The 60,948-nt window shown below is 33.3% G+C and overlaps 7 protein-coding genes and 1 non-coding gene across 10 annotated transcripts; 4 read left to right on the top strand and 4 right to left on the bottom strand.

Annotated features, from left to right (window-relative positions):
* Positions 1-3,817: 3,817 nt before the first annotated feature.
* LOC115724574 (deoxyuridine 5'-triphosphate nucleotidohydrolase) lies at positions 3,818-4,912 on the top strand. The gene is made up of 3 exons (XM_030653887.2): positions 3,818-4,177; positions 4,275-4,366; positions 4,459-4,912. The coding sequence occupies exons 1-3, from the start codon at positions 3,885-3,887 to the stop codon at positions 4,701-4,703; spliced, it is 630 nt and encodes a 209-aa protein (XP_030509747.1). The 5' UTR covers positions 3,818-3,884; the 3' UTR covers positions 4,704-4,912.
* Positions 4,913-5,845: 933 nt separating this feature from the next.
* LOC115724821 (sugar carrier protein A) lies at positions 5,846-8,918 on the top strand. The gene is made up of 4 exons (XM_030654167.2): positions 5,846-6,322; positions 7,084-7,400; positions 7,494-8,138; positions 8,243-8,918. Exons 1-4 carry the CDS (start codon positions 6,181-6,183, stop codon positions 8,666-8,668), a joined length of 1,530 nt encoding a protein of 509 aa, XP_030510027.1. The 5' UTR covers positions 5,846-6,180; the 3' UTR covers positions 8,669-8,918.
* A 3,126-nt stretch (positions 8,919-12,044) lies between these two features.
* On the top strand, positions 12,045-15,262 carry LOC115725275 (sugar transport protein 7). Its single transcript, XM_030654730.1, has 4 exons — positions 12,045-12,281; positions 13,478-13,800; positions 13,892-14,542; positions 14,657-15,262. The coding sequence occupies exons 1-4, from the start codon at positions 12,083-12,085 to the stop codon at positions 15,077-15,079; spliced, it is 1,596 nt and encodes a 531-aa protein (XP_030510590.1). The 5' UTR covers positions 12,045-12,082; the 3' UTR covers positions 15,080-15,262.
* Positions 12,972-17,386, bottom strand: LOC115725274 (pentatricopeptide repeat-containing protein At2g22410, mitochondrial). Its single transcript, XM_061117053.1, has 2 exons — positions 15,285-17,386; positions 12,972-15,056 (listed from the first exon to the last, which is right to left on the bottom strand). The coding sequence occupies exon 1, from the start codon at positions 17,192-17,194 to the stop codon at positions 15,416-15,418; it is 1,779 nt and encodes a 592-aa protein (XP_060973036.1). The 5' UTR covers positions 17,195-17,386; the 3' UTR covers positions 12,972-15,056; positions 15,285-15,415.
* Positions 17,387-25,053: 7,667 nt separating this feature from the next.
* Positions 25,054-28,521, bottom strand: LOC115694713 (cyclin-T1-3). Of its 3 annotated transcripts, XM_030621801.2 has the most exons (7): positions 28,253-28,521; positions 27,898-28,090; positions 27,368-27,449; positions 26,802-26,936; positions 26,548-26,720; positions 26,293-26,444; positions 25,054-26,091 (listed from the first exon to the last, which is right to left on the bottom strand). In XM_030621801.2, exons 2-7 carry the CDS (start codon positions 28,065-28,067, stop codon positions 25,547-25,549), a joined length of 1,257 nt encoding a protein of 418 aa, XP_030477661.1. In that variant the 5' UTR covers positions 28,068-28,090; positions 28,253-28,521; the 3' UTR covers positions 25,054-25,546. The 3 variants fall into 3 exon arrangements, with proteins under 3 accessions (XP_030477661.1, XP_060973035.1, XP_030477662.1); XM_061117052.1 differs by having other exon boundaries at positions 27,898-28,255; XM_030621802.2 differs by lacking the exons at positions 27,898-28,090; positions 28,253-28,521 and adding an exon at positions 27,630-27,870.
* Positions 28,522-36,963: 8,442 nt separating this feature from the next.
* On the bottom strand, positions 36,964-38,688 carry LOC133039146 (uncharacterized). The gene has a single exon (XM_061117975.1). It carries the CDS (start codon positions 38,686-38,688, stop codon positions 36,964-36,966), a length of 1,725 nt encoding a protein of 574 aa, XP_060973958.1.
* A 4,851-nt stretch (positions 38,689-43,539) lies between these two features.
* Positions 43,540-44,878, bottom strand: LOC115694729 (uncharacterized). The gene has a single exon (XM_030621817.2). The coding sequence runs from the start codon at positions 44,620-44,622 to the stop codon at positions 43,999-44,001; it is 624 nt and encodes a 207-aa protein (XP_030477677.1). The 5' UTR covers positions 44,623-44,878; the 3' UTR covers positions 43,540-43,998.
* A 14,138-nt stretch (positions 44,879-59,016) lies between these two features.
* Positions 59,017-59,123, top strand: LOC115696110 (small nucleolar RNA R71). Its single transcript, XR_004007706.2, has one exon. It is a non-coding gene; the product is annotated as a small nucleolar RNA R71 (small nucleolar RNA).
* The last annotated feature ends 1,825 nt before the right edge of the window (positions 59,124-60,948 follow it).

Here is a 60,948-nt window from a genome sequence, read left to right as displayed (position 1 = left end):
CTTGACTCCAATATTATTCAACTCAAGAATAATTCTATTGAATTCATCAAGATGTTTCCTCAGCTCTTTACTTTCATCCATTCTCAAAGTATAGAGCTTTTTCTTTAAGTACAATTTGTTAGCTAAAGATTTCTTAAGATAAATGTTAGCCAACTTACCCCAAAGGCCAACTGCAGTCTCTTCTTCAGAGACTTCCCTCAGAACTTCATCCCCAAGACTCAGCAAGATTGCACTGTGTGCTTTGATTTGTATCTCCTTCTTCTTCCTTTCATCTTCAATGGCTTTCATGGCTTCTGCATCAAGAGCTTCATACAGTCCTTGATGTACCAGCATGGCCCTCATTTTTAATCTCCATAACCCGAAATCATTCTCACCAGTGAACTTGTCCATCTCGAATTTTGCCATTGACATTCTTGGTTTCTCTGTGTTGAAATCGAGCAGTTCTTGAATTGATTAAGCCAACCTTGGCTCTGATACCATTTGTTGTGCAAGAACTCAGCTAGAAAACAACACAATTCGAGTAATAACAGAACAAGAACAAGTGATTAAAAGCAATCAATTAACAATGAACTGAAAAATTGAGAATGAATGAATCGAATTCACCAAGAATTGATAAGGCAGAGATTTGAATGAAGAAGAATCTTTATTGCTGAATTGTCTTTGATTACAATCAATGAGAGAGAGAGATACATAAACCAGAAAACATCAATCTGGTATAAACCAGAAACTAGTTACATTAATTCCTCACTTGAGGGAAGCCATTTCAAGAATGGACAATCCCTTTAACATCCCTCAATCAATTCTCTCAATGTATGTCTCTTCTCTCTAGATTACTCTCTCACTAGACAACTTAACAATGCATCAAAACTGTACCTAAAACAATAGACTAGAGTCCATTTTATAGGAGAAGGTTGCAGCTGATTTGAGACCAACCGAATTCAGTTGGTTAGGTAAGTTAGTTGCTGATGTGGCAAACTAACAGTTTGCTTGTGTCTTAATTACAACATTGTTTTTATTAGATAGTAATGTGATTATCTTCATTCTCTTTTGTAAAAAGATTCTTTTTTAAAATTGAGTCTATTAAAACTAACCATTAATAATTGAATATTCAATTATGATTAGATAGAAGAAGTAATTTTTGATTAGTCAATTGTTGGAGTGCAAAAATTTAATATAATCGAGCAAATCGATCTAATTTTCATTTAATTATATTTTTATATAATTTTAAATAATTAAGATAAATTATTATAATTTAAGTTGTAAGCCTATAAATTATAATGAATTATGCTTATAATTTAGATTGAATTGTAATATTTTGAACTAATTATTGCCTTTTATGTATATATATTGTTTTGAATTATTTGAATGAGTAATTAATGTTTTTTATAGATTAAATATATATAAAAATTAAGTTTAAAACTTTAAATATTTTTATTTTATAAAAAATTAGCCTAAATAAAGATTCCAAAACATTGGATTGTGTCAATCAAATTCAATAGATACAACAACATATCAAATAAATAATTAAAATTGATTAATTATCTAAATCTAACATTCAATAGATAAATTTGATTGGATCAAATAGAATTGAAATATGAATATAACACTCTAAGCCCAATTATATCTAAACATTGCATATTATTTATTAACTTTTTTTTGTTGCTAAATTTAACACTATTTTTATATTTTGTATTAGAGATGGTTTAATAATTTTATAAAATAAAATGTGTGCTAAATCATTCACATACTAAAAGTTAATACCATTTTTTTTTATTATAAAAAATGTCTATATTAAAAATTAAAGAGACTGCAAGAGTTAATACAATAGAGTTTGAACTACACTGTTTGGCTAGCCATTGTTTGACTAAGTTTTCAACTTTAGGATTAGCCTCCTTGGGGTCTTCTAACTCCACTCATGGCTCTCCAAGTGGAATTTGATCATTGGTTTCAGTATTAGTGTTTGGTGGCCTTGGGAGAAGAGCTGTGGAGCTAGTTTCGAGGCCTCCACCTAACATTTGAGATGCAGGTGTCGTCTGTCACTAGTTTGAGTGGTTGGCATGCCCCGGTGGGTTGGCTAGTTGTGGTACTTCTTTCAACACTTGACCTTGTTGCAACCATCTTGATAAGCGTATCGAGTTATAGTTCTTAATGAAAGTACCAAAATATTAACGCAGAAATCTGGACATAGATATTTAGTCACACTCACTTGCTAGGTTGACGAGAATGTAATGAGAGTTAAGTATAAGTAAGAGAGAGACAACAAAACAGAAGTGGTAAAAATCAAAACATAAGTGCAATTCAGGCAGTGGCGGACCCAAGATTTAAGTTGAGAGGGCAAACTTTTTTTTTTAAGTGAGGGAGGGCATACCATTTTTTCTACATGATATAACATATTAAAAATTGATGTAAATTTGTATTTTTATAGTATTAAATATAGTTAAAGTAAAAAAAAAAATTGACTTCAATGATTGAAGTAGTAAATACAAATTTTATTGATAGAGATTAAAAAAAATTAAAATACTAAAATGTGATTATGCTCTTATTGGGATTTGATCCCAATTATGCTATAAAACTTAACCATTATGCTAAAGCTTGTATCATATTTATAAATATCACTTTTAATTAGAAATATATATTTTGACTAACTAAAATACATAGATCCGCCCCTGAATTCAGGTAGTTTTGCTGTTAAAATAATAAGTTATGGGATTTAGTGTTACAAATCGTATAGCTCAAATAATTTTTCAGCTAATATGCCAAATAAAAATTAATACAAATAATTTTTCGAGAGGCATGGTTTTTTTTTTATTTAAGCGTTTATATATATTAGAACTATATAAATAATCATAGAAATAGTAAAATTGAATGAAATTAGATAAAAGTACTTAAATCTAACAATCTGGAAAAATTTTAACGACTGAAAAATTCAAAAACATCATTTAGTACATATTAAAGTTTAAGGTCAAATATGTAATAAGCCTTTTATTTATGGGGAGTTATATTTGCACCCCACAAAATTATAAATACACCCCATTATTAAAAAAAATATAAACTTGAATAATTTTTAAAAATTACTCTTAATATATTTTTAAAATTTTTTCCTCACATTATTTTATGTTAATTTCAATACTTACTTTGATTTCATTTTTATAATTTTTTCTAACTCATGTATATATTTTTTTTTATTTTTTTCTAAGAAAATGTCATATAATTTTTTATTTTAATTTTTTTGTCATAATTTTTAAAATATAATTTAATTTTGTTTGATAGGTATATTTTTTAAGAATATAAATTGAAAGAAAAAAGTTAGAAATACTTAGTATAATTAAAGATATAAATTTTATATAAAATAAAAATTATTAAAATGGGGTGTACTTAACAATTTTTGGGGTGTAAATAAAATTTCCCTTTATGTATTTATTTATGGGTAAATACCATTTTGGACCCTCTGTTTTACAAAAGTTACCAATTGGACCTTGTGTTTTGTTAAATTACAAAATGAACCCTGTATTTTCTAAAATAATACAAATATGACCCTGAATTGATTTTTTGTCAAAATAAAATTTAATTATAATCCGATCTAAAAGTGCTATGACAAAACAGTTTACATTTTTTATATCTGTTCGTATTAATCATTGTCTTCAAGTTGGTTGTATTAAAAAAAAAGTTGTCAAAAATTAAGCACAGTGTCCTATTTTTACTATTTTAGAAAATACAGAGTCTATTTTGTCATTTAACAAAACACAGGGTACAAAATGGTATTTACCCATTTATTTATTCATATGCCCGTAAGCTTAAAAAAAAAAAAAAAAAAAAAACCTTCGAAGTTTGAGCTCCTTTCTCAATAAAACAGAGCGGGAAATCTTGGCGCCAAACGAGTCAAAATGGCTTATTCCCTATTTAAACCTAACCCAACTTCCTCCCATTCCTTAATCATCGCTCTCTCCACAAACCCTTTTCCCTTTCGCTTCACTCTTCCTCATCGTTTCATCACAATGGCAACCCACAACGCCCCTGAAATCAACGACCCACCAACCAAGCTTCCTAAGCTTCACCAAAATGGCGTCCATCAATCTTCTCAGACCAACCCTTCATTTTTCAGAGTCAAGAAGCTCTCTGAGAACGCTGTTACTCCATCCAGAGGCTCTCCTCTCTCCGCTGGCTACGATCTATCGAGGTAAGGAAAACAAATACCCATATTTTATTTTTGCCATCTTCTCAAAAAGTTGATTCATTTCCGTAATATATTTTCTGGGTTTTCTAAATTTTTGCAGTGCGAAAGATACGAAGGTTCCAGCAAGAGGAAAAGCTTTGGTACCAACAGATCTGAGTATTGCTGTACCAGAAGGAACCTATGCAAGAATCGGTATAACCCCATCGTAGTTTTTTGTCACTTGTAATTATATTTCTCTTTATTTTGGCAATATTTTGAGGTGAAATTGTTCTTGTTTTGGTTAGCTCCTCGATCTGGGTTGGCGTGGAAGCACTCCATTGATGTGGGAGCAGGGGTTATAGATGCCGATTACAGGGGTCCAGTTGGGGTTATACTCTTCAACTTTTCAGATGTTGACTTTGAAGTCAAAGTTGGAGACAGGATTGCTCAACTGATAATTGAGAAGATAATAACCCCAGATGTAATGGAGGTTGAAGATTTAGATGCCACCGTTAGAGGTAGCGGCGGGTTTGGGTCTACTGGCGTTTAGGGTATTTAGGGTATTTAGGAAAGTTCAGTTTGTAACTTTGTCAAACAGTTGGTGTTCTGGAAATTCTGTCTTTTTAGTCAAGTAGAGTATTAGTAGTAGAGCTAAGAAGGCTTAAAAGAGTTGTGAAATACTGAAATGTGATTTGGTTTATGGATTTTCACTTGTATTTATCAGAATCAATCTAATTTGATGTGCTTTTAGATCTTTTTCATGAGCGTATTAGCACAATCATTTCACATATAAGCAAAATATCTTTCAATTTCATCTCAAAAGAGAAATACCTTTGTTTTTATTGGTTAACAAGTCTTGGTTTTGATTGTGGTTGTTTATTAACACAAAAAGACCATAAAGTTCTGATCTAGAGTAGATATAAACATATGGATTTTTTGATATTGATGTGGGAAAAAGGATGGCACCCTACACATGATTTTGATCATAATAACTTGGAAAAGAAAATGGACTTTTGAGTACCAAACAAATAATTGTCATGTTTTTTTTTCCTAATTAAATCCGAAGAGTTCTCAATGCCACTAGGCACAAGCTATGGGAGCATTTGCCATCCACAGTGTAAATTACTTTCATGTTGATAATTTGACAAATTTCTGCCTTTTTAGCTTGTAAATTCTTAACATTTATGTTTATGCATACTTTATATAGTTTTAGCTCATTATTATGACTACAGCATCACAGTTTTGATCTTGGAGCTACTCAGCCTATCATCCCTACAAAAATAAATAAATAAATAATAAACTTGGATGAGCATGACACAACATACAAATTTCCTGACCAATACTAAAATTAAAAATTTATTCTACAAGAAAAGCAAAATTGCATCATTAAATGTTTCCATGGATAAATTATTGGTGCATTTGACCGTGATCATAGAATCGGATCAGAGCAACAAAAACATAAATAAAAGCAAAAGAATATTATGGAACAAATGACTTTTACAAATAAAATAATGAAATGGTGGGTTTTGGGGCCTTCTTCTCTCTTTATATGAATGAGCTCTGACCTTTTTAATTTAAATATATAAATAATAATAACAAGTTGTCTCAAAACCGTGTTTTTTAGCCAATAACATGCATAAACAAGACATTTTTCATAGCCCACATAATTCTCTTTTCTCTGGTCTAACTTGGACATTAGACATATGATATATAAATAATACTGTTACTTCTTTCAAATTGAGTTTGACCAAACCTGTGTGTATATAAATATAGTTGTCAATGTTATCCTAAACTTAAGTCACATTCTGTTCTAGTGATATTATATTGGTTTTGGTGTTAGAAGTACTGAATATAATTCCTAATAGTCAATAGTTGATCTGTTTTCTCAATATTCATCCCAAAAAAAAGACCATTTCTCTCTCTCTCTCTCTCTCTCTCTCTCTCTCTCTCTCTCTCTCTCTCTCTCTCTCCATAAACTCAGAAATTGTCAGAAATTGGTGGTACAGGTTTAGACAGAGAAGCCCAAAATGAAGATGGGTGGTGAAGCTGGTTTAAACAACATGAGAGCAGAACAAGAAGTACACCAAGGGAAACTCACTATTCATCTTCTCATAACTTGCATTCTAGCTACAATTGGAGGCTTAATACTAGGTTCAGTCACAGTTCCAGGTATGAACACCTTTCCATTTTCATGTTTTTTGAATAAAACAATTCGTTTTTATTTCTGTTAAGCCAAAAAGCCATAAAATTAAACTTTTGCATCTTTCTGACATTGCTGTTAGAAAAGGATTGACATGTCACACATTAATTTCGCTCAAAACAAGTATTTACCACTGTTTATTGCTCCCTTGTAAGTTGTATTTATGGATCTTTTAAAGTCTAAGACACAAAATTGACCATGATCTTTTTAATTGATCGTCAAATGTTTACAACTTATTAGTGCTGTCAGAAATATATAACAAGTTGATTCTTGTTCTTTTTTTTTGAGAATAAGTTGATTCTTGTTCTTATATGTTAGAATTTGGAATAGGGTGAATGAGGTTCTATCTCAAAACCAATTGGTAACGGGAAGAGTAGTCCGTTCCTCTTATATATTCTATTATCTTCTACACATTAGCAATGTGGGACTCTCTAACATTCGGTTTTTTTTCCGGTTTTTTTTTCCGCTCACTATCCATTTTTTGACTTTTGGCTCTTGGATCAGTTTTTTTGGATTTTTAGTGACTCTACTTCGATCAATTTTTTTTAGGTCCGATAGTCGCTAGAGTTTTTTTTTGTTTGTTTGTTTTTGCTCTGATACCATGTTAAAATTTAGAATAAGGTGAATGGAGTTATATCTCAAAACCAATTGACAATAGAAAGAGTAACATGTTCCTCTTATATATTCTATTATCTTTCCGACTCTCTAACATATTATATTATATTAGCAGGTTTGGTTACAGCCACAGAAGGATACTATGAAATGTTCGGTGAATACATATACATAAAAGAAAACAATTTCGAATATTATTGCAAGTATGATGCAAGAATGACATTTGGAGTGTTCTTGATAGTATACCTCCCTGGTATAGGAGCTGCATTCATAGCTTCTCCTATTACAAGAAAATATGGTCATAAAAAGAGTATAATAGTCAGTGCAGCCATTTTTTGTGTCTCAGCAGCTCTATTACTTGCCTCCACAAAAATAACTTCTACTATTATCATAGGCCAAGTCTTGCTTGGTCTAGGAATTGGTTTTGGAGCTCAGGTATTTTATTATCTTATTATCTTTGTATGATACATATTAGAGATATTATTCCAAACTAAACTAAAATAATCCTTTTTTCTTGATTGTGTTAAGGCAATTCCTTTGTATCTATCAGAGATAGCCCCAACACATTTCCGAGGAGGCTCAAACTTCATGTTTCAGTTAGCGATTTCCATTGGAATGTTGACAACAAACATTGTCAACTATGCAGCTAGATACCTCGAACCGTGGAGTTTGGATATCTACAAGGGCTATACAGTCTCATTCGGTTTTGTTGCAGCACTCGCGTTGTTGATGATAGTGACAGCAATATTCCTTACTGAAACACCCAATAGCTTAGTTCACCGAGGATCGAAAGAGAAAGGGAGAGAAGTGTTGGAGAAACTCAGAGGAACTGAACAAGTAGAGGCAGAGTTTCAAGACATGGTTGCTGCAAGTGAACTTGCTAGTACAGTTAAGACTCCTTTTAGAAGCATTTTTTGGAGAAAGAACAGGCCGCAACTTGTCTTGGCAATCTTCATGCCTATGTTTCAAAGCCTTACAGGCATAAATTCTCTGCTTTATTACACATCACTCTTGTTTTTAAACATGGGATACGAAAGAAAGTCTCTCTTGTATTCTTCAGTCATAATTGGAGCAACTCTTGTTCTTTCAACAATGCTATCTATGACAGTAGTTGACAGATTTGGCCGCAGAGTTCTACTTATTAGTGGTGGACTTGTAATGCTTATATGCCAGGTAAATCTTCGAAAGAACTTAAAGAATCAAATTTCAGTATGTTATTTCTTACCATGATTTCTTTTTTGTTCTGAACTTTGTTCTTTGTTTTCTATATCAAGCAGATTATAATAGCCATAATCTTGGTGGGAAAGGTTGGAGATAATCAGAACTTGTCAAGAACATTATTCATAGTGTTGATAGTTGTTATATGTCTCTTTGCTCTGGCTTTTGGATGGTCATGGGGACCCCTTGCCTGGACAATACCAAGTGAAATATTCCCATTGGAAATCAGATCAACTGGACAAAGCATTGCAGTAGCTGTGAACTTCATTTTCACCTCATTTGTTGCAGATTCTTTCCTTCCTTTGCTTTGTGTGTTAAAATTTGGACTCTTTCTTTTCTATGCTGGTTGGATCCTTGTTATGACCATCTTTGTTTCGATGTTTCTGCCTGAGACTAAAGGTGTGTCTATTCATGATATGGCTTCAGTTTGGAGAAAGCATTGGTTTTGGAAGAAGATTGTGCCTGCACAGCATGGAATATTATGAGTTTTGTAAACTTATCATTGTATAGATGTGAAATGTCAATTTATTTTGAATATTTAGTGTAAATTAAATATTGGTTTTATTGTAAAATATTATTTTTATGGCTGATTTGTATATTTTAGGAAATATTTTCATAAAAGAGAAAAAATTCTTTTTATGAAATATTGAATAAATGGTCTTTATATGGTATAATTGGTTTTGAAAGCAGATTTTGTGATCTTTTTATGACAGGAATTAATGACAAAATCTTGATTTTGCCTTTATTGGAAAGATTGGAAGATCTTATCTGATTTGTCACTGTAGATTGCAATTCAATTGCTGTATTGAAGTTTATTTTAGGAAAGTATCTTACACTTGTAAACGTGTTTGTGACTATTTTTAGAGTTTTTAAGATCTATAAATAAAACTTAGAGAGTAACCAAATATTTTATCTTTTCTAATCTTATTGTTTTACATTTTCATCTTTGTAAAAAGAGGGTTTCTTGTGTAAGAATCTAGAGTGTTATATTAAGTTTTGGTTTCTATAATATTGTTCTTTCTCTATTATTAGAATAGTTTAAAGAGCTTCATTGAATAAGAAAAAAAATCTTCAGAAGAAGATTTGTCAAAGACTCACTCGGGGAGAAAGTGAGCACCCACACATCAAAAGCTCAAGGGAGTTTACTATGTGTTCAGAAATCACATTGGAAAAATGAATTATGGAACAAAAAAAATATAATAATAAGTGTTATTATTATTATTATTATATAAATAATCTTTTTATAAATTAGTAAAAACTTAAAGCGAATATTCTTTTATTAAAATAATAATAATAAAAAAAAATCAGTCAAAATTAAAAAAAAAAAAAAAAAGCAAATAAAGGAAATCTTTTCTCCATTTCGACCACTTTTACGTTATATATAATGAGCCTATAAATAATAGTGGTCCCCAAGAAACACTAGAGTTTCTGTATTATCGCCTTCCGAGAAATAGTGTATTCTTGTAAGATCATAATCTTCTGTGCAATTTCCAACAATGGCTTCAGTTTAGTACTTCCGCTCATCTTTTATCATCTTCTTCTTCTTTAATTTAGCAAAGGTTTCCATAGATTTATGATTTAGGATTTTCTATATTAAAGCATTTTTTTAAGAATATGTTTAGATCATATACATATTTCTTTAGTGTTTTCAAATCCTAACAGAAGAAAAACAAACAGGAGAGAGATATACTTGTAAATAGTGTTTTTATTTTTTATTATTTTATTAGTTAAATAAATAATATTTAGTTATTTTTTAAAATTTTAAAATTATTTAATAAGGCTTTTTATTAAAAATACATAGCAAAAAAATACATCTTTTTATTATGTACTTTGTGTACAATTTTACAAATTTTAAAATTATTTAATAAGTTCTTATTGAAAAATATGAGTGAACCACTAGTATGTTAACATGTGTAAACTTAGTCTATTTTAATAAGATTTAATGGACTAAAAGTGACGAAAGTAATATAAATGTAACATTAGATATTTAATTCGCTAAAAAAATATGCTATATAAGTGTATAAAATCTAAAACATCAGGTATTTATGCTGTAAATACAATTATATTTGAATAGGATTTAACAGAATAGTAGTAACAGAAGTAACATAAATATAACTTAAGGTATTAATTTGTCAAAAAAATATACAATATTTAAGTGTATGAAACCAAAAATATAAAATATTTATACCACAAATATCCTTATTTGAAATTAGGGGTGGCAAAACGTGTTATCGTGTCGTGTTCATATCATATTTTATGTGACCCATTTTTATATTTCGTGTCAAGCGTGTCGACCCATTTTTTGACTCGTGTCTAATTATCTCAATCCTAACCCAACCCGTAAAAAATCATGTCGTGTTCGTGTCGACCGACTGTGACTCGTTTTGCCATTATTAAAGCTGGAATTGTAGAAAAAAATAATAGATGTAAGATCCATTAGAAAACTTATATACATTGATTTATGTATATATAGTTTGTTATATGGAAGAGGTTTCAATGGTTACATTTTTTTAAGTCATTTGATTACTATTAAATGGTTGTGATTAATTTAGAAATGAAATAAAAAAGATAATAAATAACTTGTAACCTAAAGTAACCTAATAATTTATTTCCTTATAAAACTTTAATTAAGATTAATTATATTTTAAAATTAAATTAATTATATAATTATTGATTAATTTTTTACAATTTATTACTATATAAGGATCTTTTAGCAATTTATTTTTTTGCACTTAAATTATTTAAAATTTTATAACAAAACTTTTTATAATTTAAAATTATACATATATAATATCATAATTTAAATCTTATTATACTTGTAATCTTAATTTTAAATTATTACACTTAATTATTTAATTTTTTTATTTAAATATTTAAAAAGTAAAAAGTGAAATAAGTTGAAGAATTTTTTAGAAAAAAAATGCGTACACTTGTTATCGATTGACTAGCTTGAGGCTCCATACTTAGTTCATCTAATTGTAACAAAATAATTAAATATCATTTAAAAATAATTAATTATTTAAAAAATTATTATAAGAAGAGAATTTTAATTTGTGTAAAAAGAAGTTTAATTTTTGTAAAAAAATAAATTTTATTGTAAATATTATAATTAAATGGCTTAATTGTTAAAATAATTAGAATAAGGATTTAAATATAAATAAAAAAAATTATTTATAAATATTAATTGCTAAAAGAGGTCTTGTTAAATATTTAATTAATTAATTATAAAAAAAGAATGTTTGCCTATTAGTAACCTGCTATTACAAGTCAAAGAAAAATGTAACCATATGGTTACAATAAAAATGTAACTATTGAATAGTCACCCTTTGTTATATATATAATAAAAATTAAAAAAAAATTAAAATATTTTTAATTTCATGTTAAAAAAAATTAAATTTTAAATTTTTAAGTTAACATTAAATCACTAAATATATGTTTTTATATAATTATATTATTGTTATTAATTTTTATTTTATTATATTTAAAAAAATCGTGTCAAACGTGTCATATTTGTGTTAAGCGGGTTGTGTCGTGTTTGGCCTGTTTTCATTTTGTGTCAAGTCGTATCGACCTGTTTTTGACCCGTGTCAAATTTTCTCGATCCTAACTCATAAAATTCGTGTCGTGTTCGTGTGCCGTGTCAAAACCCATTTTGCCACCCCTATTTGAAATACCTACAATTTGCCGGAAAACCGTGTTTATTAGATTGTTAGAGGCACATACATAAACATTTGACATTTGACATTTGACATTTCTCTTGTCTTGTCCCCACACGTACTTTTCTTCTCTGGTCAAACTTGGATGACACACATGTAATATGTAAGTATATAAATATAGCTGTTATCATAAACTAATGAAGTCACATCCTATTTACATTTACATTATTATACATTATCCAAATGAAAGAGATGATAAACTCAGATATTATGGGTTTAGAAGAAAGAAGCAGCCAAAAGCTGAAGATGGGTGGTGAAGCTGGTTTGAACAACATGAGAACAGAACAAGAAGTACACAAAGGGAAACTCACTATTCATCTTCTCATAACTTGCCTTATAGCTGCAATTGGAGGCGTAATACTAGGTTCAGTCACAGTTCCAGGTATATATAAACACCTTTTCATTTCATCATTTTTTAACAAATCAACATTTTTGTTCGTAATTCTATATCTGATGTTACTAAATCTGCAATTCTATTCTATCACTCAAACGAAATATGGCCACATAATATTTTTTGAAATAAAAAATATTTATGATGCGGACTAATTTAGATAATATCCAAACTATAAAAACTATATTTGCTTTTCCCCCTTTAACGATTACCACTTCAAATCTAAACTAAACCCCTAAACTTTTTCTTTGCAAAACTCTCCTTTTGAACTATTTTCCCGAGTTTTGCCCATGTGGCCGAAAAACTGCCTATGTGGCATTGTTTAGAGCTTAGTAGTAGTATTAATTCAGCCCCACGAATATAACTAAATGAAAATAAAATTATAAAAAAATATTTATATTATTTAATTTAAACAAAACTCTAATCTAATATTTATTAAATTTAAAATATTCAAAATTTATTATTAAAAATAAAATGATAGAAAAAATATATTTATATTATTTATTTAAACAAAAGTCTAATCTAACAAATAATAATTAAAAAATAAATAAATTCTGAATAATACAATTTATAAAAATATATATTGAATGATTTTTTTGAAAGAAAACTCTAAAATATATTGCTAAAAAATGATTTAGTTTTGTATAATTCAAAATTCAGTTTTCTAGTTAAATATATATATTTTTTAAATTATGTAATAAATAATTTTTAATTTTTTTTAATTATATGTGTGGCGCTTCGACCTAAGCTCCAAAAATACCATTAAGTAGCCTTTTGGCCATATGTAATTGAATGGGCAAAACTCTATAAGGGGACTAGTTTGGGAGAATGGAAAATTTAGATGACATGATTTAAATGTGATAATAGTTCTGGATGAAAAATTCTATTTGTTCAATAATAAACCTACCATAATATTAAATTAAATATATACTTATATACATCATTCTGATATGATAATCATTGTGGGAAACGGGTTGACACCATTCACATAATTTTGCTGGTATCAAGTCTATACAACTATTCACTCTTGTGTAAAGTTGTACGTATGGATCTATTGAAATTTAACATAGAAGCAGCACAATATCCTAGGAGCTTGTTAGAATCTTAAAACCAATATTAACTCTAATGTCAACATAAAGATAAATGATTAATGGATCAAGTTGATTCAATTCTTCTTATATATGCAGGTTGGTTTGCAACCACAGGAGAATACTATGAAATGTTCTCTGATTACTCATACAAAGATAAAAGCAGTTTCGAATCTTACTGCAAGGATGGTGCTGGAATGTCCTTTGGACTGTTATTAATAGTATATCTCCCTGGCATAGTAGCTGCATTCATAGCTTCTCCTGTTACAAGAAAATATGGGCATAAAAAGAGTATAATTATCAGTGCAGCCATTTTTTGTGTTTCAGCAGCACTATTAATTGCCTCCTCCAAAAAACCAGATCTTCTTATCTTTTTCATTGGCCAGATATCCCTCGGATTAGGCATTGGCTTTGGAGCTCAGGTATCTTATTTTCTTATTATCTTTGGATGATACATATTGAGATCTTATTCCAAACTAAACTAATTTAGTCTGTTTTCTTCATTGTGTTAAGGCCATTCCGTTGTATCTATCAGAGATTGCGCCAACACATTTCCGAGGAGGCTCAAACTTTATGTTTCAGCTAGCGATTTCCCTTGGAATTTCGATAGCAAGCATTGACAATTATACAGATAGACACCTCACCAAACCATGGTATGCTGTGGATCTGTTCTACAACTATGGTCCTTCATTTGGTTTGGTTACAGCACTTGCCTTGTTGATGATAGTGGCAGCAATATTCCTTACTGAAACACCCAACAGCTTAATTCACCGAGGATCGAAAGAGAAAGGGAAAAAAGTCCTGGAGAAACTCAGAGGAACTGAACAAGTAGAGGCAGAGTTTCAAGACATGGTTTCTGCAAGTGAACTTGCTAAAACAGTTAAAACCCCTTTTAGAAGTATTTTTTGGAAAAAGAACAGGCCTCAACTGGTCTTGGCAATCCTCGTGCCTATGTTCCGGAGCCTCACAGGCATAAACTCTCTGCTTTATTACACATCCATCTTGTTTTTTAACATGGGATACAAAGACAAAACTATCTTGTATCCTTCAGTAATAATTGGAGCAATTCTTGTTCTATCAACACTGCTGTCTATGACAGTAGTTGACAGATTTGGCCGCAGAGTTCTACTTATTAGTGGCGGAATAGTAATGCTTATATGCCAGGTAAATCTTCAGTATGTTAAGAAAGAACTCAAACAATCAAATTTCAGTATGTTATTTCTTACCATGATATTTTTTTTGTTCTGAACTTTGTTCTTCATTTTCTATGTCAAGCAGATTATAATAGCCATAATCTTGGCGGGAAAGGTTGATAATCAGAACCTGTCAAGAACATTATTCATAGTGTTGATATTTGTTATATGTCTCTTTGCTCTGGCTTTTGGATGGTCATGGGGACCCCTTGCCTGGACAATACCAAGTGAAATATTCCCATTGGAAATCAGATCAACTGGACAAAGCATTGCAGTAGCTGTGAACTTCATTGTCACCTCAGTTGTTGCAGATTCTTTCCTTCCTCTGCTTTGTGAAATTAAATTTGGAATCTTTCTTTTCTATGCTGGTTGGATCCTTCTTATGACCATCTTTGTTTATATGTTCCTGCCCGAGACTAAAGGTGTGTCTATTGATGATATGGCTTCAGTTTGGAGAAACCATTGGTTTTGGAAGAAGATTGTGCCTGCACAGCATGAAATATCATGAATTTTATAAAATTATCATTCTGTAGATATGGAAAATGTCAAATTATGTATCAAATTTCATATATAGTATGATATTGACATTTATTTATTTATTATTTTCATTGTATTATTGTTAAGGTTTATGAAAAAGAAGAAAAAAAATTCAAAAAGCACAGAATGCTTGGCGGCAACGCCATTAAGATTATGTTTGATCTCTCAGAACTCACCAGAATAGTTTTCAGAATGACTCAAAGGGCAATGCCAACATGTTTTGGTCCACCCAATTCAACCACATTATCTCAATTGATGTGCTAAATCCGTACTTGTATGTGTAAATCTCAGTTACCGATTCAGTGAGTTATTTATTTGATGTTAAACCATTGACTTCGATGGAGCTATAACCAAATGGCTTCTGCACATTGTTCGTGTTCATCAATTGCCTCATTTTTTCAACATCATCCCATCTATCAATACCTGCATAAGTACTTGATGAAAGAACATAATTCCCACTACTGCAAGGATCCACTTCAAGAAGCTTCTTTGTGACAACCTCAGATAGGGCCACATTTCCATAAAGCTTGCAAGCATTTAACAAAATTCTCCAAACGACTACATCTGGAACCACAGGCATTTTGATTATAAAGTCATACGCCTTTTCAAGATAGCCAGAGCGGCTCAAGAGATCCACGACACACCCGTAGTGTTTCATTTCTGGTTTAAGTCCATAAACCTTTTCCATAGATTGAAAATATTTCAACCCTTTATCTACCAATCCTGTATGAGCACAAGCTAGTAAAATCCCAACAAAGGTTCCATGAGTCGGTTGTCTGCCCTCTTTTAACAATTGCGAGAAGATTTCAAGTGCCGATTTTGCAATACCATTCACAGCAAGACCTGAAATAACTGAAGTCCATGACACTGAGTCTTTCATTTTCATCTCCTGAAACACTCTTAAGGCCTTCTCAGCCACTCCACATTTGCAATACATATCGATTAAAGCATTCCCAACCCAAATATCAAATCTCACACCATGAGTGAATATGTACTCATGGATGGCTTCTCCAACATCGAGACACCCCAGATGGGCACAAGCTGAAATCACACTAGCTATTGTTATTTCATCTGGTTTCACCTTAGCTGCCATCATCTCCTGAAAAAGTGTCACTGCTTCATTATGCCTGTAAGCTTGAGAGTAACCAGTTATCATAGCAGTCCACGACACCACATCCCTTTGGGGCATCTCATTGAAAAGTTCCCTTGCAACGACTAAATTCCCTACCTTTAAATATCCCATGATCAAAGCGTTCCATGAAACTATATTTCGTTCACGCATTTGATCAAACACTTCCCGCGCCAACATTACCAAGCCACGTCGCCCGTACATATCGATTATGGTGTTTCCCAAGTACGCATCCATATCAACACGATTCTCCTTTATATATTTGACTAAAGAGTCTGCGACTTCATATTGACCCAAGTAACTACAAGCTAAAATAACTTTCATCATTGTCACTGAATCAGGTCTCACATCTGCCGCTTGCATTGTTTCAAAAAGCCCCAAAACGTCCTCAAATCGATTCCATTTCGTATAGCCACAAATCAACGAGTTCCAAGAGACCAAATCTCTATCAGTCATTCCCTCGAACATTTTCTGTGCAAAACCCAATTCGCCACAGGAAGAGTACATATGAATGAGTGCATTTCCAACAAAAAGATAGGTCTCAAAACCAAGTTTAATAGCAAAAACGTGAATCTTTCGGCCATGTAAAACATCATTAATTCGAGCACAAGCCCTGAGAACAAAAATAAAAGTAAGATTATCACCAATAAATCCCTGGCTATACATACGGATATACATGTCAATAGCTTTCCTTGGCTGGTCACTCTGCGACAAACCACGAATCATATTGTTCCAAACAAACAAAGTGGGTCGCTCAACATAGTCGAAAGCTAAATGGGCTTTGTCCAAATTAAGAGATGATAAAGCATATGCTTTGATAACCTCAGAGATTGCATATGGATCTTTGTGACGATTTCTTCTGATTAAGCGAGCGTGGAGCTCTTTGATAGAGGTTATCAACATTGAATTCTTAGATTGATCTGCAACAAAGGAAGCGTAGAACCGTGAAATGACCATTTAATAGTGCTGGTCGAGCAAAAGATAGCAGCACGCAAAGAAAAGCCAGGGAACTAATCTTTTTACCTCACCAGACTGAAAAGATCGTCCAGGAGTATTTTGAGTAAGAATAAATAAGCCATATATTAAATTATTATTTTTATTAATTAAAATTAATTTTATAAACATGGGCGTTTTAACATTCTCACCATTCAACTTTCTCTACCATGAGTGACCCAAAATTTATATTTTGTGGGACTTATTTATCGTTAAAAAATATTTATACTTATATTATAAATACTCCTACTAGATTTATTTAATTTTGTGGGAGCTTTTCTATTATTTTAGTCTATAATTATCAAATTAAAAAAAAATTACATTTGATTTTTTAAAAGACAATATTTTTGTTAGTGAAAGCTATAACCCCACATTAATATTAGTGGGTCCGTCACTGTCTACGATCATATTAAATAATTTTATTGTTGTTATTATTTTCGGTGTATTTCTATATAATACATTAGACCCAAGGAAAGAAAGATATCCCTTTTCACATAGAAAAAAATAAAAAATATATATAATTTTATCATTACGATTATAATATGTAATATTAAAACAATATTATTTTAGAGTATGGTATTTTTGACGGTTCTCTACAGTGCAGTGGAAGTCCGATACAGTGGTTCGACTGGACTGTTGTATCGTGGGGATGATGAGGCTAATAGTATGCTTGCACAATTCTAAGCAGTGTTGCGAACGTCTTAAAGAGAGCGACTTAGTCTGTGACTCAACCCAAATTTTCATTCAGTAATTTCATTCCTTTTTTATTTTCTACAACACATTTACAACAATTTTAAGACAATTACGTTTGTGCCATGACTATCGATGACAATTCTAGTGTTGTTGACATTAATAAATATTTTTCGTTTGAGGGAAATAATTTTAAACAATGGAAAAGAAAATGTTATTTTTTTCTTACTATGAAAAAAGTTGCTTATTTTCTGACTAATGATAAACTTGTAGTTTCTGAAACTACTAAGGATGATGAAAAGCAAAAGAAAACTACTTCAAAAATGATTTTTTGTGCAAAATTTTTATTCTGAATATTTTATATGATGACTTGTATGACTACTACAATGCTGACAAAACTGCTAAGGAAATCTGGGACACAATTAAAAAGAAATACAACACCAAGGAGGTTGGAACTAAGAAGTACGCTAATTCACAACATCATTCTTTTAATGAACACTGTTGTTATTTTTGGCAAACTGCCTCCTGGTTGGAAAGATTTTAAAAATACTCTTAGGCACAAAATAAAAGAATTCTCTTTGGAAAGTCTGATCACTAGCCTTCACATTGAGGAGGAGGCTCGCAAACAAGACTGAAAAGAAGAAGTACTTGTTGTTTCAAACAACAACGCTAAGAAAGGCAGTGCGATTCTGAAACTCACTGGGAGAAATTTCAAGAATCAAAATTGCAAGCATGTTCCAAACCACAACAATCATTCTCGAAATAATAATTAGAATTAGATTTCAAGGAACCAAAACAAACAGCATCAACTTCTCTAATAATAAGAATGAACTAGTGTTGTGCTAATTTGCAATGCGCAAGTATACGTATCGTTTTAACAAGTAATACTCACAAAGAGTGAGGTCGATCCCACGAAGATTGTAGTTAAGTACGATAAAATTAAATTCTTACTTCTATTTGGCTAAATAAAAATAAAATTTTAAGAGAAAATTTAAATCAGTTTAACAAGAAAAACAACGAAAGTAAGAAGCAGGTAAATTAATAAAGGAATTAACAATTGATAAAAGTTAGGGCTTTCGATTTCAATTAGATCTATTGATTATGGTTTAACATGATTCTATTCCTATTACCAATTTCTATGCAATAGCAAGTTTACTAAGGTAATTTATAGTCTTCTCAAATATATAAACCTCAATTACATGTAAATTTTCTACTCTCGTGATAAATTAAACATGTAACAAGCATCAAACACAGAAACCTTATAAGATATCCAAATCATATAGGTACTCTCGTCCTATATCGAAATTCGGTTCTATTTCACTATAGCATAATCGACACTCACTTCTCAGATCTCACATCAAAATTATAGACGTTTAATTGGTGATTAGGCAATTAGAAGTAATTAAGTACGAATAAAATAGAATACATAAAAATTGAGGGAAAATTAAATCATATTAAAACCACAAATAAAATATCAAACAATCTCCATCTAGACCCTAATGAATTGTTTAGCTACTCATGTTCATTGTATCAATTTCACACATATTAATTTAGAATAGAAGAAGAAAATAGAGAAGAAAAAAATGCTGAAAACTCTATTGAGAAAGCCTCCAATATTGATTTTTCTCTTTAAAATTCGTACTCCTTGATTCCTTCCTGAAAAGTATTGAAGTCCACTTCCTGAAAACTTATTTTTCTCAAGATTCGAAGGGGTGGGTCGCGGCATGGGATTTCCATGACTAGGCATGACCCCCCTTTATTTGGGTAGTGAGTTTCTTGTTGCATTGACTGATAGTATTTTAGCCATAACTCTCTCGATATTGCTCAAAATTAGACGATTCAAGATGTTCCAAAAATATAAAAGAGAGATCTAGAACGTTTATGTTTTGACTTTATCCAAAATCTGATCAGAACATTGTCTAATTTAAGCTTGAAGTTTCAGCTTTATTTTCTTACACAATTTTTTTCTATTTTATAAATCATCTTTTTGTGAAATTTGACCAATTTATACATTCCAAGTGTCGAAACCTGAACTTGACGAAAACAAACGTAATTTTATTCCAAAAAATAATAATAAAGAAGAAAATTAACTCTAAAAATAACATAAATAATAGGCTAAACATATCCTAACAACCAACATCGTTTTTGTACTTTTTTGTAACAAATCAGGTCATATGGCACGCAAGTGTCAAAACAAGTCTAGTTCTGCTCCGCAGGCTAACCTAATTGAAGAGTTTTCTTATACAACTATGATTTCAAAGATCAACCTCATTGGTGGAACAAAAGGGTAGTGGATAAACACTGGCGCTTCTCACCAAGTCTTCTATGATCATGCTATGTTTAAGACATACACTGCTATGACCGAGGATAAGAAAGTATTGTTAGGAAACTAGCACACTACAATTATTGATGGTACCGGTGATGTGGAATTAAATTTTACCTCTAAGAAAACTGTGAAACTCATAAAGAAGTCATGCATACTCCAAAGATGAGAAAGAATATAGTCTTGGGTTATCTCCTCAACAAGGCGAGTTTTACATGTTGGACACCACAACACGTGAAAACGTAATTATTTTATTATTGTAAAAGCAATTACACCAAGACTTGAACAATCACAATACACACCAAGTACTCACTCTTTTATTTACTAGACACTCACACTTAAATGTTTACTTGCACACTATTTGATGGGACACTCTTTTAGAATTTTGTTGGGACTTAGTTGAATACACTAGGACACACTTCACTTGTACACTCAACTCACCATGCACTACCAAAGGACCTACTCCCCTATTTATACTACTCAAAGGATAGTACATTATTATGCTAGAATATTCTAGCAAATTGTCAATTTATTATAGCCTAAAACATTCTTGAAACTTCTTATGACTATTAACTCTCTATAATTCTAGAAAATTCTATAATATTACCAAAATGATAGAAAATTCTAGATACTTATAGAGTAGGTGTTGATCTTTTAACATTCCCCCTCAACAACGACTCTTCATATTGAGTTGGTCTTTCAGCTTCTGAAATCTCGTTGTGTCGAGTTTTTTGGAAAATAAATCTGCTACTTGATCTTTGCTCTTCACTTGGTGCATATTTAACTCTTCTTGAAGTACTTTTTTCTAAGAAAGATGCTTTGTTCGAGCATGAAAAACTGGATTCTCTACTAGACGAATAGCGGATTGATTGTCACAATAAAGTGGCACTGCAGAATCTGTAGATTGGTGTAGATCCTTCATTAGTTGCATCAACCACGTACATCACACATGTGCGCTGCCGTCCGATTGAGCTAAATGTGTTGTGTGCACCTTATTTTTTAGAGAGAATTTATTTATTAAATTATTATTTTTATTTAATTAATTAAAATTAGTTTTATAAATGTATTTAATTAATGAGTAAAACTGAGACGTTTTCTCCTACGCTTTTAGTAACGTTTCCACAATACAACCTTCTCTCTCCACGATTAGATTAAATGACGTTCTTCCTGTTATTATTTTCTATGTGTTCTCTATGTAATACATCAGAACTAATGAGAGAAAGACATCCATTTTCACACAAAAAAACGAAAAAAGTTTTATCATTACGACTATATAAAATCCAAAAGGATTTTTTTGATATTCTTCTTATTAGTGTTTTAGGATCATTTGTAGATTTGTAATGAAATTTAAATTGTTTATATTGTTGAAAAATTTTAAAATTTGAATTTTTCATCACACCTTTTATAATTGTTTATATTGTTGAAATTTACCATGTGTAAAACAAACTATTTGAACCTTCTTTTCATTATAAATTATTTAATTTTTTAAAAAACTTACGGCTAATTTTAAATAACTACAACACATATAATTATATCTATTCTATATAAAGTGTGCCTATATAACCGAATTCTTGGTTTATGAGAAATTCATGGGTGACTTTTTATTTATATTATTATTAAGATGATTTATTATTAAAAATAAAATAATTTATGAGAATATAATGGGTCACTTTTTATTTATATATAATAAAATAAATAAAATAAATCACATTAAATTCATAAAAATACAATTGGGTTTTTGCTGTTGTACATCTACGATTTTTCTCTTCTTCTTCTCTTCTTCTCTTCTAGAATTACCATTTTTCTATAAAAACACTCATTAAAAGAAAAAGTTATATTTTAGCACATACAGTATAATTAAGAAGCCATAAAATTTATAATTTCGTCTTATGTTAAATAAAAATAAAAGCAACTTAAAGCATTATTATAATTATGCTGCTTTGTACATGCTGCGACAAAAAGGAATGTCAATTTTATTAATTTCTCCATGTTCTAGCTATTAATGCAAACAAGAAAAAGAAAAATATTTACTAAAACTCACCAAAACTTATCATAATTAAACCTGAGGCATTAGATGCAAGGAAAAAAAAAAAACAAATCAGAGAGTACATTACAGCACTGTTTTTGATCACGTGCTCATAAATTAGAAGCACAATTAAATATATTAGCTTAATAGTGACTATCATCCAAATTTCAGAGTTGACGAAAAATCTGCAACTGAATGAGGTAAAGACTACTACAATATTTACTTTATTAAACTTTTGTTTCAATATCTTACTATTATTAACACCATTTGATTTGGATGTAGAAAAAATATTTTTGGATTGAGGCGACAATAAAAATAATTGATACTGTTCAGAGTTTTTATTACATGTCATGTGACGCATGTCATAAAAAAATAAATTTATACAATCGCAATTAAAAGATTATATGTGACAAGCCAACATGCAGCCAAGAAGGATTTCCTACACCACTGTATATTACAAAAAATATATGATGTTATTGAAATTAAGTTAAAATAAATAATAATAAAAAAAGATACTAACAATCTTATTATGCATTTTACAGTACTATAGCATATGTTGAACTTGATGACAATACAAAGAGCCTATCTGTTGTCATGTTCGCAGATATTGTGGAAAAAATATTTTCGTGTACTACTGCCCAACTAATGAAATATACTGCAAAGGTGTAATTTTAAAAAATAAAATAGTTTTACATGCCTTTCATAAATTGATTTTTTTAATTAAATAAGCTATGCACACCACGTCTAATCAATTTAAATGAAAATACATCACGGTTTACAAGAACACGCCGCTTTGTCGACACTACCATATTCAATTTATTAACGAAAAAATTGACAATCCAGATATATGCGGACCCGGCTAGAATGAAAAGTGCAAAATACAAAAATTACACTATTGTCTCTATCGAAGCAAATGAAGATTGAAATCCACCAATGACTATCATTAGTTTTCTTATCTACAATTTTTAGACAAATGCTATCTTCAATTATCAATAATTTAGAGATTGATTTTTAATTTTCTTTTTATCTTATACCTATTTAAGTAATGTTTCTTTAAGTATTGGAACATCAATTTTTAATTTATTTTTGGATTAACTTAAAACATATTTAAATCATCAAGCTTTCTTAAACATTAATATATTACATTTGGTATTCACTTTTAATTGACAACATTATAAACTATAATATTTAGATACACATAATAATAATCTCACCTAATAAGTAATAATATTAAATCTTTAATTTTTAATTGTAACACTTTCAACTAAAATAGAAAAAAATTAACATAAAATTTAGTATACGTGCCTTGCACGTAGCTTTTTGCTAGTATATATATATACTAAAATCTCCAAGGGTGTAAGAGGTGTACAGTTGAATTATCCAAGTATATGTGTGCCACTGTCACCCCTTTAGATTTTTATGAACTAAGTATTTTTCTTCAATTAAGAATACAATTTGAATTGCTTATTTAAACAAATTTAATTATTTTCTACTTTTTCATACTTATTATTTTTAAAAGACATCTTCCTCATTTTCTTTCATACTTCTTAATTCTTCCTTACTATATAAAAAAATATTTTAATAATTTTTATTTATTTTAGTATTCAAGAGAGATTTAAAAAAACAAATTGTATAAATTATAATTATTTAGAACCAGTTATATTTACATTATCAAAAATAAAATTCAAATAACTATTTGAAATTTTTTAAAAATTTATAAATGCTCTTAAATAACTACAACATAAATGATCATTAAAAAAAAAACTAATCAAAAACTCTCCTTAATGTTGAAATAAATAAAGAATACCAAAACACTCCTTTAAAGATTGTACTATAAACTTCTCATAAATATATTATGTAGGTTAATTATTGTACCATATTTTGAAAAAGTTTATAGTACCCTCCTATATATTTCAATATCCATAAATTAAAAAAAAAAATCTAAATAATTTATAGTAACAAAAAATAAAATTTAAATATTTTGTTTACACTTGTAATTATTTTTTATTATGTGTGACAAATAATGAACCTTATTTTTTGAATTATAAAACTTTTCAGAGTTCTCTTAATGGATCGTCACTGCTAAAAACTCAGTACTCTTCCTCTTGAAAAAATACAGAGAACTACAACATAAATGATCATTAAAAAAAAAACTAATCAAAAACTCTCCTTAATGTTGAAATAAATAAAGAATACCAAAACACTCCTTTAAAGATTGTACTATAAACTTCTCATAAATATATTATGTAGGTTAATTATTGTACCATATTTTGAAAAAGTTTATAGTACCCTCCTATATATTTCAATATCCATAAATTAAAAAAAAAAATCTAAATAATTTATAGTAACAAAAAATAAAATTTAAATATTTTGTTTACACTTGTAATTATTTTTTATTATGTGTGACAAATAATGAACCTTATTTTTTGAATTATAAAACTTTTCAGAGTTCTCTTAATAACTCAGTACTCTTCCTCTTGAAAAAATACAGAGAACTAATTTAATTTTTTGGAAACTAAATTTAAACTTGTATGTATAAATTCCTATTTATTTTGAGATTAGAATAAACATTCTTAAAAAAAACACATGCTTGAAGTAGTCCATTACTAGCCACCCTGCAAAATTAAATAATTACTGTGCCCATCTATCTATGGCATATCATTCATAATTTATGAACAAGAAAGATTATCCATACAATCCAAGGAATTAGTATAATCGAACCATCTTAAATAAATAAATAAATCGGTGTCAAATTAAATAAATATAAAAAAAAAAATTGATAAGAATTCAATCAAATGACTATTATTTACTTTCTTTTTCTTTTGGGATTAAAAATATGTGTTTAATTACAAATGAGAAAACTACTTATTGTCTACACACCTTACTACTATTATGTAAAGAATGAAGAGCAAAACATCAAAAAAATACATTACTATAAACAACTAAGCTCCTACTTTAGCTTATTAAAGTATAAGATAAATAAAAAATTGGGCTTAGAACCCTTTTTTTTTTTTTTATGAAAAATTCTTCAAAAAATATTTTGTCAGTAAATTAGTAATAAATAGAATACTAAAAGGACTTTTAAATTGGAAAAAAAAATTATTTTATATCAAAAAATTCTTAGAATGAGTTTTTAATCCTAAGAAAGAAACCTTATAGAAACTAAACTAACCCAAACAGTACTATACCAATATGTAAGAACCTCATTCAGGGAGAAGAAGCTGGTTTTAAGTTCAATGAGCAGCTTGCACAACTTGCGTTTCGATTCAGAGCCTCATTATAGTTTTCTCTGTTTCTTCTTTGTCAATGGAATCTCAAGATCTATCCCATTTTCGAGCTCGCTTTCTATCAAGGCTTCGATGTCTCTCTCTGCACCAATGGCTTCTAATGGTTTCTTTTGAACTCCATTGCATTTCCTTTTCTTCAACATCTCCTTAATCCGAATAACATCAAACTCGCCATGTTTATTTTGAGTACTACTGCAAGCCTTAGACCTTGCATTTTGAATTGTGTCCACTGTTGTTGGTTGGATCTTACAAACCTTGGAAGTTGCAAAACTTGGACCTTTCTCAACAGCTCTACTTGTAATAACACTACTGTCACCTTCCGCGAGATTAGGACCACAATGAGTAACAGAGGATTCTTTAGACCCTCCACGGCTTGAATGGCAGTCAGTTACGGATTCACTTGTAATACAAGATAGAGAGCTACTTTCCAATGGTTTGTCAACTGAAGCTTTAGATGGCCTCCTGTTCCTATTGGAGGATGGTTGAGTTTCCTTTCTGTCTTGCTCCAACAATTTGTGCATCTGTTGAATGACCTCTGAAAAATATTTCGAAAAAGTTATAACCTTATAAGAAGTTCGAAAAAGTGCAAACTCCAATACAAAACAAGGTAAGGACATGGAAACTTATTCAAAGTTTTATGAGAGTTCACTAGCAAGAATGTTCCTATTGCGACATAACTTATTTACAACCAAAGTTAAAAAGAAATTAAGGTATACGACAAAATCTAACAACAAACCTTCTAATAGCTTCAGTGAAACATCAAACTCTTGCCACCAAACTCTTTCCTTTTCTGTTGGTAGCTTCACCTTTAGTAATTTTGCAGTAAGAAACAATGAAGCAGCAGCAATATAGGGGGCTTTGTACTGTAAACACAGTGTCGTACTAAGCCTAAATTCCAATTGACAATAGAAGGAGAAAACAGTTAGAAAGAAGTGTTTACATCAAAGCTCAACATGCAATAAGGTTATTAAGGGGTGAATATAAACTTTACCAATCGTTAACAAAGTTCCATGCCATCTTAGCAAGGTCAGAGTACATATTTAATCTCTTTAAAGCTTTAATAAGTGGCTCGTAGGGAAGCTCAATGTTAAAATCAAAAGCAATAGTTGACAACAGAATTCTCTCCCCAATTAAGATCAAATCCTTCTGCTTATTGAAAATTTCCTGCACGACCAAAAGTGGCAATAAGCACATAAACCAAAACAAAATTATCTGATTGTCGAAAAAATTTGTGTGCTTGCATACTTTCTGTCTTATTCTTCGTGGTGCAGAAGGATCCCACTTGTAAATCATCTCATAACTAACGACCACAACATCATTTAAATAGCGCGGTGTCTCTTTTATTTTGCACGCAAGAAAGGCAGAGACGGTTGCAATAGTCTGCAAAATTTTACCACTGTGTTAATAAGTGACAAGGACACGAACTGACATAAACATATAGCAATATTAACATCTGCATCTTTCCCAACAAGACAAAAAAAAAACAAAATCAAACAAACTAACAATGAAATTTACGAAATCATCTACATTTGACAAGTAATGTCAGTCAATGTATATGCTCTGGGAAACAAATCTTACAATGGTCAACGGTTAGAGCCCCATTCGGAATTAATAAAATGTTAGTGAATGTGTATTCATGCATTTAATAAAATGTTAGTGAATGTGTATTCATGCATTGACATTTTTTCGTGATCAAGTCGAAGATAGAGTACACATATAAACATTATTCGATCTACTGTCACTTATCTCGCTTAGAAAAAATCATTCTGCATATCTATTAGCATAAAGTATTATCTGTATATCTAGCTTACCTGCCAGTCATTCTTAGCATGAGATTGGCTCATATAAAATCGGTGGCACAACATCATTGCAGTTGCAATTGTCACCTGAGGCCTGTAATAAATATTTCATCAACTACCATCCTTGAACATTAAACAGTCTAACAAACACGAATACAAAATAAAAGCAGAGATCCTATCAAATTTAAAAGTAGGAAAACTGTAAGACTATAATTATTCAATGTCCTGTCTATAAATAACAGCTAATAATTTAGAGACATGAAATGTTCATTACCTTAATCCTCATTGAACACAAGAATATTGAAAAGAAAGAACCGTTTCTTTTTCTTAAAGATCATTCCAAAACAAACTCGAAGTTTGATTAAACCAGTTACTATGAAACTAGCGAAATTTCAAACAAATCAAAGAAGAACAAAAGCATGTATACATACATATACATACATAACCAGCCAAACAATCATTAGCAGATAAATATTTTTATCCACTGTTGATAATAAAGAGTAAATGTCCTCATCTTCATTATATTGAATCAAAGGACTCACACTTTAAGTTTCATGCCAATCTCTTGAAGAAACGAGCAATATTGCTTCCGCAGGTGTGACTCGTACTTAAAGTCAATGCCATCCTTTCTAGATGGAGAAGAAAATTCAATTTCCTCTTTGGTGAAATAACACCTAGTATTATTACACCAAGACTTCTGAGACTCTTTCATGATCCTGAATCACTCGAAATTTCCTGCACAAAACGATGTATAAAGAAAAATAACAATTAAAACAAATTACTTCAAAATCAGCAGCGGACCTTAAGAAAACCCTAAAATTCAAATTTCAGAATAGGGAATCAGCAAAATTGTAATTAAAATTGAAATTCAACCATTCGTAGAAGCAATCAGCTTACCCAATTGAAAAAGCTTCGAACTTTAAAGAGTGGGTGACTCAGTGGAAGCGTAGGTAGCGAGGGAGTACTGAAAGTTTGTTTCTTTTCCAGGCGATTCCCGGGAAACAAACAAGGAAGATAGAATTAGAAACGCGGTTAAAGAAAGGAAAAGGCTTTATTAATTATGGAAAGTGAGTTGCGTGGAAACGAAGAAATTGGAGTCAAGATTTTTGATCTTTCTTTTTTTACAGTTACGATATTACACCTCTGCGCTGATTAAATCTCGTAAATATATACTAATCGGTGGTACCCTAATTTCCTCTTTAAACTTTATAATTTTTAAATTTTGCATTTTGAATCCTACTACAATTAGGACGGTGGTAATTATCTTTTTTAATCCATTTCGAAATAAATAATAATAATCATAATAATAATAATAATAATAATAATAATAATAATAATAATAAGAGATATGGAGGCAAAACTTCCTTTATATTTTATAACAATTAACCACATAAATTGATTTTTTAATGGTAAAATTAAGCTAAATTGAAAAATACTTCTTTTATTTATCTATTAACCAAATCTACTTCTCATTTATGTTTAATCGAAACATACCTCTATCTCTTTTATATGTACTGTACCAAAAAATACCTTCGTATAAGAGAGGTCACATAAAGTATATTGAAGTGACAGGGATAAAATTAGTAAAGTATTTAAAAAAAAAAAAAAGTAAAAATAAAAGAAGACAAGATACAAAGGGTATAATGTCTAATTTTCTTGGCAAAACTACCCAAATCCTTTTTTCGTTAGCTATTTATCCTTTTCATCTAAAAATCTTAGTTAACGGCCACGATGGACTACCTACAAGTACACTTATGTACACGTAATACGTTTTTACTGGTTCACGTAATATTGATAAAAAAATATATATATAATTTAAATAAAAATTATGAAAAACAATTTATAAAATTTAAAAAATAATATTTTTTTTTCTTTCTATTTCTTCTCGAAATAGAAAAAAAATAAAAATATATTTTTTTTTCTTTTCCTTATTATTTTTTTTTTCTTTTTCTTCTTCTTTCTTATTCTTCTTCGAATCCTAATCTCTCTCTTTCTCTCTATCTCACAGCTTTCCCTCTCCTTTTCTGTTAGTCATCAACGAACCCATCTCGCAGCTCTCCTTTTGGATTTTGAATTATTCTGGATAACATGACTTATTCTGGATTTTGAAGAACTTCGGGATGGAAACTCCGAGTGTAGAGAGATTGGGTCTTGAAGATTCTGAACTCGAGGGGTGCAGTCTGATGACATTTGAAGAAAGAAGGTGAGAGACAGTGAGGGCATGCAATTAATTTCATTGAAGAAGGCGGTTAAGAATTTTCGAATCCAAAGGTTTCGTGGGCAGTAATGGCGACAGAGAAAGGAAACTTGAAATTTATACCCAAAAGACGATAACCCTTTGATCACAAAAAGAGTATATCGAATGGATGGGAACTAAATGAGAAAGGAAAAGTCAGAGCATTAAATGGTGAAATGATTTGGCTTAAAGTCTTGAACCGCTAAAATAAAAGCATGCAAATTTTAAATGGGAAAAATATAATCATACCCTTGAGGCATTTAAAAATTTCTTTTTACTTTAAAAAGTACTTTTGAATGAGCAATTGTTATACCTATAGTTCGAGTAGCAATAAAAAGCTGACATGTGTATCAAATCAAGAATATGAACCAGCTCAAGTTATGCATTATTAAATGCACTTAAATGGCTCACCTCGGGAAATATAGTTAATAAAAATACTCGAACTTGCTGCTATATAGACAATAGCGAGATGTGAGTAATAACTATTAACTAATGAGACCGACGAGGTAAACATGTCCATCTTGGGATAAACAAAATACATAATAGAACTATTTGGAACGAGTAGATTATGAGTTTGTAGCTCATTGACCCACATACTCGTGAGTATATTCAGAAAATAAAGACAACAACTTCAACATTCACTCACCTCGCTCTTAACGCGTTGAAGTAACCATCTCGCTTATGCCTCACTCAATAGTTGAGGAAGGCTGCGAGATGAACCATAACACAACACTTAAACATTTTTCTACAAAGATGTTTGAGAAAGATATCACTCAAATGACGATAACAATTGAGCGCAGTCAGCATAACTGTCTATAGATAAAGACAAAGAGCAATTAGGCGGTTATTTATAATTATCTCATGTGCACAAAAATAAAACATGGGGAATGTCCACGTTTTATGAGCAGTTACGAATGATCATATCCCAAGGGAATAACTTTCACCCTAGACTTTTATAAATATGAACAGAACTCAAGGAACAAGGGACAGTCAACCTTTGAAAAAATAGATAATATTATTATTCTTTATCATTCATTCTTAAAAAATAGTATCATTTTGTATTTTTATAATTTTATTAGTTAATTTATTATTTTTGGCCATTTAAATTTTTTAATCACAAAAATAAAAGTAATTTTTTTAAAATTTTGTTTTTAAAAAATAAAAATGTATTTTATAACTACTTTTATTTTTTAATTTTAAAAACAAAAAATAAAAATGTAATCTGTAAATTTTATTTTTATTTTTATTTGTTGATTTTATTTAAGTTGAGGTTTGGGGTCGGGTCTGAGGTCGGGACCGGGGGCTGGTCCAAGTTCGGGGCCAGGTCCGGGTTCAATTTCCAAGGTCTAAGTTGGGATTGGAGTCCAAAATAGTGATTAAAAAACTCTTTAAAGAAATTTTAAAAGTGATTTTTTTTAAAAAAAAAAAATAGATTTTTAATTAAAAAATTGAAAAATAAAAACAGTTTTATAGGACATGAATTTGAAAAATATTTTCACATTTATAATTTTAAAAATAAAAAAGTGATTAAAAAGTGTTACTAAATGCACACATTTCTAGATAGCTAGTACTGTTGGAAATTATTTTACCAGGATCTTAGATCTACTCACAAGTATGTTGTTTAACACCCTAAATATGAACATTCTAAAACGATAAAATAAACACATATAAAGTTAAGAAAACCTTACATTGATGCAGCGGAATTAATGTCTCCTTCCACTCAGATCTCTAACCCTTGTATCCTTTCTGTAGCAGAGTATTATCAAGATCTGAGCCCGAATGTCCTTCTTCTTTGAGTTTGATCCTTCACAGTCTTCCAATCTATGATTGAGTTACTGCTTGCTGTGTGTGGGCACTTACTCTTTCACTAGGGTCGAAATTTTATGAAGAGAGAAAAGAGAAGAGGTTTCGGCCAGGTATAGAAAGTAGGGAAGGCTTAGTTTTTCTGAAGAGAGAAATTTCTGTCAGAAGATGTTATGAAAGCATATTAAAGCATGTGTTTTGACTGAGTCATCACTTTCTATTTATAGGCAACTACTAGGTTTAGGTTAGAAATTATTTGGCATTAAAATAATGAAGATATTAATTTGAAAATCCACAAATAGTGGCCGGCCATGGTGTGTTAATGGGCCCCACTTGATTTTGCAGTTTTAACAAATTTTATTTCTATTTTCTCAAAAACGCCAATTTTCCAATTCTAACCTTTTAAATGCCAAAACTAATTATTTAATAACTAAAATAGATTATTAAATAATATTGTCATTTAATTTAATTATTAACTAGACATATAAAGTCCATTAATAAATAAATAAATCTAGAATCTCTTTTCTTTACAATTTCACCCCTACTTAGTGAAAATTCATAAAATTAGACATAGTCTAACTTTAGAATTATAACTGATCAATCACGAATCAATTAATGAGTCTTACAAGTAGAATGTTCTCAACTAGAATGGGGACCATGGATCTATATGCTGAGCTTCCAATAAGTGAACCAAATTTACCAAGTAAATTTCTACTTATTAATTCTTCGTTGAATCCACTCTTAGAACTTAGAATTGCACTCTCAGACTTATATAGAGCATATTATATGTTCCACGATATCAATATACTAATAGTTTAATATGTTTATTACTTTTATACACAAAATCAGTTAAATCCAGATCATATGTTTATTCACAATTACAGTATCGTCAACACAGTGGAATGTGATTGTGATCATATGAATCAAAAGACTTGGTCCCTGTTTCATCAGTGTTATTGGATTTACACTAATGTGATAATCAGCGATGATGTGTACTTACACTTGGAGTAAGTGTTATGTTCTTTCCAGGACATTAGTAAAGTATACTAATTTCGAATGTATGGAGTATACATTGGACTGGACCGATATTGCAACTAAGTTAAGATATTACAAACTTAACGTTATATATATATATTTCCAAGTCAATATCAGTAGTTGATCTTAAGATTAAAAGAATCTAAATCCTGATATGCTTAGGCTCAACTCAGGAGTGCTATTCATGTTCTTTGATTTATTAGTTAAGCCTACTTTTGGGTCAGGGTGATACGTATATTTTGGGAACATGATAGTATGATTGAGTGGGAGTGCTGAACATAAATATAGAATCTATAGCTTCTACTGGTGTATAGAAGTCAAGTGATGATTCCCTTCCAAGTGTAAGTACACACACTACAACATTCAGGAGCAATAGCGGCGGGCCCCTCGGCCGCTATTGCTCCACAATGTGGCCGCTAAAGGGCAATAGCGGCGGACCTCGACCGCTATTGGTCCGCCGCTATTGCTTGGCCGCTATTAATAGTATTAGCGGCCAAAAACTGGTTCCGCCGCTAATACTATTAATAGCGGCGGAGCAATAGCGGCGGGACCCCGCCGCTATTGCCCTGTGTCAGTTTCGTGTTTCGAGACTGACACAGGGCAATAGCGGCGGGGTCCCGCCGCTATTGCTCCGCCGCTACAACACCCAATAATAAAAAAAATATATTAATTATTTTTAAAAATTTATTTATATTATATATATAAATAAATAATTAAATATTTAATAAATAATTCTAATTAATATAATTAAAACAATTTAATTAAATATTTAATAAATAAATCTAATTAATATAATTAAAACAATTTAATAAAATTTATTAATAATTTAAAATTGTCTCCAAAGTAATTAACTTTAACATATTAATCCTAATAAAATATTGTCTCAAAATTAAACTAAATTATTACAAAACATAAATAAATTATTCATTAACATCTTCATTCAAGTCTCTAATTATGAAGTCTTGATCTGGATTATTTTCGGTACGAGTCCCCGAAGCCCGTGGCGGAGAAGGCACATACGCTTGGTCTGATGATAAACCCAGCGTCAAATTACCGAGCTCAGCTTGGTTGAAAATGGGAGTTGAAAAAAATTGGTTCTCCTGCGATGAACTCCCAAATAATCCAAAATCAGCAAAGTTTGAGCCGAGCGGAGGAGACTCTGACGGTGTTCGGTATAAGAACTGATTTCCCATTGGCGGAGCAGACTGTTGTTGCTGCTGAGGAAATTGCTGAGGAAAAGATTGGGGTTGCTGCTGCAAAAAATTTTCAAATTGCTGCTGTGACAAATTTTGGAATTGTTGTTGCGAGGAAGGCTGAAATTGTGGTTGCGTAGGAGGTTGTTGTTGCTGTTCCGGAGGAGCGGCATGACTCTGAGAAGACGAACCACCAGGCGACTGCGATTGACTATACGTTTGAACGAAATTGTCAAAGCATGGGTTAAATATTTGGGCATGTTGTTCAGGCGTCAAATTACCCCCCCAAGTGGCACGCATAGCTGAGAATATATCTGCCACGGTGCTCATCATTTCAGTAGTTGGTTGGGGAGGCACCGTTGATTGAGTTTGAGGGATTTGTTTCTTTCCTTTGCCCTTGAGCCTTTTACCCACGCCTCTTTGATAGTCAGATCTTTGGCCTAGAACTGTTTCCATAACGTCAAACTGATAACCGCATCGTATTCGATTCGGTCCCGCATCGCTCTGGGATTGTCGTTCAAGTCGCTTCCTATCAAGCTCCTTGATCAGTTCCTCCTATTTAAATCAAAATTATTAGAATATGTAATTAATATAAAATATAAATTTTAATAATAAATAATTTTAATCACTTACATAATCTTTTGCAGCTAATTCATTAACGAAATTTCCAGACGGTTTTTTCACATGGATCTCCTTCCATGCTTCAACTACATGCTCTCCAGGAGGACCCCCCTATACAAATATAAACAATTAAATTAGTTTATTATAAGAAAAAAATATTATTAACTATTAAAGAATTTTTTTTTATGAAACATTTAACAATTAAAGAATTAATACATACCATTCCGTGGCGTATGGACGCCAACGATTTTGTGCCTTGCGTTGTTGGATATTTCATTAGTTGCCGATTCGATTTATTTTTAGTTGAACGATTCAAAAATGCCTCGCTAACGAACAATTCGCAACCCGGTTTCCAAGTCTCGGTATTCAAGTAGTCAGGGGGAATTTGAGAACTGTGTCCCAATCTTCTGGTTTTTTGTAATGTTGTTTGAAATGCTTGTGTCTGAGCGTCTTTCGCTCACTATACCGCTCCGCCATCACCGAATATAAAGTCCCCATAAGTAGGTCTCGGTGGGGATTCCCATCGATATCAAAGTAGTACTATGTAGTAAAAGTAATGAAACGTTATGTTAATTTATAAATGAGGACATCATATTATTACAACTTTTAATAATTCAAAATCACTCACTCTAATTCGATTGAGCACTTGATCCTTGTATTGTTGGGGTACATCAGAAAAATTAAGATGACCACCCGGGCACAACATGCTTACTTGTTGGCCAAGAAATCGAACATAATTGCTTGCTTCAGCGCCAACAACTTTGCCTGTTTCAAGATCTACCTCCACCGGCAAGGGCTTACCAGCATCTCTCCTTTTTTTTCGAGATTAGCGTTTGCGGCAACCCCACGACCCTTTCTGACCGGAGGTGGAACTATATATATTCGAGGGAAAAATAATTTTATTAGTAAATCATACATTCACTATTTATATTCAGAACAATTGTAGATTAGAAAAAATATGAAAACCTGCTTCGCAAGACGACGGTACCCTAGAAGGATCAGGGGGATCCCTGCCGTCACCATCCCCACCGTGGTATGTCGCTAACGTAGCTGACATTTTACTTTACTTTGAAGACGGAAAAAATGTAAGAATTCACAAATGTGAAACACATAATTGAAATATCACACAAATGTTAATGCGAAAGAAATTAAATAGTCCTTTAATTGTAAAAAATTTTAGTAACAAATGTTTACAAAATAAAAGTTACACTGAAGAATCACTATCATTTCCATCATTCACTATGTTTACATTTTCATCCTCCACATGTTCAACTAGTAAATCATCTACTTCTTCAGCAACATAATTTTCATCAAGTTCATTATTCTCTATCTCAGAATCCACTAACTGATCGGACAATTCAACAATTACTGGGGGTTCATTCGATTGCATAATCAACTCTCCAAGATCAACCGTCAACACAAAATTGGCAGAGTTAGAATCACTAACAACATCTACATCAGTCTCATCTTCGTTGTCAGTAATGTCCCAAATTTGTCGATGGCTAATATCTTCAACAACCTTCCAATCGCGACCTCTGAGTGGATCGTCAAGATAGAAAACTTGCTTCGCCTGGTTAGCAAGGATGTACGGTTCATCTTGATACCAATATCCACGAGTATTTATACTAGTTATATTATTTTCAGTGATTGTCTTCTTTCTTAATGGATTAGTGTTATACCATTTACATTCAAACAATGACACTGTATATGCACCAGTATAAGATATAGTGATTACATCTTCAAGTGTGCCGTAATAATTGAACCCTTCAGTTCCAGCAACAGTAACACCACTATTTTGTGTCTTCCACTTTTGGTCTCGCTTTGATGCAATAAACCGAACACCATTCACTACACAACCTTCGTAAAATGTTGCTAAGTAATCGGACCCGGAAGCCAGAGCGAGTAACTCATCACCATTTTGTAAAGTTCCAAGCTTGTGCAACTCATATATCTAAATACATAAAATGTATTAATATGAGAGGAATATAAATGATTGAATTAAAACTTTACAATTTTGTCGTTATACCTTCTTATGAAACCACGGACGGAAAGTTTGCCTATGCAAGACATCGTGATTACCATTAGGATATTCATGCTTGATCTTGTCCAAATGTTCACTGTGAAGTATGATAATGTCAAGATACAATAGAGGGAGATAGAAAATAAAAAACTAAAAATTTAATAAAATAATTTATAAAAACGTAACAAACTTACTCTAAGTAAGCTTGGATTTCAGGAGAATTTTGAAGAATGTACCACTCAGCTTTTTCACGACTGATATGATCAAGAGGCTTGATAAGTCCGCAAGTTAAAGGACGAGATTGAGAATTAAAAACTGAGAGATAGCGACAAACAGAAGGCGCATCTTCATTTCGATCAAGCCGATTAAATCTTGTTTCACAACCTTTAAAGTACATTGAACAAAAAGTTACTGCCTCATCAGCAACATAACCTTCTGCAATTGACCCTTCAGGACGTGCCTTATTTCCCACATAATTCTTCAATTTTTTCATGTACCTTTCAAAAGGATACATCCATCTCATAAAGACCGGGCCACCCAATATCGCTTCTTCAGGCAAATGCAATACCAAGTGTATCATTATGTCAAAAAAAGCTGGAGGAAAAATCAATTCCATCTTGCACAATAACAGAATTAAATTATTTTGAGCATCCTCCATATCTTTTACATTTAGAGTTCTAGAGCATAATCGTCGAAAAAATTACACAAACTCGAGTAATAGTTGTTGCAAAGTGTCACGAGGTAGAAATTTACGGACACCAACCGCTAGTACTCGCTGCATAATGACATGACAATCGTGGGATTTTAACCCAATAATGTTAGACTCATCTGGAGAAACTTTGCTCTTTAAATTTGAACAGAAGCCATCGGGAAACTTTATTCCTTTAACAAACTGACAAAAAAGTTGTCTTTTCTCACGAGTCAAAACATAAGGAGCATGCGGTTTCATTAGCCTCCCATTCACATCTTCATAAATCCACAACGATTCCCTAATACCCATCTTCTTTAAATCATGGCGCGCATTGGTTGTGTCCTTTGATTTATCATTATCCAAGATGGTTCCTAGGAGACTATCACACACATTCTTCTCAACATGCATGACATCAATGTTGTGTTTTAAAATATTCGTGCTCCAATACTCCAACTCGTAGAAAATACTTTTTTTCCTCCAATTATAATTTTTTGCAACTCTTCTACGTTTCACGCCCCCAAAATTTTCATGATGTCCGGGAATTTGGGGTTCGAGAGCATTAACTTGTGATAATATTTCTTCACAAGTAAATCGTCTTGGAGGAGGTCTTCTTTCAACTTTACCATCAAATCGAGTATCCCTTCTCATTGCATGGTTACTTGGCAAGAACCTTCGATGACCAACATATGATGTCTTCCCGATCACTCGAATGGACGTCGCGTCTTCATTACAAGTAGGGCAAGCTTTATAACCTTGACCACTCCACCCAGACAAGCTACTACGAGCAGGAAAATCATTCACTGTCCACAAAAGCGCAGCACGCATGGTGAACATTGAGTTGGTCGAACTATCTCTCGTTGCTACCCCATTATTCCACAACTCCTTTAATTCATCCACCAAAGGTCTTAAAAATATATCCATGTCTTTACCTGGAGATTTTGCACCAGGAATTAGGGTAGATAGCAAGAAATAATTATCTTTCATACATAACCAAGGTGGTAGATTATAGTTAGCCAACACCACTGGCCACATGCTGTATGCAAGACTCATGTTGCCAAATGGATTAAATCCATCAGTAGCTAACCCAAGTCGAACATTTCTTGGGTCCCTTGCAAACTCGGGATGTTTTGCATCAAAGTCTTTCCAAGCTAAACCATCGACCGGATGTCGCAACACCCCATCATCTTTTGATTTTCCAGTATGATGCCATATCATGCTTTTCGCTGTAATCCTCGAACTATATAATCTTTTAAGTCGAGGTGTCAACGGAAAGTATCGCATGACTTTGCAAGGAACTTTTTTTCCTTTCCCGTTCTCGGAAGTAACCCAACGACTAGTTCCGCAAACTGGACAAGCCTCCTTGGATGCATTCTCCTTATAAAATAAGCAACAATTATACAAACAGACATCGATATTATCATAACCCAAGCCTAATTTCTTCAATCTCTTTTTTGCCTCGTAGTAAGTTGATGGAATATTATTTTCCTTCGGAAACGCAAACTTTAAAAGCTTCAATAATTCTTCAAAGATGTTATTAGGAATTTTTCCCCTAACTTTTAAATGCAATAGCTTTGCTAAAAAGTTAAGAGATGAAATCCAATCACAACCGGAATACAATTCAGCTTCAATTTCCTCAAATAAGTCATCAAATTGTGGGTTTGTGGTTGGTTGTTCATCTTCTCCTTGTGGTTCCTCAGTTGTCGAGGGAAAGAAATCTTCCAAAATAGGAATCATTTCATCCTCTGATTCAACATCGAATCGCTACATCAACGACGGCATCCTCAGGCTCCCCGTGATAAATCCACTTGTCATATCCTTGCATAAAACCTCGATCAAATACGTGTGCTCTAACCCTATCTATTTTTTCAAACCTACTATTTATACATCTCACACAAGGACATCGTATTCGTCCATCACAATCCTTATGTTCTGATGCCATTGCTAAAAAGGCTTGTAGACCATTCCAAAATTCATGGCAACCACGATTTCTGATTTTGGTCCAAGACTTATCGATTGTCGCCATCTACAATTTAGACGACAAATGAAGTATTAAATATTTAAATTTTTGTAAAGTCTTATGAAATTTTATGAGTACGAATTTTATGATATATTTTTAAATATAATTATTATTGTTCTTTATTATTAATTTTTAAATTTTTGTAAAGTTTTATGAAATTTTATAAGTACAAAAGTTATGATATATTTTTAAATATAATTATAAATATGAATTATTATTGTACTTTATTATTAATTTTTAATTTTTTGTAAAGTCTTATGAAATTTTATGAGTACAAAAGTTATGATATATATTTTTAAATATAATTATAAATATGAATTTTGTAAAGTATTATGAAATTTTATGAATATAAATTTTATGATATATTTTTAAATATAATTATAAATATGAATTATTATTGTTCTTTATTATTAATTTTTAAATTTTTGTAAAGTCTTATGAAATTTTGTGAGTACAAAAGTTATGATATATTTTTAATATATTTATAAATATGAATTATTATTGTTCTTTATTATTAATTTTTAATTTTTTGTGTTATTTTTATTATTTATAAAAAAATAAATTTATTTTCAAAATTTAAATAAATATCAAATAATTAAATTTTAAATGAATTATTATTTTTTGAAACTTAAAATTAGTTATCAAAAGTTAAACTAATTATATTATAAAAAAATTCATTTTACATATTACACTATAAAAATTCATTAAATTACTAAATTTTAAATTTTTAATTTTTAAATTTTTAAATTATTTATCATTTATATAAAAAAAAAAATTATTTTCTAAATTAAAATAAATATAAAATAATTAATTACCACCTTAAAAATACAAAAAAAAAATTATTTTTTAAAATTCAAATAAAAGTTAATCCATTTAATTTAAATTTTAATAAAAATTAAAAAAATAAATCAAATCTTCTAATTAATCTTTTTAACTTTTAATATTTATATTATTTATTAAGTTACTAAAAAACTAATTATTATTATTTAAAAAAATCTTTTTATGTATATATTAAGCTACAAACTAATATTTTTTTTTTCTAATTTTTTAAATTTTTTTCAATATTCTAAATTTGCTAAATTTACTTCTCAAATTTTAGCAAACTTAACAACAAATTAATTTAATATCAATAAAATCTAACATAAAATAAACAAATACAAACAAATACAAATTACTAATTACTAAAATTAATTAAAAAACCTACAAATAACAACAATACAATATACAATATTGTTACAATATATAAATTATATATACATTAACATATAATATATATTTTCTTCAAAAAAAAACCCAATACTATATATTTTATATACACAAATATATAAATAAAAAAAATAATATATACAAAATATACAATACACAAATATATACACTATTATATTACAATATACAAAATATACAATATACAATAATAAAAATAATATAATAGTGTATATACACAAATATATACACTATTATATTACAAAAATAATATATACAAAATATATAATATATATATAATGTATAGTTTTTATACTTTACATAATAATACAATACAATATATATACTACACTACGATATACATATATATATAAACTGTTATATACAAATATATATAATATACCCAGATTATATATATAATATACTTTACAAAATATATAATATATATACTACACTACAATATATGTACAGTTTTTATAAAGTATATATACACATAAAAAAAATCAAAACTTATATATATACCCAATTATATATACACAAACACAGATAAACATATATTTATATATAAATATAACCAATTTTATATACAAAAATATATATATACACAGATTTTTCTATATAAAAACCTACATTTATAAAAACCTACACAGATTATAAAAACCTACATTTTTCTATATACACAGATTTTTCTATATAAAAACCTACACAGATTATTTAAAACTTAAAATATATAACATTCAAAATTTAAATATACATTATATAAACCAATCTAAAACCTAAAACAATATAATAACAAATCTAAAATAATAAAAAAAATACAATACTTACCTAAAATAACCGGTGGTGCGTCGGGGTGGTGGTACGTCGGGGTGGTGGTGCGTCGGGGTGGTGGTGCGTCGGAGATGGAGGCGGTGGAAATTTCAGAAAAGGAGAAGGGGAAAGGAGGAGGCGGTTTGGGATTTTTTGAGAGAAAATGGAAAAATGGGGATGAGGGGTCTGATGGGGTATTATAGTGTTATTAGCGGCGGGGCAATAGCGGCGGACCCCGCCGCTAATAACATTTAATTAATTTTTTTTATTTTTTATTTTTTAAAATAAAATACTATTAGCGGCGGGGTCCGCCGCTAATACCCCGCCGCTAATAGTTTGAATCAATATGGGCGGGATTTTTCCCGCCCACCTATTAGCGGCGGGGTATTAGCGGCGGACCCCGCCGCTAATAGTAATAGCGGCGGGCATTAGCGGTGGACAGCTCGCCGCTATTAATATTTAAAAAAAAAATTAACTCAGCCCACCAATAGCGGCGGGGGAGGGCCTCCGCCGCTAATACCCCCATTATTAGCGGCGGAGGAGCTCCGCCGCTAATATCCCCGCCGCTAATGAGGGGATTTCTTGTAGTGACATCATCACTGATTATCACATTAGTGTAAATCCAATAACACTGATGAAACAGGGACCAAGTCTTTTGATTCATATGATCACAATCACATTCCACTGTGTTGACGATACTGTAATTGTGAATAAACATATGATCTGGATTTAACTGATTTTGTGTATAAAAGTAATAAACATATTAAAATATTAGCATGTAAAATTCATGCAAACATAAATCACTTCAAATTTCTTATATTGATTACTAATAAGATTGTAAAGAGTTTTATTTAGGGCATAAAACCCAACAAGTACATGGGTCAATATGGAGGCCCATCAAGGAAGCCAGACCCATTCACGCACGGTCTGGTTACTCAATTATTGTTTCTCAACAATAAAATTGGACGTCAAATCTTGAATATTCAACAATCATTTAGTAGGAGGGTGCTCTCAAGGGTCATCCAAGAATAGAATACGAAAAGGCTAAGAACAGTCAGTGTCCTGAAAAAGGCCCACGTGGCACTCCTCTGACACAATCACCTTTTTAGACGCACACCCACTATTGTGACATTCTTTATTGAGGTATTTACATAAACTAGATGAAAGTTACGTGGCGAGCCACGTAAATATTTGTTTTATATAAGTTCTAGTGGTTTTTGTTTAAGAATTTAGTAACTAATTGTAAATTATGTTATAAACGATATGTTTTATATAACTAATTGTTAAGAATGTCATCGGAGTAACTGTCGTTGTCAAAAAAGTCTCCATTCATCAAGAAAATTTCGACAACTTTTCTGAAGTTTGCTATCGATGCCAAAAAGTCACCAGAGTAGCTACCGGTGTCAGAAAAGTCGTCGAAGTTGCTGCCGGTGCCAAAAAAATGTCGAAATTTGTATCGCCAAAAAATCACCAAGAAAGTATTTTCTTCATCAAGAAACCAGTTTCTTTGTGATTTTTCGGCGACAATGCCAATTCTGAAGACTTTTTCGGCGTCGATAGCTTCGACAACTTTTCTAGCATCGACAGCTACTCCAACAACTTTTTCGACACCGACAACAAACTCTGTCGATTTTTCTAGCATTAATTAGTGACAAATAAAATTAGCTAAACAAATAAAAACATTAATTATGGGCTTTGAAAACTTAGGCGCCATTTGGTAACACTTTTTTAATCAGTTTTCTGTTTTTAAAATTGAAAAAGTGAAAATATTTTTCAAAAACATGTTCTATAAAACTGTTTTTACTTTTTAATTTTTTAATTGAGAATCAAAATTAAAAAAAAAAATCACTTTCAATATTTTTTAAACAATTTTTTTTTTCTTAATCAATATCTTGGACTTCGATCATGACCCGGACCCAAATCCCCCAAATCCGACCCGAGACCTAGACGTAAATAAATCAAAAAATAAAAATAAAAATAAACTTTACAGAACACACTTTTATTTTCTGTTTTTAAAATTAAAAAATAAAAGCGGTTACAGAACGCATTTTTGTTTTTCAAAAACAAAATTTTTAAAATTTTACTTTCATTTTTTGTGATTAAAAAATTGAAAAATAAAAATGTTACCAAACGGCACCTTAAAAAATGTTATATAAATTAATCAAACTTCAACTTAAAAGTGCCCTAAATAACTTTCCAAATTGGACCTCACCTACTCAACTCAATAGCTCAAACTATATTGTATTTTTTTGTACTAACAAATAAAAGCTTTAGCAAAATTCATGACATTTACCCTATATTTTATTAATTAGAAGATTGTCCTTCCCACTGAACTTGAATCAACACCAAATCAAGGGTATATATATGGATAATGAAAACTGGCATGAATGGAAGCCAATAAGAAACCCAAATAAAGTTTGTTTCGTTCACATCAATACACAATTTTCCATAATCAAAATCACATTAATTCAACACAATTCAAACCATTGAAAGCATAAACCCTTTTGGTCTTCAAAACAATCAAACCCCATATGCAGATATAAAAAACACAGAAATTGAAAAGGAAACAGAATCTACAGTATTATTTATTCCATACATAAGAACAGAAGATAGTGTGTATTGATCCGTAAAAGAAATATTTACAGTATTTATTGTGTGTATTGATCCGTATAAGAAATCTACAGTGATACAATTACAAACACAGTACTTACTGTATGTACTGATCAGTGAACAATTTCTATGTGTTACTCTGTAGAAATGAAATCTGTAAAAGCAGTAAAAGAAATGCAGTACTGAGTCTATTGACTCGTTAGAAACAACTGTAAAACCCCATGAATCTTGCAAGTGTGTACACTACAGCAATTGAGAAAACGTTACTTCAGCGGAAGAAGATGATTGATTATCGTCACTGATTAAGCTCAGTAACCTTCCTCTTGAAAAAATAAAGGAAGAAACAGAGACAAATTGAGCGAACGAACCAAATCCTTCAAGGTCGCCTTCTACTACTGGTTCTTCTAGATAATATCGAAATCGAGATCCAACAACCTTCGCAAATCGCCGGTCGCCACTTCTTTATTTCCTATAAATCCAGGAAGCGGCAGAGAGCTAGGTGGTGGAGATGTAGATGCAGCACACGATCCAGCGTAAAAAGGATCCATTAATTTGTGATTGGATACTCTAACCTGCTTCATCATCATTTCTGGATCAGGACCAAGCCTATTCGTCGATCCAAGGCCCAAATCCGCTTCTTCAACAACCTTCACAACTCTAGGTTTTCGTTTCCCAACGGAGACAACCTTAGGTTTTCGCTTCTCATCGGAGACAACAGCACCATGGATCCGATCGTTCTTCCCCGCAATCAAACTCAACGAGTCGCCTCGCTTCAATATCGTGACTTGACCATTAACCAAATTAATCGCAGGAGATTTTTCCACCATGGCTACATCTTTCGACCGATTACAATCGTCATCGCGGGGAGAAGACGGAGGACTCCGCTTACGGCGCCGAGACTGAAAACTGGTACGACTAGGGTTAGGGTTTGGATTGGATCTGAACTGCGAATCGGTCGTCGTCGTCAAAGATTCGCCACGAAACCGCGCACCGAGGCAATCGTGGGGATGAAGAATCACCGTGCCCATTTTAACCAAACTTACTTTCTCGAGAAAATCAAAAAGAAAATGAATGAAAATTTTGGGAGAACTAAACACAAACTAATTGTTAATCAATTTTGGCTATGCTTAAAAAACAAATAAGAAACCCTTCTATTTATAGAGGGCTATAGCCTAGGTCATTAGGTCGGTCTCCTACTCCAAGTACAGAAAAAAAGGAATCGTGCAACTCACGTGATAATCCTTTTTAAAACCGACTTTAAGTTAGTTAGTTTCACCTGTCTGTGACTCACAGATGATGATTGGATGAATGACGAGATAAGTTGGGCTGCGCTTAACAGAAAGTTACATTAATGCCCTTGGGTTTAAGTTTATTTACTTTAGTGTTCTTTTTTAAGGATGAGTCTTCTACTCTCATGGGGTAATTTCGTAGTTTTGACGAAAATCAAGGGTTTTGATTTGACGTGGAAACCCAAATTACGGTTTTAGAATAAAAGGTGTCGTGATTTGATTTGTTGTCAGTTTGATCAAATCGTGACGACGTGGCATATGAGTCTAACAGACTATAACTGTATCTGATAATGTGACCTTTTATTTCGAGGAAATGATTACGTGAGCTAATTTTTTCTTTTTATTACTATTATTTTCCGTTTTTTTATTTTTTTAATAATATTTTGATCTTTCTTATTTTTTGAGAAAACGTTTTGAGTTTTAAATTTTGAGGAAAAAGTCTTACAATAATTTTAGAGAAAAAATATATAAAGACATTATACTCATAATAAAGATTTATTACAGATATTATTCTATATATAAAAAAAATACTCCATAAAATATTAGGCTCGTTTCCTAATATTGCACTCAAATATTAGCACATAAAATATACATATTTATATAAGGGGCTATTCATGCAAATATCAAAAAAAAAAAAAAACAAATTTTAATATATAGCATAGAAATTTAATTACACAAAATATAAAATTAAAAAAAATCTTAAAAATATAAATTGATATTTCACTATTATTTTAATAATTTTTTTCTCTTACCACCTTAGTTCCCTCAATTTTAATATTTTATTAAAATATAAATCTACAAATTATTATTTTACTATTATTTTAATAATTTTTTTATAAAAAAAAAACATAAATCTATAAATTGATATTTTATTATTATTATTTTAATTATTTTTCTATAAAAATATTAAATATTTTTAAGAAAGTTATAAAATAAACATTAAATTCTAAAAAAAAATATTAAAACTTAAATCAAATATAATTAATTATAAATTTCATTTATATACATACATAAAATATCAATCAATATATATATCTTGATGTTTTTGACTTGTTTTAAAAAAAACTATATAAATAATAATAATAATAATATAAAAATAGTAATTCTAATGTATACGTTTTTGGCTTTTCATTAAAAAAATTAAGATTTAATAATAATAATAATAAAAGAAGTGATACTTGAAATAATATTTCAATTATTTTTTACCAAGTTTAAATTTTTTATTAAAAAATATTAATTAATTTTTAACTAAAATCTACTTTACGTTTTTTTTAATGATAACTTTAATGTCAAGTATCACATAATTATAACTAAAAAGTATTGCTATTGGGTACCAATGGTGCCCAACACCCATGATTGGTTAGGGATATTCCCTAAATCTTATTCTTTTTAAGTTATATTAGACATGTTACTTAATTACACCAATAGTGGTATGATATCAAGGAGGGTTGCTTTTTAGCATTTCTCATTACTAAAATATCACATTTTTATCCTTCAAAAAAAAAAGAAAAAAAAATATCACATTTTTATATATTTTTTCTTTTTTTAATTAAAATATTTAAAAAATAATAATTATTTTTTAAAAAATATATTAATTAATAATAACATAAGAAACTAATAAATTTTTTCTAATATCTTAAAAATATTTAAAATTCGATATGAAATCTAAGAATAAGATATTGATTTGGAAAATACAATAGTGACGACTATAAGGAAACTACGATAATGACAATGGATGAGATACAATGATGATAACGGGTGAGATACGGTGACAAAAATAAGTGAGATACAATGTCAATGAGATAACAAGTAAGATACAATAATAATAATAGTTTTGAATGATCGAGATATGAAAATAATGTCTTATGGGGAACACCGTATTTTTTTTCTACACCACCCTATTTATTTATTTTTATAAAAATAATTGTTTTTAACAAAATAATTTCAAATACTACTTATAATAAATTTTAAATTTTGTAATAAATAATTCTAAATAATAATTAATAAAATTGTCCATTTAATTTTTAATAAATAAAATTATTATTAATAATATGCAATAAGATAATATATTTATAATTTTCCTATATATTAGAATTATATTTTTAAGTAATTATTTATTATAATACAAAAAAAATTAAATTAACCGCTCGAAGAGCGACTATATTACCTAGTTATTATATATTAATGTATATATTATTTTTCTTACTTTTTTTATTATATATATTGTAACTGTTGACCTAGATTTTCGACAACCAATAAAATAATATAAGATTAGAGAACTGTAAGAAATTAAGAGAAGGATTTTTACGTGGTTGGGGCGTTAATGAGCCTTAGTCCACGAGTCAGTGTATTTATGAGTGTATTAAATACAGAGAATGTTCTTGGTGAGTATTTACTCTTTTTGCTCTTATGCAATCCCAAATTCTCGACCCCATTTAATGAGCTTTGAGGGGGTATTTATAGTATTTTTGGTGGGGTGATTCCCAGGATTATTGTATATGTGTCTCTGTAAATATCTATAAAGTTGGGTATTCCCAATGAATATACCATGGGTAATGCATGGTCAAATCCCTAGGTGTTGTAGGGCTTTTATGTGGAATGTCCTTATTATCTTTTGACTGACGTGACTCTCCACAGTGTAGTCGTCAATAGACTTAAATGATCATTACTTCGCAGGTGCAAATTGGGGGTTGTGCCGTCAGACTTTATTGCGTGTAACAGTCCCAACACGTTTCCTCCCATGCAGCATTAAATGCGAAATGACTGCTCAGGGGAAGCCTGACGCCTCGCGGAGATGCTTTGATGTTACTTAGGCTTCCGGGAGCATAGGAGGCTCCGTATGCCTTCTCCGGGAGGCACGTCCCGGATGCTGCCGTCTTTCATAAAGACTTAGCAAATAATTCAAGTATTAAGATGTTTCGATCCACGTGTCCCTGTCCGGTTGGTCCACGTATATTGGGCAAAATCAGGGGCAACATTTACCCCCCAAGCCTTGTTTATTTGAAAAATAAACCAAGGCTTGTTCATGTGCCTCCGGTTGACTCCTCAGTTTCCTAGCACGTGCTTTGGGCGCGTGAAGGTGCATTTAATGATCGCCATTAATGCAGCGATTCACTTTTGGCAGGCGTTGATTCGTTTCATGCCCCTTGATTGATACGGCGCATTAATGGTGTCAGACGGATACTCAAACGTTTCCACCACCTTAATTACGAATCAATCCACCCGTTGATTCTTGGGAATTCGAATCGTGCGCCTCCCCAGCCGTTCGATTGGTAGGTGATTGCGCCTATTCCTCATGCACTTTGGCCTATAAAAGCCATCACCTTTCCTTCATTTGGTTACTTTCCTTTTTTCGCCAACTTTCTTCGAGTTTTCCAGAGAGAAAGAAATCCTCAGACCAGAAAACCTTCAAACACTTTACAGATTTCTTTGCTAACCTTTGCTCACCACTGTCAGTTTACATTTCTTTGTGTGATCAACAGCAAACCCCCAGTTCTAACACTTCGTGTAAGTTTCTCGCATCCCTTACTTTACTGTTGTGTTCATGGCATGCTTTACTATTTACTTGTTTTTCTGGGTTTAGCGTTTGAAGTTTCTGGGAATGTTTCACCCTGAGGATTTACATAATACGTCTAGATTTCCCTTCTCTGATGTTAGGGTCACTCTTTTTACACATTATCGTTATTTTTTATGAGGGCTCACTCATTCTCTGTGTGTGATGGCCTTCAAGGGCATAGAGAAGACTTTGTTTTTCTCGATTTTCTGCCCTTCCTCTTTCTTTTTCTTTTATGCGCACTGTCACTATCTGTGAGACTTTTGCACCCGACTTTTGTCCAGGGAATCTTTCTAAGGTTTTCTTGTTGACAAATGTCCGGAGGGGGCCTCTTTCCAGCGGTTAGGGGACCCCCATTCCCTTTTTTGATTTAGGGTTTGGTAGGGGGCCTAATTGCTGGAATTTTAACCCTTTTTCAGAATCGAAAATGTCTGCATCCGGTTCAAAGTCTTCCAAGAAGGGGGGTAAGCGTCTGGCCACCCTGGAAGAGGTCATGATGGGTCCCGTTGCCTAGGAGGGGTACAAACCGCGTGCTACGGAATGGGAAGCGGCCGAGCTTCACTCCACTCTGACTTGCCCTCACTAGTTGGAGAACATTGTGGAGGTGGCTGGAATTAAGCCCGCGACGTCCGGGACGTACCGCCGGTCGCCCCGAGATGCGGAGACGCCTAACCATAATTACGGAGGCTTCGGGGCTTGGAGCCAGACGCATCTGATGTCCGGGGCCATGCTTCCCCTTCAAGATTATTTTATTAATTTTCTTGTATTTGTCGGCCTTGCGCCATACCAACTAATTTCCCAAGCTTACCGCCTGCTTTCAGGCTTATTTATTTTTTACTCCACCCGGGGATGGGGCTCTCCCAGCCTGGCGGAGATTTTGTATTTCTACGAACTTGTTTCTGTCCCTAAAAAGGGGGACAAACTTAAAGACGGTTTTTATGGCTTCCGGGCCCACCCTTCGAATGATGGCGTGGTCCCTTACAATCGGCAAACCCATGTCAAGGAATATCGTCATCGCTTTTTCTTCTCCTCCGGGTTCCGAGCTGTGGAGCACCCGGAGCTTCTTACGGAGTGGGTCAGGATCCCTCCGTACGAACGGACTGCGCCTACTCAGATCTTCCTTCAGCGGGCCCAGGTCTTTGCGACTTATGATAGGGCTGACCTCGATGTCGGGGGCTTGGTCACGACGGAGAACTGCCGGAAGGCCAAGCTAATCCTGCCGCACCAGTCAGTGGAGGACTCTAACCTTTCCAAGGTCCTCTGCCCCGAACGTGAGGGTCCCGGCCGTGGAGAAAACCTTCTGGGATGAGATTATTGCCACCGCAGAGAAGAAGTACTAGGAGTATCTCTACCGGAAGGCCCAGGAGAAGGCTTATTCCAAGGCCCAGGCGACTTCCGGGAGGCCCCTTCGCGTTGGGAGCCCGGTCAAGAGGAGAAGCCAAACGGCTGCCGGGAGGTCCCTTCGCATTGGAAGCCCGATTGAGAAAAGGGCTCCCAGGCCAAGGCCTACGGTCCAGGTGTCGAATACAGGGGCTCCTGACGCCAGTACTTCCGGCTCTGGTAAGTCACCTTTAGCAATACATTACGTCCCTTCTGTTAGCGAATATGCTAGCCTTAAGCCTGTAGGGTTCGATGAACGTCTCCTTAGGTTTAGGATGCCCTCGACCCGGTGGGGAGATCACGCCAAGGACTATTATTTTTCCAACTTAGGAGATTTCCTAGGTCGGTCCCGGATGGGTTTTGGACCTCCGGAGCCCGTTCCCTTGGACCCTTCGGCCTATCTTTCTTCTAGCTGGTTCCGGCCCTCGGACAGCTATCTCGGGGATGATGCAGCCAGCATTAAGATTCAAAATTTTGCTAGGGCCGAATTAGAGAGTCAGGGTAGGACTAGCTTGATTGCTTTTTTAAGTGTTTTATTGCTTTCACAGATTCTGACACTTGCCTCTTTTCTTTTGTTATAGCAGCTAACTCCATGGATGCAATCTTGGCTGAGCTTGCCGGAGCTCACACTCCTGACGCTCCCCTTCCTCTAACTTCTTCCCATGTGGCCACTCCCATGAAAGCTTCTTCCAGTGCCCCTCCAGACACTATTGACTTAGTGGATGAGGAGGAGGTGCTTCCTGAGGAAGCTAAAGAAGGTCAAGAAGAGCAATAGGCTCTTCCTGAGGAAGTTGAAGAAGGTGAAGAAGAGCAAGAGGTTGCTCTGATCCGCAAGCGTAAGGGTAAGATGGTAGCCGAGGAGGTGCATAAAATGGCAGTGGACACTCCGGCCCCTGGCCCTGATTCCGGGATCCCTTCCGAGGCGGAGGAATATACAGTGCCTCCCAACATAGTGCTGACTCCGGTTCCCGGAGATGAGGCGAGGCAGGAGCTCCGGATAGCCAAGCATAACTACGCCATGGACGAGTACTCCCGGGGGCATGCCGATGTGGAGGCCTTGAGGAGGGTTTTGCGAGATGAAATGCAAAATAACCTTAACGATTAGAACTACCAGAACCCGTGGGATCTAAACTTGGACCCCCTGTCAGACTGGTTCAATCGTTTCCTCGGGCCCACCTTGGCTCCTTTTGCCGCGGAGATGACCGGCGAGTTTGTGTCTCAGCTAACCCGGTGCGCGCCCAAGCGGTTTGCTGCTTGTGCATCCTTGAACTCCGTCTTTGAAGTTCAGGATCTCAGCCACTCCTTGACTGTGGTAAGTATTTCGTAGTTTACTTTTTTCCTCATTATTTTTCTTAAGGACTTTACTCACTCTTGCATCCTTTTCCAGCTTGCTGCAGATGTCGGCCGCCTTTCCAAGAACCTAATCAACCATGGCTTCGTCTTGTCCGAATTCGGGGGCATAGACGAAGTCATGAAGACCCTACAGGATCTGTCTGCTGAAAGGCAGACGTTCCAAGAGGATGCTGAGCGGCGGGAGGCCCTTGCCAAGGCCAAGTTCGAGGAAGAGGCCAGGCGGAGGGAAGCCCAAGCGGAGGCGATGATCCGGGAGGAGACCTGATTAAGACTCAAATTTGTATACTTTAAGCATTTAATTGTGTACATAAAATTAGTTTAATTAAATATTTTCATAATTTTAATTGAAAAAAAGTATTCATTTGAAAATATTTAATTAACTTTAATTATGTTCCTAGATTTGAGTTAAATGATTTACAGTTGGCATTCTTGAAGTTGAAAAGCCCAAGCAACAAAAGAAAAATGGTATTCTTAAAAGAAACTTCATATACATTTGGTCCAAAGTTTTGTCTCTGCTTTCTTACTCACTGCTGCCCCTCAACACAATAATAACGCTTACAATGCACTTCACTGTTCCCAACCCAATCTTGTTCAAAAATTACTACTTTTGCCAACCCACACCACACCAAGTAAAATTTTGACACCTTACACACAATCCATGTAGTACTTGGCCATGATACTTCCCCTGTGTAACTCTTTCAATGTCTAATTTATCCAACACCACAAATCTGTTCAAACTTGTAATATTTCTAACTCTGTCTCAAATTCCAACTCACCACCATACAAACCGCAGAGAATAATGAGTAATTCAAATGCACACCAACAATTTCCAAGTTACAACCCCAATTCCAAACTATCAATGTAACTCAATCAATTCCTTGACACCAAAGAAACCATCTACCCCTGATCACAACAATAAGTCTTACCAAGCCCTACAATGTCCACAACCTTCCACACTTGCCAAACCACACCACCTTGACTTTAATTCACTCACCCACAGCAATATTGTCAAATTCACGTCAATATTTTGCACATTATACCAAATTCCATCACCACAGTAATCCGTCCACAACCATTACCCTTCCAAAATTACCACACTTTCCAAGCTGCACTAAACCTAATTTTTAACTACACCATTGCAAAATATCACTTCCAAATCAAAGCACTACACCACCAATTGAACTACTTCAACAAATCCAAATTCAATTTTATCCCAAACAAAAATTCACAAATAATCACTCGGCAGCCATAGGATTATGTATTGAAGGAGTATAAGAATTTTACCCAATCACTTTTGATGGTGCTCCCTGTGGCAATTTCTGCTCTTCACTTAGCACAAACAGAGTGCAATGATGGTGGCGTGGGTGACTTCGGGTGAAGTCGTGGTTGGTGCGAAGTGATGTGGGTGACTGCTGGGTATTGGTCACGGTGGAGCTCAGTCGACTGGGGTGCTTCGGAGGTGATGTTTGAACTCGTTGGTGGGTCAACTGGAAAGGGCGATGCTCGATTGGGTGCTGGACGTGATGGCTTCAATTGGTACAGGGATGGGTTCGACTTGGTGGTGGCTCGGGTTGAATGGATGAAATGGCTGGGAGGTTTGAGATTGGTTCGAATGGTGATTCGGGCTGCTATGAGTTCGGGTGAAGTATGGGTTGAGTTAACAATGGTGGTTCGGATTGAGGCTATGGGAGCTGGTGCGATTTTTGTGGCTACGGTTTCAATGGAGGAAATGGAAGCTCGGGTTTAGGTGAGATTTTGGGTTCGGTTTCAGGTGAAATGGAGGTTGGGTCGACTGGTGAAGGGAAGTGCGGCTGTGTGTGTTGGTGATTGATGAAGATGATGAAATGGTAGGGTTGGGTATTGGGCTGAGAGAAGTGGGCTCTGATTAGTAGAGGGGCCCAGTTGACTAAAGTCAAAAACTTAAAGCCCCACAAAATAATACATGTATACTTTATGTGGCATTTTTGAGTACAAAGGTACATCACTCCAAATGATTGGACTGAGTAAAAAGAGTTGTGCCCAATGATTGCTCATTAAAATAATTTTTGTCACATGTTTCTCTTGATTAGACCATTCACTTTATTTTTTTTTCAAACCCCAGTTCATATGATCAGCCTAGTACCAAAACACCTTTTGCTAAGCCTTTGCTATAGCAACTGAACAGCAACCTGCCACCCCAGACTTAATGCTCTTGCCCAATTCAAAATTTATTCACTTCCACAGCCTTTTTCACTTGATTCTCTGCACAAAGAAAAGAACACAATCTCAATTTCACCATGACAATTATTTATAGCTAATTATAATATATATATAATTTCTTTTTCTCTTTTTTTTTTTTAATTTCTTTTTTTTTTCTTTTGTTGTTTTTTTTTCAAGGGGTGCCTTCATTGAGAAATTTTTTTTTCTTTCATTCTTTTTTTTTTCAATTTTTTTTTTCAATTCAATTTTTTTTTTCTTTTGTAGGCACCCCAAATTACAATGATCAAGCATCTTTCAAAGAAATCGAGGTCTTCTCTCGGTTGACCTCGCCTCTCCAATAGTGTTTCAGCCGCTGCCCGTTCACTTTAAATTCCCTCCCGGATTGTTGATCTTTCACTGTAATCGCACCAAAAGGAGTCACTTCTTGCATAGTAAACGGGCCAGACCAACGGGACTTTAATTTTCCAGGAAAGAGTTTGAGCCTTGAATTAAAGAGTAAAACTTCTTGCCCTTTTGCAGAAACTCTTTCCTTGATTCTATCATCATGCCATCTCTTTGTCTTTTCCTTATACAATTTAGCATTCTCATATGAAAACCAACGCAATTCATCCAACTCGTTCAGCTGTAACTTTCTTGCTTCTCCAGCTGCTGAAATATCCATATTGAGATTTTTTAGTGCCCAAAACGCCTTGTGTTCTAACTCCACGGGAAGATGGCATGCTTTCCCATAAACTAGGCGATATGGAGACATGCCTAGAGGAGTTTTATATGCTGTCCTATAGGGTTGTACAAAAAAATTTGTAAACCGCCCAAACCGAATAACCCGCCCAAACCGAACCGAAAAAACCGATAAAAATTACAAACCGAAATAACCCGAAAAAATTACAAACCGCCCAATCTGTTAATTGGGCGGGTTGAAAATAGGTCCAACCCGTCCAATTAAACCGACCAACCCGACCAACCCGATTTTGCACCTTTAATTTTTTTTTTTAACTTTTTAGTTTTTATTATATATAACATAAATGATTAAATATATAATTATATAAAGTTATATACTTAATTATTAGTTTTAAAGTCATATATATAGTGTTGTACTTTGGTGGAATATGATTTTTTTAATTTATCTTTTTAATTTTTATTGATTTTGACTTTAAAACTAAAAAAAAAAAAAAGTTTGGCCGGTTTTGGCGGGTTAACCCGACCAAACCGCCCAAACCGTTGGTCGGTTTATAGATTTTTTTTTTTACATTGGGCTGGTTGCACTTAAATTTTAGCAACCCGAACTTTAGATTGGGTTAGAAAATATATAGGATAAACCGCCCAAACCGACCGATGTACAGCCCTACTGTCCTATATGCCCAAAGTGCATCATCGAGGCGTTGGGACCAATCTTTTCTGTTGGGATTTACAACCTTCTCCAATATGCCTTTAATTTCCCGATTAGATATTTCAGCTTGCCCGTTAGTCTGTGGGTGATAGGCAGTGGCAATTTTATGTTTTACACTATATTTTGCCAAGAGGGCAGCCAACACTTTGTTCACGAAGTGTGTTCCCTCATCACTTATCAAAGCTCTAGGAGTCCCAAACCTTGTAAAGACATGTTTATGAAAGAATTTCATAACCACTCGAGCATCATTCTTCGGACTAGCAATTGCCTCCACCCACTTTGACACATAATCCACCGCCACTAGAATGTAGAGATTCCCAAAGGATTGTGGGAAAGGTCCCATAAAGTCGATACCCCAAACGTCAAACAACTCCACCTCCAAAATACAATTAAGAGGCATCTCATTCCTGGCGGAGATATTTCCCACTCGCTGGCAGCGATCACATTGTTGAACAAAAGCATGAGCATCTTTAAAAATAGAGGGCCAATAATACCCGGATTGAAAAACCTTGGCCGCCGTGCGTTGTCCACCAAAATGGCCACCATAAGGAGCTGAATGACAATGCTCCAAGATGCTTCTAACTTCACTCATTGGCACACATCTCCGCATAATACGATCTGGGCACTGCTTGTACAAGTATGGCTCATCCCAAAAATAAAACTTGCTATCATGAAGGAACTTTTTGAGCTGCTGCTTGGTAAAATCAGGTGGATAGGCACCTCCAACTAAGTAATTGACAATGTCTGCATACCATGGTACCCGTGTTTGCTCTACCACTAGCAGTTGCTCATCTGGGAAGGAGTCTTGAATTTGTAATTCTCCCTCTAAGTGGCTGCTGTGATTGTTAGTTTCCAACCTAGAGAGATGATCCGCTACTTTGTTTTCTGTCCCTTTTCTGTCTCGAATTTCCAAGTCAAACTCTTGTAGCAACAAAACCCAATGAATAAGCCTCGGTTTAGAATCTTTCTTGGTTATCAAATACTTGATTGCCGAGTGGTCAGTATACACAACAACCTTGGTTCCCACAAGATATGATCTGAATTTCTCAAAGGCAAAAACCACCGCTAGCAACTCTTTCTCAGTAGTGGTGTAGTTAATTTGGGCATCAACAAGAGTTTTGCTTGCGTAATAAATGGAATGAAAGATCTTATTCTTCCGCTGCCCAAGAACAGCCCCAACGGCAAAATCACTTGCATCACACATGAGTTCAAAGGGCAATGACCAATCGGGTGCTACAATCACGGGGGCCATAACAAGAGCTGTCTTCAACTTCAAAAATGCTTCATTACATTCAGCGGTAAACTCAAATGGTCTATTTCGTTCCAGCAAGTTACACAAGGGTTTGGACACCTTAGAAAAGTCTTTAATGAAGCGCCTATAGAAACCCGCGTGTCCAAGGAAGCTTCTTATGCCTTTCACCGTGGTAGGGGCTGGTAACTTCTCAATCACTTCTAGCTTTGCCTTGTCAACTTCTATCCCCTTGCTAGACACTTTGTGACTCAACACAATACCCTATTGAACCATGAAGTGGCATTTCTCCCAATTAAGCACCAAGTTGGTTTCTTCACATCTTGCTAACACTCTTTCCAAATTCTCCAAACAAACCCCAAATGAATCCCCGTAAATAGAGAAGTCATCCATGAATATCTCCAAAATACTCTCAGCCATATCCGAGAAAATAGCCATCATACACCTTTGGAAAGTCGCGGGAGCATTGCACAATCCAAATGGCATCCTCCTAAAGGCAAAGGTACCATATGGACAAGTGAAGGTGGTTTTCTCTTGATCTTCTGGTGCTATAGAAATCTGATTGTAACCCGAATATCCGTCAAGAAAGCAATAAAACTCTTTTCCCGCCAAACGATCCAACATTTGGTCAATAAATGGCAGCGGGAAATGATCCTTCCGAGTAGCATTGTTTAGCTTCCGGTAGTCCATACACACCCTCCAACCGGTCACGGTTCGAGTGGGAATCAACTCATTGTTTGCATTAGCCACCACCGTGACTCCTCCTTTCTTGGGCACACATTGAACATGACTAACCCATGAGCTATCCGAAATTGGGTACACAATACCATAATCTAGCCACTTGATCACTTCTTTTCGCACTACTTCTTTCATGACGGGATTCAATCTTCGCTGATGCTCAACAAAATTGCTACAACCAGCTTCTAAAAGTATCTTGTGCGTGCAAATCGTTGGACTAATACCCCTTATGTCCGCCATAGTCCACCCGATTGCTTTTTTATGCTTTTTCAACACCTCTAGCAAGGCACCTTCATCTTCAACTACCAAGTTTGATGCTATAATAACTGGTAGCGTGTCATTCTCCCCCAAATAGGCATACTTCAGATGGCTTGGCAAGGGTTTCAACTCCAACTTCGGTGGTTCTTGGATGGAGGGTTTTGGAGGTTTAAAATTACTTTCCTTCAACTCCAAAGATTCAAAGGGCTTCTTGAATTTAGGAATAGGTTGCAATGGCTCCACTCAAGCAACTTGGTTGTCTTCATCTTCACTCAAGTCTTCAAGCTCATCAAAAGAACTTATAAATTTCTCACCCTTCCAAGCTTCCTTGTGAAATTTTTCAGCCACTATCGAGTCAATTACACTTATGCGGGAGCACTCTTCTATCTCATTCGGAAATCTCATAGCATTGAACACATTAAAGGTGACTTTTTGGTCATTCACCCTCATTGTGAGCTCCCCATTTTGCACATCAATCAGAGTTCTCCCGGTAGCAAGGAACGGTCGACCCAAGATAATAGGCACATCTCTATCAGCTTCATAGTCTAGGATGATGAAATCAGCTGGAAAAATGAACTTGTCAACCTGTACTAGAACATCTTCTATTTTTCCTTCCGGATGGGCCATGGACCTGTCAGCAAGTTGCAATGTAACAGTTGTAGGACGTGCTTCACCAATACCCAACTTCTTAAAGATCGACATAGGCATGAGGTTGATGCTTGCACCCAAATCACATAAAGCTCTTCCAACATCCCGCCCCCCAATAGAACAAGGGATTGTAAAACTACCCGGATCCTTAAACTTCGGTGGAATCTTACTTTTCAACATGGCGCTGCATCCTTTTGTAAGAGCTACAGTTTCAAACTCCCCCAACCTCCTTTTCTTCGTCAAAATGTCTTTTAAGAACTTGACATAGTTCGGCATTTGCTCCGATGCTTCCACCAAGGGAATATTGATATGGAGCTGCTTCAACACATCTAAAAACTTCTTGAATTGCCCATCTTGCTGCTCTTTCTGAAATCTTTGAGGAAATGGAAGGGGTGGTTTAGTACATACTGGTGCGGATTGCTGACTGTCAGATTGCTGACCCGATGCTGTATCAACTGGTCTGGTATCAGCAATTTCCTGGGCAGTTTTTTTACTCAATTTTTCGTCGTTTTGGATTGAAGTGGGCTCCCCACTACCCTTTATTTCCTCCTCGGAATTTTTCAGATGCTTGCCACTCCTCAAGTGAATGGATTTTCATTGTTCCTTCCCATCCCTCCTTGGATTTTTCGTGTCGCTAGGCAAAGACCCTTGCGGCCTAGCTTTTAATTCATTGGCCAAATGTCCAAGTTGCAACTCTAAGTTTCGAAGAGAGGCAGCTTGACTTTGTATCACCGCATCATTTTTGGCCATATAATCCCCCATTAGACTCTCCAAAGAACTTGGTTGGGAATTTTAAGCATGTTGTGGATGTCGCGGTTGTTGTGAAAAACCCGGTGGATATGCTTGTCTTCCTTGGGCTGGTGCAGTGCTTGAGCTTGCTCCTTGACCCCCCAAGACAAATTAGGATAATTCTTCCATGCTTGATTGTACGAGTTTGAGAATGCCCCATTGTTTCTGTTAAAATTCTGATTTCCCATGTAACAAACTGACTCCGGATTAGATGGACACTTCTCAAACACATGCCCTTCTCCACAAAACACACATGAGACATCATCACTTTGAATGGCAGCAGCTGGTTGAATATTTTTAGCGTTCCCAATACTCAAATTCTTCAAAACATTCGTCATGGAAGCCATTTGAGCTGTCAAAGCCGTTATTGCATCTACCTCAAGGATTCCCGCCACTTTTCTACTTGTTGGAGCTCTTGTGTTGGACCATTGGTAGTTGTTACTTGCAATGGTCTCCAAAATCTCAAATGCTTCATTGTAAGACTTCGACAAAATAGCACCATTGGCCGATGCATCTAACACCATTCGAGAAGCTGCATTCAAGCCATTATAAAAAGTCTCCATCTGAATACAATGTGGAATGCCATGATGTGGACACTTTCGCAAAAGCTCCTTAAACCTCTCCCACGCATCACTTGTGGACTCATCTTCAAGTTGCTGAAAAGACATGATCTCACTTCTGAATTTTGCATTTCTAGTAGGAGGAAAGTATTTCCTCAGAAACTTCTCAGCAAGGTCATTCCAATTGGTCACAGAATCAGGAGGCAAAGTGTTGAGCCATGATCTAGCTCGGTCTCGTAGTGAGAATGGGAATAGCTTCAACCTTAACACCTCTTCACTCACTCCTTGGATCTTGAAAGAATCACTCACCTCCAAAAATGAACGGAGATGGAGGTGAGGATCCTCAGTTGGCATCCCGCTGAATTGCCCCACGGTTTGGAGCATTTGAAACATCACTGGCTTGAGCTCAAACTGCGATGCTTGTATTTCAGGCCTCACAATGCCTGGATTGAGCTCATTAAACATGGGGGCTGCATACTCCCTTATAGCCCTTGCTCGATCATCTGCCAATATGATGGGATTAACAATTTGTTGAGCGACCCCATCATCATCAAAATTCTCAGCCATGATGTCTCGGCCCTTAGCCTTTTGAACCCTTCTTCTTCTTCTTCGGAATGTGCGTTCAATCTCGGGATCAATAGGAGCAAGTTCAAAGTCCTCTTGTTGGTTCATACACTATAGATACCTGAGATTTCAAAGACAAACCAGCAAGATTAAAAGCACAAAAATTCTTAGAATGTCAATTAGTTGATAAAACAAAATTTAGAACTTAAAGTCCCCGGCAACGGCGCCAAAAACTTGTTGTGAAAATTATATTGCTTTATAATTGCGCAAGTGTACACAATCACAAACAAGTAATACAATGATAAGTAATCAAAGTTCGTCTCCACAGGGACTTTTTACTAAATAATGTTAAATCAACTAAAAGCAATTCCAAGAATTTCAAATAAAAATAAAATAAAATCACACATCAATTCACAAGGAAAATTTATAGTCTTGATTCTAAACTTGAGAACTAATTTTTTAAACTAAATACAGTAAAAATAAGAAGCTAAAAGTGTTTAAAGTGGTGGTAATTTCAGATTTGGAGATTAGACTTGGGTGATTAATTTCCACTTGTATGTCCCAGTTGATACAACAATGACCCAGCAATGACTCAGCAATCCTGGCAGAGTTAACAGATTTCCAAAAAAAACCAGCAAGCTTTTTCCAAAACTTGCAATAAACCATTCATAATCTCACAATGCATTCCTACATCAGTTTAGATCACAAATAGCCTAATAAAGCATCAAATCTTTAGTTATGCATGGTAGCAAAATATCCCTATTTCACTACTAATTAAAACCTAGAAGAGAAGGTAAAAATCATGCATCAATTAGAGGGGTTCAACTAGGTCTTGCTTTTCCAAGTAAGATCTAGCTTGGTAAATGTTAAAAATGGCCAAAAATTAACATTCAATCAACATTTCATCCCAACTAATTGAACTAAGACAAGATTACTTCATCATTGCAAAATCAAAACACTAGTCCATACAAGGGTTCATAACCACCCAAATCTCAAAGAGTTTAGTTCATAGCTGAAATTAAAAACAACAAACCAGAAAATAAAATGTTCATGGAGTTTAAGAGAAAACTAGAGAGAAGAAAATGATACAAAATGAAGAGGAGAGCAAGAGAAATGAGTTTGAAGCTCAACTCCTCTCTTTGTAGGTTGCCTTCTTCTCCTTCTTCTCAATCTTCTTCTTCTTTCTTTGTACTCTCTTTCTCTGTACTTGATTTCTTTTTTTCTGCTGTAAGTTTTCGTACTGCCCATTCAAAAGTGCAGCCACACCCTTCTAATGTCCTCTTCTTTTCCTTTTGCCCCCCAATTAGGGTACCAAAGTTTACCCTAATTGGAAATCCCAATCATCACCCACTTGTCCTTCATTTTCCACATGTTTGTTGAGTCAATA

Source organism: Cannabis sativa, chromosome 6 (genome assembly GCF_029168945.1).
Source record: "Cannabis sativa cultivar Pink pepper isolate KNU-18-1 chromosome 6, ASM2916894v1, whole genome shotgun sequence".
Lineage (NCBI taxonomy): Eukaryota > Viridiplantae > Streptophyta > Magnoliopsida > Rosales > Cannabaceae > Cannabis > Cannabis sativa.
Note: the sequence above shows the minus strand (reverse complement) of the source record. Positions and strands in the feature narration are given on the sequence as shown.

Bases quoted from the DNA above. Each gene is read 5' to 3' on its own strand.
- LOC115724574 (XM_030653887.2), top strand. From the start codon at position 3,885: ATGGCTTATTCCCTATTTAAACCTAACCCAACTTCCTCCCATTCCTTA. The intron at 4,178-4,274 runs GTAAGGAAAACA...AAATTTTTGCAG, and splicing joins GCTGGCTACGATCTATCGAG to TGCGAAAGATACGAAGGTTC. The intron at 4,367-4,458 runs GTATAACCCCAT...TGTTTTGGTTAG, and splicing joins AGGAACCTATGCAAGAATCG to CTCCTCGATCTGGGTTGGCG.
- LOC115724821 (XM_030654167.2), top strand. From the start codon at position 6,181: ATGAAGATGGGTGGTGAAGCTGGTTTAAACAACATGAGAGCAGAACAA. The intron at 6,323-7,083 runs GTATGAACACCT...TTATATTAGCAG, and splicing joins AGGTTCAGTCACAGTTCCAG to GTTTGGTTACAGCCACAGAA. The intron at 7,401-7,493 runs GTATTTTATTAT...GATTGTGTTAAG, and splicing joins GAATTGGTTTTGGAGCTCAG to GCAATTCCTTTGTATCTATC.
- LOC115725275 (XM_030654730.1), top strand. From the start codon at position 12,083: ATGAAAGAGATGATAAACTCAGATATTATGGGTTTAGAAGAAAGAAGC. The intron at 12,282-13,477 runs GTATATATAAAC...TTATATATGCAG, and splicing joins AGGTTCAGTCACAGTTCCAG to GTTGGTTTGCAACCACAGGA. The intron at 13,801-13,891 runs GTATCTTATTTT...CATTGTGTTAAG, and splicing joins GCATTGGCTTTGGAGCTCAG to GCCATTCCGTTGTATCTATC.
- LOC115725274 (XM_061117053.1), bottom strand. From the start codon at position 17,194: ATGGTCATTTCACGGTTCTACGCTTCCTTTGTTGCAGATCAATCTAAG.
- LOC115694713 (XM_030621801.2), bottom strand. From the start codon at position 28,067: ATGAAAGAGTCTCAGAAGTCTTGGTGTAATAATACTAGGTGTTATTTC. The intron at 27,450-27,897 runs GTGAGTCCTTTG...TATTTATTACAG, and splicing joins ATTGGCATGAAACTTAAAGT to GCCTCAGGTGACAATTGCAA. The intron at 26,721-26,801 runs GTATGCAAGCAC...TTGGTCGTGCAG, and splicing joins CACGAAGAATAAGACAGAAA to GAAATTTTCAATAAGCAGAA.
- LOC133039146 (XM_061117975.1), bottom strand. From the start codon at position 38,688: ATGATTCCTATTTTGGAAGATTTCTTTCCCTCGACAACTGAGGAACCA.
- LOC115694729 (XM_030621817.2), bottom strand. From the start codon at position 44,622: ATGGGCACGGTGATTCTTCATCCCCACGATTGCCTCGGTGCGCGGTTT.